Here is a 72,089-nt window from a genome sequence, read left to right as displayed (position 1 = left end):
GAGATATTCGACCCATGTGAATAAATCTAAGTAAAAGGATGTTTGAACTATGTATAAGCATTTACTAAGTTAAACATCAAAGAGTCTAAATGAGATTCTTAAACCTATATTATATGTCAAAGAATTTAGCTGGATTCAGTATCTGCTGAAATTGAATGAGCTAAAGTTACATGAATAGAATTCAATTGGGAATTATTCTGCAAAAGAATTTATCATGTATGATATAATATGAGGATCGCCAAAAACGTATCGTATGACTTTAGGCATGACGAACATATACCAATCTCTATTGATCTAAGTGAAGATCAACTAGATTGAGATCAAGAATACTTATGGTACTTGAAAAGGTACATAGGAATAGTTCTTGATTCAAGGAAATAAAGATATGCTAAATATTGATGCTACACGCATAAACACTGGCAAAGGATCAAGCAAGACCCTTTGGAGTTAACCATTGATAAGGACGAGCTATAGAGCATCGTGTTTTGAAATGGCAACATGGATTGGAGACCATGAGTTGTTGCGTGGGAAATTAAAATAATAATTTCTATGTTCTAAGATATAGTTGGAGAGTCTTCCACATATCTATGAACTGCTTGGATAGGTAAATCCAAACAAAGCATCACTAGCAACCTATACAGTTGAAGTAAAAGTAATTATTGCCTAAGAAGCAATAAAACAGGGTTGTTTAAAGTTCTTCACTGAACTTGGGTAGATCACCTATCTGCTGGCTTGATGGTTCTTTATTGAAAAATGCGTAGAACCACTCTTGAAGCAAGAAAAACGTCTGCTAACTTGATGGTTCTTCATTGCAAAATGAGTAAAACCACCATCGAAGTAAGAAAGACTAGATCACATAATAAACAAACTCGAAAAGATCTTATCATCATATCTCGAAGAACATTCGATGAAAAGGATATTAAGATTGGCAAAGCATGATAACTAAACCTATGCAACAAGTGAGAAGCAACACTCACGTTGTAGCACTGGAAATCAAGCATAGCTTTGAATTCCATGAAATGTTTTAAAGATGGGTTAGAGGCCCATGGTTGTAAAACATTGGGGTTGAACATTTATCATATATGAAATGTATTTTCATATTCCATTTAATCTTGGTTTAGTATTAAATGATGAGTCCCTTCAAATTTGACGATATATTCAAGATAGACTGTCAGGACCAGTCCTGTGACTAAGAAATGTCTATCAAGTGAACTTGAATGTCAAAGGTTGAAAATGGTCCCTAGTCGGAGTTTTCTATAAAATTGGACGCATAGAAAACGTTAGACGATTAGAATGCAAGATGACTAGTAGTTCTGTTTCTTGAACTATGTGGACATGGCAATGTCATAATCATTTGCATAGGTACTTACTTTGGGAAGACTAGTATCGGACAAGACCTATGAAACTTTACTGTAAGAGATGAAAATCTGTCATAAGTAAATTTCATTAAAATTATTAGACACTAAATCCTCAATACCTGAGTGATTTGAGATTACTTGTTTGAGAACTGGTTGCTTTGACGTTGACCAACCGTCGCACCGTAAAAGGAGGCTATAAAGGCAACGCTCAGGTAATCACCTGTCAAACGAAGTCTAATCTCAAAATCGCAAGATTGGGATTGTCCTCCCATAAATCGGGATGAGATGCTTAAAAGTTGTACAAGGCCACTCGGAGAGCTAGAAACTGTGAAATGCATGGCCGTGCTCGGATGAATCATAGGCTATGATTATCTGTTTATTTGATCAGTTGAACTCTGAAACCGAGGAACACCTCTGGACATAATAAGGATGACAACTCTTACCTTATGTTCAAGAGCAAGCATCGAGCGACAAAGGAATTAGGAAATGCACACTTGTCCGTAAGGACAAGTGGGAGACTGAAGGAAATAATGCCCTTGGTCCAAGTATGCATTCAATGTTAAGTCTAATAAATGCGGTTCAGTATTAATTAACAAGTTAATAATTCAGTGAGATCAAGTGAGCTGAATGCCTAGCTAGAGGCCGCTTCAGTTCAAGTGGAATTAATGATATTAATCCACAGCTTACTCTTGACTGAACCCGTAGGGTCACACAAATAGTACGTAAACGGATCAAGTATTTAATGGCATTAAATACTCCATCTATGGATATTCGGAATCGACGGATCTTGGTTTCAGTGGGAGCTGAGATCGTCACAGGCAAGAAATGAATACTCCGGAAACGATGATATTGCCGGAAACGGAAATATGGATCGTATCGGAAATATAAATATTATCCAAGTCGTAGATGTTGAAGGAAATAATGCCCTTGGTCCAAGTATGCATTCTATGTTAAGTCTAATAAATGCGGTTCAGTATTAATTAACAAGTTAATAATTCAGTGAGATCAAGTGAGCTGAATGCCTAGCTAGAGGCCGCTTCAGTTCAAGTGGAATTAATGATATTAATCCACAGCTTACTCTTGACTGAACCCGTAGGGTCACACAAATAGTACGTAAACGGATCAAGTATTTAATGGCATTAAATACTCCATCTATGAATATTCGGAACCGACGGATCTTGGTTTCAGTGGGAGCTAAGATCGTCACAGGCAAGAAATGAATACTCCGGAAACGATGATATTGCCGGAAACGGAAATATGGATCGTATCGGAAATATAAATATTATCCAAGTCGTAGATGTTACCGGAAACGGAAACATGGTACGTATCGGAAAATATTATCGGAAATGAAAATATTGCCAGAATCGGAAATATTGCCGGAAACGGAAATATTGTCAGAATCGGAAATATTACCGGAATCGGAAAATAATTCCGGAAACGGAAATATTAAATATTTGTTCGAAACGGAAATTAATTCCGGAATCGGAAATATTAAATATTATTCGTATCGGAAATGAATTCCGGAATCGAAAAATTTAATCAGAAGCGCATCGTACGAATAAGCATCGGACGAGGCCTGCCGGACGAGGCCCAGCACGAAGCCAGGCCATCGCCCAGCAAGCCAAGCGCGCCGCACAAACAGCCACGCCAGGCCCAGCGCAAGGCCAGGCCCAGCAGGCTGCGCAGCGCGCACAGCGCGCACAGCACGCGCAGCGCGCAGCGCGCGCGGGCGCTGCGTGGGCTGCTGCTCGCGCGCACGCATGGGGGCCCATCGTGGCTGTCGTGCGTGTGTGTGCAAGTGTTTGTGTTCGTGCACGTTTCCTAAAACATGCAGAGTTCGGTTAATGATTAAATTCCTAATTCTATTTGATAAATTAATTAAATTAGAGTTCTTGTAGGATTCTAGGTTTAATTAATTTGTATCTGAATAGGATTTCGATTCCCTTTCCATACCCCTATAAATATGAGGCTAGGGCTCACAATTTATAACGAGTTTTAAAAGTATTCAAAGTGAGTTTTTGAGAGAAAAATTCAGCCACACATCTTGCTCAAAAGTGCCGAAAATTCTAGTACCTTAAGGGCGATTCTAGTTGGTCAATCTTAAGGCGGATCCGGACGTGCTGTGGACTATCTACGGAGGGACGACACTTGGAGTCCTAAAGACTTGTTCTTGTTCGGTTCGGGCGCAGCTAGGGAGGGCACGCAACAAAGAGTATGCATCTAAATTATGCTATATGATTATGTGTAAATAATATGTATTCCTGGGTTAATGGTTGTTTCCGCATGATTTATGTAATATCATATGTATCATAACCTAACAGTGGTATCACGAGCCCCTTATTATTTTCATAATCTAAATTGCATGAACATGGTTAAATATTACAAATTTGCAAGAATTAAAAGGGGTGATTAATTTTCGTAATTGTTAATTAATTGCAAATTGCGTTTATTTAATTATACGTACGCAGTTTTTCGGCAGTTTCTTCGTTACTCATCCGAATTGAGTGATTTTTGTGTCAATTCCGCATGTAAAAGGCATTCTAAAATTTTGACAAAAATAGTTTTTTTCTGCCGAACCCAGAATTCTCAAATTCGAAGCCTAACTATGACTTTTCGAAGGTTTTAGTTTTTCGAATGCAAAATTTCGTAAATTTAAGATGTTAAATTAAATATTTGCGATTCTTGTTGATAAATCTTGAATTTTTGATTGACCTACAGCATATGTTTAACAAGTTTGAATGCCTAGTCTTGTTAATTATGCAATCTAATTTGTAATTATGATTAATTTGTTGAAAATTAGAATAATTTAGAATTAATTTGATTTTCATAATTAATTGTAATTTAATTAGAAACCTATGATTAAAAACCACCATAAAAATTGTAAATTTATGATAAATTTAAAATTTTTATGACCTAGACTTGAATCCATAACAATCGGAAATCAATTGGATAATAAATTTTCTATTTTTCGCCCTAAAATTATGAAATTAATATTATTTATTAATTTGTCATTAATTTTAAATATAAATTTTAAATTTTTATGCGATTCGTTCATATAACTTGCACGCACAAAGCAATGGACGCTTCGTGTTACCCTTAAGGGGTGTTGTATAATGCGGGCATGCGACGACGAGCAAGGGAGCTCGTCGCCCGTGCGGCACGAATGCAATGAGCAAGGGCGTAGTGCACGAGCACAAGGCAGCACGCCCTGCCTTGTGTCGTGGGCCACAAGCAATGGACGAATGGGCATGGGCGAAGGGCGAGCCAAGGCAGTCGCGTGTGGGCAGCAAGCGAGCTGCGCCACAACGCGCACTGCCTCGCGCAAGAGCGCGCAGCCTCGCGCGCAGCGAGCGCAAGCTCGCGTGCCACGAGCGCTGCGCCCAGCGTTGCTCGCGCGCACAGCGAGCGATGTCGCGCGCCCAGCGAGCGATGTCGCGCGCCCAGCGAGCGATGGCTCGCACGCACAGCGAGCGATGTCGCGCGCCCAGCGAGCGATGTCGCGCGCACTGCGAGCGATGGCTCGCGTGCGACGAGCGCTGGCGCGCGCGCAGCGTGCGATGGCTTGCGATGGAAATGCAGCAGCTATGCGACGAGCGCATGGGCTGCGCGCACATGGCCAGCGATGGCTGTGTGCGAGCGGCCCATGGGCGTGCAATGCGTAGGGTGTTTGCGTTACGATTAGATCGTTTTGAATGTTTAATTTGAAAATTTCAGTTCACGTAATTTTAATTAATTTTAAAATTAATAATTTAAATTTTTTTCTTGGATTTTAATTTTGAATATTGTAATTATAATAAATGTTATTTATTCTAATTATTTTACTAAAATTAAAATCATGAATTAATTTAAATAACGACTGAAATTAAATTAAACTTTTTGGATTCAATTATAAATTTATATGAGCTTTAAATTTTAATTAAATTTGTATGTTTCCGGTTAGACTAGAAATACATTTTTATGTTTAAAATTAGTAAAGCATATGAATTTATTGGTTTAAGTGGGAGCGCTTTTTAGTCATAAACTCTTGATTAGGTCTACAAATCCTTAAGGTTAAAACAACTTGATTAGAATTAATAAGGACTGAATAATTGGTAGATTATTGGTGCCCTTGATTAATTGCTGCAAATGTTTACGTGATGCATAATGTGTTTTACTAACCAGCAGCTATGTGGGCCATTCATGATAATGAATGGGTGAATGGTATATATTGTATATGTACTGTTTTGCAGGTTATGAAGTGACTAGTATGGCCCAAATAGGATAGAAAATATGGTCTGCGTACCATTAATTTGAATGTAATTGGTCTAAAGTACCAAAGTTATTTTTCAATTCAAATATGGTCTGCGTACCATCAAATAGTTGTAATTAGTTATAGCTTATCCTATTTGAAGAAAATGGTGCCTCCCACGGAGATTTTCAAGACGGACTTTGAAGTTAAAGCTTCAAGATGAAGTCGGGCCATACTAGATCACAAATATCTTATGCATGTTTTAAGTTATTTATTGCTTTTAAATATGTCTTAAAATGCATGAGATCAAAGCTTGATTATGTTGCATGATTAAGGATTTTAGTTCACTTAAAATCTAACCAACATAGTAAGAGCTTAAGTTCCAAACTTAAAAATTGAGTTAAAAGGTGCCATGCCAAAATATACACTTGCTTGGATATCCTTTACATCAATCTAGTGATAGTTTTCGCTCAGCGAGGTGTTACTTATTGGTCCTAAAGGGGCAAGGTACACAAATAATTGTGAGTACATGTTAGTTTTGGTGAAACTCAACGATATAAGTAAGGAGTCCTTTTATGTCGTGGCAAAATCGATAGGTTTACCTAATAAGTTCTTAGACGTACCTATCAACCAAGAGTAGTTTCTAGACTATTAGCAAAAGGCTTTTGCTTACCTAAGATGTTTTAGGATTAAGTCGACAAACTGTGCTTAGTTCTTCAATGATTTTAGGGTCTTGGAATCATTTTATTCACACCTGCCGGAACAATAAAATCGAATAAAATGCTAATAACTTGTTTGAATTGCATGGTTGCTTTAATTTCAAGTTATTATTCATGATAAATGTTTAGACTTTGCATGCTTCAATGTATGTTTTAATTATTGTTTATAATTAAATATCTTGCACTGCAATAAATCCTTTTAGAAAGGTAACAGTAAATTTCCTCGATTGGTAGTGAATCCAAGAACGATTCACGGAAATGAGAGAAAATGAGCAATTTAAAATGTACGTTTCTTATATCGACTTTTATGGTTGTTTTCGAGAATCAAAATCGAATGGCAAACCGATTGGTGATTGTGAATTCAAAATACAATGTAGTTTTGAGATCATAAAGCATTGAGTTTAATACGCTCAGCTTTACCAATGGTTAACAACCTAATATCTTTGTCCATTTAATTCTCGAATGAGTCTAGTCCCTAGACATTCGAATAGATCGATGCTTAGAGAACTTTAGAAGCTTCTGGTAAGATCATCTAGTTGAAACAAAATATTCAACATAAATTAAAATGGTAAAGAACCTTGTTGGTGACATTGGACATGTCTAACAAAGTATAAAAGTCAACACTAAAGAATTCAATTCTTAAGACTATAAGAAAGGGTACAAGAAATAGGAAAACAAAGGAACACATGAAAGGAATTTACGATTCCGTTTCTACCTATAAGTTTATGTTTAAAGAGAAGTAACCTAGCAATCAAACTTCCTTGGTATCATATACCGCTTGAGGTTCTTATTTCGATAATAACTCAAACAATGGAAGCTAGGATACACTAATGACCTACAAGTGGGAAATGAAGCATGGCAATGCTACATTAGTTGTAGGGTCATCTAGTTTGTTTTAAGTCCTTTCAAAGGCTGGAACTTAATGGCTATTTTGTTCCATAATCAGCATACCTAAATTTTCTGCTTCAAATACAGAAAGACTCACATTCAGAAGAACAAAAACAATGCTTGATTGTTTGTTCATTTGAATGAAATGGTCATTTACAGAATTAGTCAATATGCTTGATTAAAACAAACAACTCTTTAAAGAACTTTACTAGGTTCAAATCAACCCCTTGATTTGAGTTCCACTAATCTTTGGCATTGTTGCTTAGACCATATCAACAAGTTAACATTCAAAAGCTCTATTTTAATGGACTTTTGAAAGTTGGTTGATTTCTAGATCAACTTAAGACAAGCTAGTCTTACTTGTTGAAAGTAACAAAAGATATGAACTATTGTTAGAACGCCTAGACGATAGAGTTCAAAGCTAAAGAAAGATTTTATGACTTTATTATTTCACATGGATTTGAGTGAATATAGGTTTATTTACTCAAATGTGATATAAGTTGAATCTGTTTGGCTAGTTCAAATATTCAGAAGTATAAAATCCACTTGGCAAGAAATCATAAAGATCTAGGTTAGATCATGTTGATGATTACTTGAGACCAAATATGATCATCAATGATTGTGTGTTGTAATTTCACTCCATAAGATATGGCATATCTAAGTTGGAATGATCGAAGTCGATTAGTACTTGATTCAATCAATGATGGATCATAAAGACTTTTCCTATAATTTCTAAAACAAAATGCTCAACTACCACCAAACTAAACCAAATTCGTCAAAGCTATTGAAAAGTAATTTCAGAATATCTTTTCATAATATATCTAAAGAGTTCTTAAACTCAGTGGGAGCTTAGTGTTTGTTATTCAACAAACTAAGGTCCAAGTATAGATATATGTTTCATTGTGATTTATTCAAATGAGACACAAGGGTATTGTTTCTACCACGAATTTTTGAGAACATAATGTTTGTTTGCTCGAAATAATGTCCTTTTGGAGATTCGTTTCCAAAATGACAAGTGGGAGAAAATAGACCTCGAAAGTTTTCGAGGCGAACAACAAACATAAACGGACATTCCGGAGGCTTTTCGAAGTGCTTCAGAAAATCCGAACTTATTCTTTAAGGACTTTAGAAGTGGCTTTAAAGAATAGATATCTCTTAGAAGACTTTACAAGTGCTTCAAGGAGAACAGAATATTCAAAGGACTTTCAAGTGGCTATTGATATTCTATTGTTTGATGTTCTATACCCAAGTAGGCATAGAATTCAAGTCACTGAAACTATGAGATTCTTCTATTAGATAGTGAAGAAACATAGAGATCAGGTCAATGAAACTATGAGATTCTTCTATTAAATAGTGAAGAAACCTACAACTTGCAGTCAAACTATTATCATGTAGATTAATGAGTTTGTGACTTGTAAGAAAGCTATGACGAAACCCAGATTCCCTAAAATGGTTAGAGGCCATATATAGACTCAAATGTTTTAAATGGTTAGAGGCCATAAAACATACTCAATGTTTTGATGACAAAATTGAAATTTTGTTGATTTGCAAGAATAGTTTCACACCTATTGGTTGCAAGTTTGTTTTAAGGATAAAAACCATCAAACATGGAATTGTGTTCACACACAAAGCTAGATTAGTTGCTAAAGGTTACAAGCAAATTCATGGCATGGATTGTGTTGAAACCTCATGCAAAATCGTAATGCTTAAGTCTATAATTCAAGCAATGATTGCATATTGGTACATATGGCAATTGGATGACAAAACGTATTCCTCAATCAAATGATGAAATACAATATGTACATGGTATGTCATAGAGTTTGTGGATCCAAATAAATGCTTGAAAAGGAAAGCTAGCTTATAAAATCTAAGTACAGATTTAAGCAAGCAATTGGGAATTGGAACTGTATTTTAGTGAAACTAATAAGTATTTTAGTTTCATAAAATATACATGATTCTTATAGATATATAAGAAGTTTAGTTGGAGTACTTAAAACTTAATTGGTCCTATGTGTATCACACACATATCTCTCTATTGTGAAATAACATTCAAATGCTAATGACTTAGATTTGAAATTATTCATCAATAATGGACCATGGCGAAACTTAGTACATACTGGGTATTAAGATCTATTTACAAAGATCTTATGATATTATTTTGGATTAAGTAATGGCATTTACTAAATCAAACACGAAAGTCTCCATTGGAGATATTCGACCCATGTGAATAAATCTAAGTAAAGGATGTTTGAACTATGTATAAGCATTTACTAAGTTAACATCAAAGAATCTAATGAGATTCTTCACCTATATTATATGTCAAAGAATTTAGCTGGATTCAGTATCTACTGAAATTGAATGAGCTAAAGTTACATGAATAGAATTCAATTGGGAATTATTCTACAAAAGAATTTATCATGTATGATATAATATGAGGATCGCCAAAAACGTATCGTATGACTTTAGGCATGACGAACATATACCAATCTCTATTGATCTAAGTGAAGACCAATTAGATTGAGATCAAGAAAAACTTATGGTACCTGAAAAGGTACATAGGATTACTTCTTGATTCAAGGAAATAAAGATATGCTAAATATTGATGCTACACGCATAAACACTGGCAAAGGATCAAGCAAGACCCTTTGGAGTTAACCATTGACAAGGACGAGCTAAAGAGCATCGTGTTTTGAAATGGCAACATGGATTGAAGACCATGAGTTGTTGCGTGGGAAATTAAATATGTTCTAAGATATAGCTGGAAAGTCTTCCACATATCTGTGAACTGCTTGGATAAGCAAATCCAAACAAAGCATCACTAGCAACCTAAACAGTTGAAGTAAAAGTACTTATTGCCTAAGAAGCAATAAAACAGAGTTGTTTATATTAATGAGTTCTTCATTGAACTTGGGTGGATCACATGTCTGCTAACTTGATGATTCTTCATTGCAAAATGCGTAGAACCACTATCGAAGTAAGAAAGACTAGATCACATAATAAAAAAACTCAAAAGATCTTATCATCATATCTCGAAGAACATTCGATGAAAAGGATATTAAGATTGGCAAAGCATGATAACTAAACCTATGCAACAAGTGAGAAGCAACACTCACGTTGTAGCACTGGAAATCAAACATAGCTTTGAATTCCATGAAATGTTTTAAAGATGGGTTAGAGGCCCATGGTTGTAAAACATTGGGGTTGAACATTTATCATATATGAAATGTGTTTTCATTATTCCATTTAATCTTGGTTTAGTATTAAATGATGAGTCCCTTCAATTTGACAATATATTCAAGATAGACTGTCAGGACCAGTCCTGTGACTAAGAAATGTCTATCAAGTGAACTTGAATGTCAAAAGTTGAAAATGGTCCCTAGTCGGAGTTTTCTATAAAATTGGACGCATAGAAAACGTTAGACGACTAGAATGCAAGATGACTAGTAAATCTGTTTCTTGAACTATGTGGACATGGCAATGTCATAATCATTTGCATAGATACTTACTTTGGGAAGACTAGTATCGGACAAGACCTATGAAACTTTACTGTAAGAGATGAAAATCTGTCATAAGTAAATTTCATTAAAATTATTAGACACTAAATCCTCAATACCTGAGTGATTTGAGATTACTTGTTTGAGAACTGGTTGCTTTGACGTTGACCAACCGTCGCACCGTAAAAGGAGGCTATAAAGGCAACGCTCAGGTAATCACCTATCAAACGAAGTCTAATCTCAAGATCGCAAGATTGGGATTGTCCTCCCATAAATCGGGATGAGATGCTTAAAAGTTGTACAAGGCCACTCGGAGAGCTAGAAACTGTGAAATGCATGGCCGTGCTCGGATGAATCATAGGCTATGATTATCTGTTTATTTGATCAGTTGAACTCTGAAACCGAGGAACACCTCTGGACATAATAAGGATGACAACTCTTACCTTATGTTCAAAAGCAAGCATCAAGCGACAAAGGAATTAGGAAAATGCACACTTGTCCCTAAGGACAAGTGGGAGACTGAAGGAAATAATGCCCTTGGTCCAAGTATGCATTCTATGTTAAGTCTAATAAATGCGGTTCAGTATTAATTAACAAGTTAATAATTCAGTGAGATCAAGTGAGCTGAATGCCTAGCTAGAGGCCGCTTCAGTTCAAGTGGAATTAATGATATTAATCCACAGCTTACTCTTGACTGAACCCGTAGGGTCACACAAATAGTACGTAAACGGATCAAGTATTTAATGGCATTAAATACTCCATCTATGAATATTCGGAACCGACGGATCTTGGTTTCAGTGGGAGCTAAGATCGTCACAGGCAAGAAATGAATACTCCGGAAACGATGATATTGCCGGAAACGGAAATATGGATCGTATCGGAAATATAAATATTATCCAAGTCGTAGATGTTACCGGAAACGGAAACATGGTACGTATCGGAAAATATTATCGGAAATGGAAATATTGCCAGAATCGGAAATATTGCCGGAAACGGAAATATTGTCAGAATCGGAAATATTACCGGAATCGGAAAATAATTCCGGAAACGGAAATATTAAATATTTGTTCGAAACGGAAATTAATTCCGGAATCGGAAATATTAAATATTATTCGTATCGGAAATGAATTCCGGAATCGGAAAATTTAATCAGAAGCGCATCGTACGAATAAGCATCGGACGAGGCCTGCCGGACGAGGCCCAGCACGAAGCCAGGCCATCGCCCAGCAAGCCAAGCGCGCCGCACAAACAGCCACGCCAGGCCCAGCGCAAGGCCAGGCCCAGCAGGCTGCGCAGCGCGCACAGCGCGCACAGCACGCGCAGCGCGCAGCGCGCGCGGGCGCTGCGTGGGCTGCTGCTCGCGCGCACGCATGGGGGCCCATCGTGGCTGCCGTGCGTGTGTGTGCAAGTGTTTGTGTTCGTGCACGTTTCCTAAAACATGCAGAGTTCGGTTAATGATTAAATTCCTAATTCTATTTGATAAATTAATTAAATTAGAGTTCTTGTAGGATTCTAGGTTTAATTAATTTGTATCTGAATAGGATTTCGATTCCCTTTCCATACCCCTATAAATATGAGGCTAGGGCTCACAATTTATAACGAGTTTTAAAAGTATTCAAAGTGAGTTTTTGAGAGAAAAATTCAGCCACACATCTTGCTCAAAAGTGCCGAAAATTCTAGTACCTTAAGGGCGATTCTAGTTGGTCAATCTTAAGGCGGATCCGGACGTGCTGTGGACTATCTACGGAGGGACGACACTTGGAGTCCTAAAGACTTGTTCTTGTTCGGTTCGGGCGCAGCTAGGGAGGGCACGCAACAAAGAGTATGCATCTAAATTATGCTATATGATTATGTGTAAATAATATGTATTCCTGGGTTAATGGTTGTTTCCGCATGATTTATGTAATATCATATGTATCATAACCTAACAGATGTTGCCGGAAACGGAAACATGGTACGTATCGGGAAATATTATCGGAAATAGAAATATTGCCGGAATCGGAAATATTGCCGAAAACGGAAATATTGTCTGAATCGGAAATATTATCGGAATCGGAAAATAATTCCGGAAACGGAAATATTAAATATTTGTTCGAAACGGAAATTAATTCCGGAATCGAAAATGTTAAATATTGTTCGTATCGGAAATGAATTCCGGAATCGGGAATTTAATCGGAAGCGTATCGTACGAATAAGCATCGGACGAGGCCTGCCGGACGAGGGCCCAACACGAAGCCAGGCCATCGCTCAGCAAGCCAAGCGCGCCACACGAACAGCCAAGGCCACGCCAGGCCCAGCGCAAGGCCAGGCCCAGCAGGCCGTGGCAGCGCGCACAGCGCGCGCAGCTGCGAGCAGTGGGCTGCGAGCATTGCTGCAGCTCGCGTGGGCTTGTAGCTCGCGTGGGCCGTGCGGCCGTGTGGGCTGTGCGCGGGCATGGCCTGCACGCTTGCGGGTCATGCTCGCGTAAGTGTTTGTGTTCGCATACGAAACCTAAAACGTGCAGAATTCGTTTAATGATTAAATTCCTAATTCTATTTGATAAACTAATTAAATAAGAGTTTTATTATAATTCTAATTTAATTAATTCGTATCCTAATAGGATTCCAATTCTCTTTCCATACCCCTATAAATATGTGGCCTGGATTCACAATTTATAACGAGTTATTCAAGTATTCAAAGTGAGTTTTTGAGAAAAAAATTCAGTCACACATCTTGCTCAAAAGTGCCGAAAATTTATAGTACCTTAGGGGCGATTCTAGTTGGTCAATCTTAAGGAGGATCCGGACGTGCTGTGGACTATCTACGGAGGGACGACACTTGAAGTCCTAAAGACTTGTTCTTGTTCGGTTCGGGCGCAGCTAGGGAAGGCACGCAACAAAGAGTATGCATCTAAACTATGCTAAATGATTATGTGTAAATAATATGTATTCCTGGCTTAATGGTTGTTTCCGCATGATTTATGAATTGTCATATGTATCATAACCTAACAGTAGGTGGGGTCCTTTTCTGGAGGATGTAGGTGTCGAAGCGTCCCTGAGTTTATATCTCTGCTGATGTCGTGTTGGGTCAGGCCTTCCTGAATGATGGCATGGATCGAATCAGCGGAGACTCTTTGCCCTCGAAATACTGCATTGTTCCTAGCAACCCACATAGCCCAAAGGGTGCTAATGAAGTAAATTGTCCAATTACCGTATCTTCCATCCTGGATGTTAAAACGCCGGATATAGGTAAGCATTCATTTCGTAAAGGGAATGTCGCCGTTGATTTCTGAATGGATCCCTAAGGATCCGCTCCTCCAAGTTTCCTTAGCTGTTTCGCATTGGCGAAAAATATGTTGCAGGCTTTCCTCTCGATCTCCGTTACGACAGATAACACACTCAACTGAGATCTCCATCCCTCTTCTGTTGAGGTTTACGTTTGTAGCCAAACTATTTGTCATTAATTTCCACAAAAATAATTTCCATTTCGGTGATATGTTCATACACTACAAAAAAACGCGGCACATTGTGACGCTTTTTGGGACAAATTGTGACGCTCTACAGTGTCGCTATTTCACATAGCGACGCTTTGGGAGAGGGTCGCTATTTTCATTGCCGCTATTTACCGACGCTTTAGAGCGTCACAATTTGCAAAATATCGACATATTTCTCCGCCGCTATTTGGGATATAGTGACTCTTTAGAGAGTCGCAATATTTAGACTGTATAAAGCGTCACTATTTGCACGTGTATAGACACATTTTTCCGCCACTATAAACCACATAGAGACGCTTTAGACACCCGAAATATATAGACTCTTATTAGAGTCACTATATGTTCACTTTCGTGCGAGGTCCCCCCATTCCCTCCAAAATAATTTAGACCCTTTGGAGCGTCACAATTTGCATCATATTATTTTTCATATATACATAATAATTTAGACGCTTTGGAGCGTCACAATTTGCATCATATTTTTTTCATATATATATATATATATATATATATATATATATATATATATATATATAAATCTAAAATCATGAATTATCTATAAAAATATATATCGACCATAGATAATTAATCATAATCAAATACATTAACTTACTACGTATGTACACTATATATCTTAAAGCAACATATTAACTTGCTATGATTCATATATACTTAAGTAGTTAATTTAGGAAAAGTGATAAAAATCATCTATACATTAAATTAATTCGCAGAGTCTAGTCAAACTGAAATAAAAGCGATATTTTAAAACAAATAACTTTCTAACTAGCATTATCATTTTTTCTACAAGATAGTCCAAAACTAAATAAAAACAACTTCCTGACTACGGACAAGTAAACATATCGTTATGCTAGCTTAGCTTCAAGATAACTTGTTCATCTCTTGATCTACATTTACTATTACCACTTGAATCATCAATAATCTGCAAAGAAAATTTAATGTCAAATATAGTATGATGAACATTCCATAAAATCAAGGGAAAATTAACAGTAATCCTAACCAGCTTGATCCTAACTACTAGTCGTCTTCTCAAAATAATATCAACTATTAATCAAGGGAAAAATGCATGACTATTAGAAATATAGACATGAACAATGAATATATATATATATATATATATATATATATATATATATATATATATATATATATATATATATATATATATATATATATATATATATATTATTGGTAAATTAGTTAACTTAATTACCAAAGGTAGAAACCCAAACAACAACCAACAGAAAACAACAAGGGAAACAAAAGCTAAGGGAGCACAGCCCGCACCCAAGCAAAAACAAAAAACACTAAAACATTCTACAACGACACCAGCCAAACTCGCAAAATTTGAGTTATAAAAGGTCATTTTTTACAAATTTGCAATGCTTGTATAATAACACTTTAAACATTAACATTTGATTTTTGCCTTGTTTTTTCCCTGTATGAATTAAAGGTTAGTTCCTACTTCCTAATCAATGGCGAAGAGACAAAAGTTAAAAGTGCTAAGTGTACTTGACATAGCAAAGACACAATGGTACCACTTGAAAGTTTTCATGATTCTTGGTATGGGCTTCTTTACTAATGTCTATGAGCTTTTCTCCATATCTGTGGTGACCAAAATCTTAGGCCGTCTCTATTACACTGAGCCAAATCCAACTAGCCCAGGGTTTATACCCATGAATGTGGCCTTGTGTGGTACCTTTGCTAGGCAACTCATCTTTGGGTGGTTAGGTGACAAGTTAGGAAGGAAAAAGGTATATAGTCTTACCTTAGTCATAATGGCTTTCTTATCCTTAGCCTCTGATGTTCATTAACTTGCTGCTTAAACTGTGACTTTCTTTAATTATCACGCTTGCCCATTTGAAAACCAAAAAAAAAAAAACAAGACACCAGCCCAACAAGCTACACAGCAGAACCAGACTGAACAACACAAGGTTTGCACAAAAGAACTGCACAACAGCAAGCCAGCCTGAGCAGAACAGTATGCCTGACTGACTGCAAACCTGCAAAACTACGCAACACCAAGACTGAGCAGTAGCAGCAGCTACAACAGCAGGACCTCAAGAACTTTCAGTTTTCAGATTCAGTAGCAGTAGCAGGACCTCAACATCAGGACCTCAACAACAGTAGCAGTAGCAGCAGATTCAGTTTTCTCATGTTATCAAAGCTGTAGATTCTTAATCTTTCGAGTTTAGTTCCTCTTGTCAGTTATAGATTTAGATTAAGACCCCAAGAACTTTCTTTTTTCCTTTGATATAATATTCAGGCGTGATGAGAAGCAAAGCAAGTGATGCTTACAAGTACAATAGCTAAAGAATTTGTACTTGGTATTCATTTATTGGTAATTGGTATTCATTTCTTATGATTTTCTTTTTACTGGTGATTTTAGATGGATGAGGAAATGCTAGAGGAGGAAGTTGGGGAAACAGAAGAAGAGACAAGTACCAAGAATATGTGGGAAAGTGTGGAAACTCTCACTAAATATTATAAGGAGGCTGTTTAACTGGGGATTATCAGACCATTACAGAATAGAGATCGCTGTTTACCGACTAGAAACAGAAAAGAACGAGTTGGTTGAGAAATTATCAACTTTGACAGAAGAGATAACTTCTGGAAAGGATAGATTTATCCGCCTGCAAGCTGACTTTGATAACTTTAGAAGGAGATCAGGTAAAGAGAGACTATCAGTTCGAAGCGATGCACAGGGAGAAGTAATTGAGAGTCTTCTTCCAATGGTGGACAACTTTGAGAGGGCGAAGCAACAGTTACAACCAGAAACGGATAAGGAAAAACAGATTGATACGATTTTTCTAAGATAGTACTATGAGTGAACAGACCAAAAACGAAACAGACTATAGAAGTCAATCAAACAGAAAACAAGCTTATACTATGAGCAATTTCTATGGCAACTAAAACTTTTTATAGTAGTTGATTTCAGACTTATCTCTCACTCATGGTCAGAGTTTGAATGAGGTTTTATTAGGAGAGTAAGTCGGAGTCGCTGCTGTCTTGGATTGATATTTAACACTGTGTTTTCTTTACGCGTTACAGAAGGAGCATCATAAATTAACTAACAGAAACCATAGTTTGTTAACAACCCAGACCTAACACCAAACTCGTGTTTCAGCTAATATCAACATAATACCTTATTATGATAATACTAAATCTAAACATCTACCTTCTAATCTCACCATCATCCATAAATAATCGACAACTATAAAGCTTGTTTCAGCTATAAGTTTATCTATAAAGCATGAAATGCAGTTAATTAATTCCATATGAAATTACCTTGCATTTGGCAATAGTGTCAAAGTCTCATTTCTCGGCCTGGTTGTCACCATTGCCACCAGAATCATCAGTAATCTATAAAAAGCATTTTAATATGTAAATTAGATATGCCACATTTCAGGTAATGATACATGATGCTCAATCAGAATAATTTCCAGAAATAACTAACCATATTTATTGCTGATTCCGCACCATCTAAAAGGTTCGATGAAACATTCCCTTTGCGTACTTCCTTCAAAACTTGTCCCAAAAAAGAAGCAATCATTTTAAATGATTGTGTTGTTTCTTCAAACTTGGTGTTTAGAACTTGATTTTGTTGCGCAAGGTCCTCATTTTGCTTCTTGACAACTGATATTTCACCTTTCATGTTCTCCACTTCCATAGCATTGTTGTTAACATAGCTTGACCCTTCTTTCCTCAGCAAACCTTCCACTCCAAAGATGTCGCTTTGCTTCACTCCAAATCCATAATTCAGAGGACGTTTAGGTACTTCACCTTTATACATGAGCTCATTAAAGACTGCATTCTCAATTTCAATTACGGGCTTTGAAGAAGAGGAACTCGCAAGATTTTCTTGGACCTTTTTGTTGGCATCCTCCTGTTATATAATATGAAAAGATCACTCAAAATCTATTAACCAAGAATACTATGTACAAGCAAAGAAAAAAATAAATAGACATCAAGAGACAAGATTGATTTATAGAATTAGCTCAATGCAATGATACCACAAATTGATGAGGAAGTGTGCCCTCTTTAAAGCTTCCATCTTCTTTGGCGTAAACTGATTTGAAAAATGCCAATTCGCTAAACACTCCTTTCTTCTCTTTCTGCAATTTCAGGAAAAAAATAAATTGAAAACTGAAATTTTGAAGTTCTTAAACCGACTATCACTATATTTGTTTAACACTTTGAGTTGTTATCCCCGTAGTAGGGTTGCTGGGTGCATTGCCACTTTGCAAGGGGTGACAGAGTCGGCAACAGAGGCAGTGACATCAGCAAGCTCTCTGCTAATTGTGTCAGGCTAAGGGGAATTCAGGAGTACGTTTCCGTGTAGATGCAGGGAAGATAATAAACAGAAGAAATATCAGCCAATAGTTGCTTTATACCTGTATTCAGTTTGTTTTGTTTCTGTAACAAGTGGCAAATATTAGTTCTAGTTATTAAGATATTAGGTAAATAAGTTTTTGCAAACTTGTTTGCAGGTACATTTTCTTTGCATTGTTTTTAGTTTATCTTACATGATCCAATAATTAAAATCAATATGGACATTGATGAATCCCATGATCCCAGCTGGCCTCTATGCTTTTGACAGAGGACTAACAGATAATCTATCGATTCTTATAATCTGATAATGTAAACATTGACAGATAATTTGACTACTAAGTGAGTAAATAAAATGAAAACCCAGACCAATTGGACGACTTCGACGCTGTCCCACGGGCACCATAGGGTTCCGATTTCCCCTCATAAGAAGGAGAAGGAGAAGGAAAAGCCTAACTCTTTGAAGGTTGTGAGGGCAGCGCCGAAGGCAGAGTCGAATACCGATGCTAAGAGTGGAGTTCAGAAGTTTAGGGTCAAGCTGTTGCCTGAAAGTGGTGGCCAAGAGTGTCATGGATGTTCTCTGTATGGTATGTTGTTCTTGCAGCCGTTTACATACGTTTTATTCTGTTATTGTTGTGTTTATTGATTTTGGCTTCTGTATATCCTTTAGCGAGCTTGGATTTCCTGTTGGTTTTCAGTTCTAGAACAATGTATTGTCATCATGAAGGGGATTAGAATTTCCTGGAACATATATGGTTTCCTGAATGAATACTTTATTGGTTTCGAGTCAGATGTTTGGGAAAGAACCGGATTAGTTGGTTGTTAACTTTTTATGTCAGCTAGAATTTAGCTAAATTAGTGAGTTTTAGTGCTGAATGGCTTGATCAATTATCAAAAGTTCTAGAACAATGTATGTCATCATGAAGGGGATTAGAATTTCCTGGAACATATATGGTTTGCTGAATGAATACTTAATTGGTTTCGAGTGAGATGTTTAGGAAAGAACCATATTAGTTAGTTGGTTGTTAACTTTTGATGTCAGCTAGAATTTAGCTAAATTAGTGAGTTTTAGTGCTGAATGGCTTGACCAATTATCAAAAACTCATTTTAAAGGATCAAAGACATTATTTCGGGAATAAATTATATGGTGGACTGGTGGTGGTGAGGTGAAGCTTTGTTATTTTGGTTGAAATGTTAATAGAGAAAGGAATGTTGTTGGTTGTTTGTTGATTGGATAGGTTTGAATTTGTGTAATTGATTTACTCTTGAATTAGTCATGTTTAGGCTGTTGTGCTTGATTAATCTCAAATTAGAAATAATAATGGTGTTGATTTGCAACATTTGCAGCTCACAAGGCCGCACTTCACATCATCTCTAATTTTATTTACATTATGCTATGCTCTTATTAATGCTGGTTTTGATGTCTCAGCCTTACTTCAATAGCTGGGAATATCATCAACTGAAACAAGTGAGAAAGTTGGGACATTTTCACTTGCATATGCAGCTCACAAGGCCCCATCTCCGATAAAGTTTCTGCCTACAGTTGCCCTAACTCCATTGTTGCTTCCTGGATTTCAAGAAAGTAGATAAAGATAACTAATCCCAGAATATATGACTACTCTGTATATGACTTTTCTTCCATTTGTGTAATACCAGAATATGTTATTGGATACGTAGCAGAATCAACTCTTTGTCATTTCATTGTGAATTTGCATTTTAGTGTGTTCAGAGCAAATGCAAGAACCATTAATTGCTGGCCTATCTCAAACATAGATCTCCATAACAATTTATCTGTTAACAGCTACTTACTTGATCTGTTCTCACTAAGACCAACAATGTAATTTACAGGCTACACCTACAGACTAACAGCTAAACATGTTTCGTTCACAATTAATTGATTATCATTGCAGGGTTTTTGTTGTAAAAATGCAGATCGAATAATGATTAGTTATGCTTAATTATGCATAATTTTTATTCTTTGTTATTGACTTTTAGTTAGAACTTTGTGAACAATTTTTTATCGCCTTAAGTTTATGGGGATAATGTAATAGAATGAAATACTGCCTTTGTTGTTTAAATTGAATAGTTTTTGCAGCTTCATGCACTGCAGATGGACTTCATTGCCTCTGCTTTCTGATTTTTTCTACTTTAAACTTGGAGTAGCCACGCACACCCGCTCCCATCCCCAGACCACCCTCCAGAATCATACTTCTTAGTTCCTGTTAAAAAGTTGACTCTATTTGACAGTAATAGTGTCAGGTAACCCCGTTTCCTGATCCTAAAAGCTCTAAGTTCATGAGAATCTAGGACAACTATCTCCAAAACGTTTGAAGAGTCACATAATGTATACTTCTGCAACATGGTTTATAACAGAAACGGAAAGTAGGAAGATTTTCCCAGCTGCTGCTTTCAATTCCATTTGCCCGCATAGCCAACTTTTCTACATTATATTTCTCTACTTTAACATTAGAAAACTAAAGAATGTCCTTATGTGTGAGATTAGATATGCATATACGAGTAAATATTACTCTTATTTGTTTATGAATTTTAGACTTTTATATCACTCTTATTTGTTTATGAATTTTAGACTTAGCGCCTATAGCAATTGAAATGCTACAAACCAAATAGCTAGGTTGAAAAGCATACCATATCAACTCTTCGATTAGCAAAGCTTGTAGCACCACTGTTGTGCTTATTGCCTTGTAAAGCTCGAGCATTTTTTCCCATTTCAGATTTTTCCTAGTTTCATGAAACCAATGTTAGCATATATAGGTGAAACAAATAAAACTTACTAAATTTAGGATATTTTGGGGTCACAAACCATGGCCTCTGGTAAAAGCCAATAATCTACCAATTCCGTCCAACTCCTAGTGGACACTCCATCAGGCACGTTGGCATAGTTCTCTTCTCGAGATTTATTCACTGGATCGAAAAAATCCCTCTTCAATTTGTATCGATGATTGTTCCATGGTTTGTCAATACGCATCACTAGTGCCTTGTTAACTAGAGGTCCATCAGGTAACACAAAATGTTTCTTCAAAAAAAAAAAGGAAAAATTAAGTTACAATGTTAACAAAATAATTTGCCTAGCTAGTTCTGATCAGATCAGATCAGACTGATCTGTCTGATCTGATCAGCACTGATCTGATCAGAACTAGCTAGGTGAACTTAGTGATTCTGCAGAAACTTAACCCGGGGTCGGAACCCCCATGACCAAATAAAAACCTGAAAAACGGGCAACTGATTGATGAACACAGATGGAAACAGAATAAATTTAAAGCTAATTACACAGTTAACCAAGCTAAAATAAAACTACAATTAACATAAGTGTTAAGAACAATAAATCCACATACCCGAATCATTGTAACAACATTAGTTTTTAACTGATTGTTCACAGCACGCCAACTTGGGACTCCCACTGGACAAAGTGAATCATTTTTTGCAATATCTCCAAGGAAGCTCACAAGGATCTTCCCACCTTTTCGAATAGGTTGGTTGAATTCATTGAGCTTGACAATGTATCTGAACCCCTTTGCATCATGCCAAACGTCTCGAGGCAGAACTGGTCCCTTTACCAGATGTCGTATTCCATCAGCATCTGTCACAGGAGCTAAATCAGACTAAAAAATCACCAAGATCGATAATTTACAGTTTGCATATTTGATGTAGAGACATGTTTACCTATAGCTATAGCCTCCACCTTCTCATCAAACTCCCTCGATTCTGGCCAATTTGGAATAATGATTCGATGTCGAAGTGTTGCTTTCTTCACAGCAGTATCACTTCCTTCTCCTTGATCAAATTCATTTTCACTCTCAGAAGCCGATTCTTCAAATTCGTCCCAGTTGTAGTTTGGCATAACTTCACTCTCAACCTGATTGGATGGAGGAGATCGCAGAGGTTGAAATGCATTCTCACTCACATGCATGTATGTTGGAGGCAACTGACCTTCTTGCTTCCCGGTTCTCTTTTTCATTGCCATGGTGTCTGGTGGTGTAGGAGATTGTGACATCACATGTTTTGTTGCTCCCAAAGGTGCAACAAATGCTCTTTTCTCTAAATGTGGTTTGACACTTGTAAAAGAAGATACCGGCTGTTGTGTAGCTTTTTGAGGCTGTTGTGTAGCTTTGTGAAGCTGATGGGTAGTTTTTTGAGGCTGATTGGTAGCTGTTTGAGGCTGTTGGGAAGCTTTGAAAGGCTGCAAAGAAGGCTGCAAGGTAGCTTTGAAAGGCTGCAACACAGGCTGCATAGTAGGCTGGTGTGGATTCGGTGTTGACGCTTTTTGTGTTGCAATTTCAGTCAGATTGGGAAACGTAGGTCCTTTATACCATCTACTTTGTGTTGTTCCTGTAAGAGTGGGCGGAATTGGTTGTTGTAATGGGTTAGAGGATGGTTTTGTCTGGGTAAAGGATGGTTTTGATAATGCCTTCAGTTGTGGCTTTGAAACCATGGAAGTAGGCCGAGGCAAGGATGATTGTGGTGCAACCATGGTTTTTTTAGCAGCTACTGGTTGCTTAATGGGTTGTGATACCGTCCCAAATGTCTGTGACACTCCAAGTGTTGGAGGACTGAACGGTCCCCAGTTTTGGGTGGATGGATCAGAAGATTTTGGGGACTTGGATGCAGCAATGCTCGACCCTTCGTCAATAGCTACCAATGTTCTTTTAGTCTTGTAACTCATATTTTAGTTCCTGTTCAGAAAGTAAGAAACACAATCAGCCATGAATAAAAAGGTCATTAAACCAACTCAATTGCTACAAGAATGAATCACTAAATAGGATAATAGGTATTCACTCAAAGTGACAATCATACACGTTAAATCAGTTTAACATTTTCACATAAACAAGAATTACAATGAGCAGAAAACTCCGTAAATATAGAAGCAAAGTGCAAATCTGATTGAGAAAAAGAAATTCATCCTGGCTCTAATTGGTCGTTAGCTCACTAAGTGATCTAGAGTCTAGAATATACAAGTCATAGACTCAAAAGTCTGAAACCTTCAAGGAACTTGAAAACTTTATATTGGAAGGCCTTTTGCTCCGTTCATCCCTTTATTAAGTTTCATTATAACCTGTCACATTACAAGCATAAGCACGAAACAAGATAGAGAAGGCAAACCAGAAAGGAAACAACTAACGGAAATGCACTGAAGATATTATCAGAAAGTGAAGATATTAGCACTATGGAAACAACCAACCTCCAGGTGGCTACCAAATCTCCCTGGAGGTCGAATTAGCACTATGGCCCCTACGAATGTGGATGCGAATGAGTGTGTAGCAGCTTGGTGGAATGAGGAGGGTGATGGATGGCATTTGGAGGGATTGATCTCACATCTTTGGGTGCACGAACAGGAAGCTATCAAGATAATGAGGGTAGCAAGAATTTTGTTTATCTCCCTTGAACTCAAATTATCCCTTTATTGGTTTTAACATGTATTTTGTTTCTGCAGAGATACTTGAAATTTGAAGAATCTGCAGGTGACCCTGCGCGTGTTCAGATTCTATATGAACGTGCTATCACTGAGTTTCCTATATCTAGTGATTTGTGGACTGACTATGCACGCTATATAGAAAAGAAGCTCAAGGTACTTTCTCAATTTCTGATTTTAACTGTTTTGGTTGAGAAATCTGCTAGCTAGCTTATTGTCAGTTGCCAAAAAACAATTTTTTCAGTTCTGATGGATCAAAGAGATGATCTCATAGCTGGCACACTTCCTTTTTTTTTGGTGTAGTTTAGACTGAAGTTATAAGCAATATTTTAGTTGGCCTACACTCATTTACTACACTTTTGCTCTACAGTTATGAGGGAAAGGGCAAGATGAACCTGCTACACCCTCCTTTTCTGAGATTCAGACTACAGTGAAAACTCTCAATTTTTATATTATCATGGCACCAGGAAAAAGCTAAAGAACAATCTAAAACAAGTCATCAAACAAATCAGGAAGCTGTGAACCAGCAAAACAACATCAAGCAACAGTTGCATGTCTGACATGTATTAACAAAATGATTTGGCTACCTTATTAGTTATTCCCCATTCTGTTTTGAAAAGAAAGGAGGGGAACCATACCTAGAATAAAGATCTTTGCTGCTTGATTCAGAGAGCCTAAATCAGTAATATCCTGAGCCTGTAGTTTTAAGAAAATGATTATCAAGAGAGTTATACATTCCATAGGAGAGAAAACAGGCGATAAAAGGATCAATATTACAATACAAATGAGCTTAGAGAAGCTTGAAAAAAGCTAGCTATAATTATATAAAGTCGGTGGTCACATATGATTCTCAAAGTCAAAAGACATAGAAAGAGGATCCAATGGGTGATCCAGCAGCTTAGTATAGTAGTAAATGGCAGCTTTGAAGAGGTGGATGCACATTGTTAATTGTTAACATGAATGCAGAACACAAACATCTAAGGGAGAATCAAGCCTAAATTGCAGAACTCGAAACAGACAGAAACATAAATGAAGAAGTAAAGAGGTAACGTGTTGATACTTGTGTAATATTGGAAACTACTGGAGTGATGTTTACTGTTATAAACAATGAAATCTAGTGAATTGTTTTTAGCAATATTTTACATTGGAGTCATTTCATGATTAACTCACAGCATTTCACTAATCTTACAGATTCAAAACCGGTTTGTCTGTGTGGTTCTCCTTAGATAGCCAGGCATAATATTTTGGCAACTCTGACAGATACGCTTTGTCAAAGGGGGGTAAAACTTTCAGAACCAAGACAGATGCATACAAACAAGAATCAATCTTTTCCCAATAAACCTTATTGTTTAGTTATAATGGACCAACCCACCCCTGACACACATTTTCTTGTGTACCACAGGCGCAACAAAAAAGGGAAGAAAAGCAACAACAACACTGCAACAACAATGAACCAAATCAAATACAAAAGGGGGAAATCACAAAAAATAAAGATAAATTGCCCCCTTTTCACGGAATAACGGTATAAAAATATCTGTATCACCATCAAAGAAACTAGTAGTAGGGTACTTGGACATTAGTAGACAATAAAATAAGTGAGTATAGATTAAGTATATAACTCATTATTCAACCAGATTAAACAATATGACTCACAATGTCATGAACAAATACAAATCCAAAGCAAAACAATAAAAAATAAGCATGATCAATTGGTCCCACCCTCTTCCTCTACTGGTAAAGAATCCCCTAAATCAAACACATCTCTAGGCTTGTTCTTAACAACATGCAACCATCCCTTTTGTATCTCATCTTCTATGTAAAAAACTTGTTTTGCTTGAGATGAGAATACAAATGGATCATCTTGCAACAATCGTCCAGAATGCATCAATTTAGAGAAATTGACACATACTCCGCCATTTGGATATGCTTTTACACCCCTATGAATGTCTACCCAATCACAACGAAACAATACAACTTTGTAATCTCCGTAATAATCTAATTCATAGATATGTTTCACTTTTCCATAGTAGGCATCTCCATCCGCTTCGACCATAATTCCAGAATTTTGTGTCAAAATACGAGAATCGCGATCCGTGGAAAGGAATTTGTATCCATTGATTATGTATCCTTTTAATTTTCTACCATAAGAATGCAAACCACCCGCCAAAGCTTTTCTTAGTTTCCCATCTTCGGTGGTTGCATCTATGTAATGTACCTACGATGATACATCATTAAATCAAATACATTTTTTTTAAAAGAAGTATGTATTCACATTAAAAGAACTTAAGTAACCTTATTTTGCAGCCACCCTCCAAACTCATTGATGATCCAGTTACTTTCATCACTCTCCGTGACAGGATTTTGTAAGTTCATTTGACGTTTCTCGGTTAAAAATTCACTTCATGGAAGAAGAACAAAATTAAAAATCATCTATTATAACAATTGATAATTCAAAAGAAAACCAACATAATACTTACTCCAGATCCCCTTTTATCTCATCAGAGTGAAGCAAAATGTAGCGATGAGCTTGTTTTAAGCTTTTGTCATCAAGGCGAATGCTGACCTCCTTCCCAATAACTCGACCACCAGAATTAAACAAGTAATCATTGGGATTTGGAATGTCATCATCCATCCTTTTAGGTATGTTGAAAATGGTCTTAACACCTTGAAGATATCTCGAACAAAACCTAATTGTCTCCTCTAAAAGGAAGCCTTCTGCAATAGATCCTTCAGGTTGGGCTTTATTGGTTACATGTGATTTCAAATGGGACAAGTACCTTTCAAATAAAACATTTGTACTTAATATATGATAAATGTGAAATATTAAATAAAAAGAATATAATTTAGACGTGTAAGATATTAACCTTTCAATGGGATACATCCATCTGTATTGCACTGGTCCACCAAGTTTAACCTCCTCCACTAAGTGAATCAACAAATGGACCATGATTGTGAAAAATGAAGGCAGAAACTCCTTTTCCAACTCACAAAGAGTTAAAATAATTTCATTTTGAAGACCATCTAAATCATCTGGATCAATAGTTGTAGAGCACAACTTCTTGAAAAAGGAAGACAATCTAGCCAACAAGTCAATTACTTTTGTAGCTTTAGAGGCCCTTAAGGCAACGGGAAGGATATCCTGCATTAGAACATGGTTGTCATGACTTTTGAGGTTAATCAACTTCCTTTGCTTCATATTCACACAACTAGAAAGGTTGGATCCATATCCATCAGGAACTTTAATTTTCTGCAAAACATTTAGGAACCTCTCCTTCTCCTCCGTAGACATAGAATAGGAAGCCGGAGGCATGCATTCACCTCCGTTAGGATTAGTACTCAGCCAAAGGTGAGACTTTATTCTCCATGCTTCAAGGGCTTCTCGATCATTCCTACTATCTCTACTCTTATCCATGCTAAGAAGAGTTCCCAAAATATTCTCAGACACGTTTTTCTCAATGTGCATCACATCTAAATTATGCCTTAGAAGATTATGCTCCCAATACACCAAATCAAAGAATATGCTTCTCTTGGTACCAAAGTCACTTTCATCTTGGACATCATCGTCATCATCGTGTCCTCTTTGCCTCTTTTTCGGTGGTGCCTTCGACTTTCCGTAAACATGCTTCACCTTTTCTTGCTGCCTCAATATATCAGTGCCGCTAGGACGAGATGGGGCTTTACCCCACTCATTAGTTCCAAACTTCTCACAAAACTTGTCACCTTGACATCGATATGGGTGATCTGCAGGTAACCATTTTCTATAGCTACAATAGCAAATCTTGCTCCCAAATCTATCAGAAGGCGTGGAATCTAAGCATATAGGACATGCATTGTAACCTTTTGTGCTCAAACCAGAGAGCATTGCATAGCCGGGAAAGTCATTAATAGTCCAAAGCAAAGCCGCACGCAAATTAAATTTCTCTCCGGCAAAAGCATCAAAAGCTTCAACCCCTGTCCACAGCAATTTCAATTCATGCACTAATGGCTGCAGATACACGTCAATATCATTTCCGGGACCTGATTTTCCAGGAATAAGCGTGGACAGAATGAAAGAAGACGGTTTCATACATAACCATGGTGGAAGATTATAAGGAATCAACATCACTGGCCACGTACTATAAGTGGTGTTCATTAAACGGTAAGGATTAAAACCATCACTCGCAAGACCTAATCGAACACTACGAGGGTCTAATGCAAAATCACTGTGACGCTCATCAAATTCCTTCCATGCTAAGCCATCTGAAGGATGCCTTAAAATCTTCTTATCATCTTCACCCAATCGCTCTGTATCATGCCATCTCATATCTTCTGCTGTTGATGATGACATGTAGATTCTTTTTAGTCTCGGTATAAGAGGGAAATATCGCATTACCTTAGCTGGCACACCTTTCTTACAAGTATCCGTACCTTGATCACTTACAACGTTGCCCCTATCCTTAGTTTTCTTCCACCTCGATGTACCACAAACATGACACTTGTCTTTCTTTAAAAATTCACCCCAATACAACATGCAATTATTCGGACAAGCATCAATCTTTTCATACCCAAGGCCCAAGTCTTTTATCATTTTCTTACTGTAATAATAAGATGAGGGAAAATCAAGTATTTGAGGAAATGCATCTAGAATTAGCTTCAACAACATATTGAAAGATTCTATGGACCAGTGATTCATACACTTCAAGTGAAACAAGTGTAACAGAAAAGATAACTTTGAAAAATTGATACACCCCTCGTACAATTTCTCCTCAGAAGCTTCAAGCAACTTCTTATATGTCACATCTTCTTCTATTGTAGAATAATCATATTCTACATCTGTGTCATAGGCCAAGGGCTCCTCAATCCATTCATCATCCTCTCGTGCTTCTAAATTTGGGCAATTGGGAGGCATATTAACACTAAATGCTGATCTTAATAGCCCTCCCATATTATCTCGACCTACAAACCCACTTTGGTTATCAAGGGATCCTTCACTAGTAATCCCTCCATCACTCTCAAACATACGCTGAAACGTATCCCCTTTACCATGAAAAATCCAATCCTTATATGGCTTATAAAATCCCTTAAACAAAATATGCCTCTCCACTTCATTTACGGAGAACCATTTCTCTACCTTACAGTTCTTACATGGACATCTAATTTTTCCTTCGACTAGATCTTGCTTGGCAAACTCAATAAATTCCATACAACCGTCGATATATTCATGATGACCAGTGGGTAGATCGATCCAACTTTTATCCATATCTATACGAAATTAGTTGAGTAATTAGTAATATACGTCGGTCGCAGAATAGGAAATTTTTATATGTACTTATTAAAATATTATAATCATTCTTAGAACCTTGATATATCACACGAGATTAATTTAAGTCACATAACACCTCCGTACACAACTCTTCTTAATTCATACCATAACTTATGGTTTTTTGTTTAATCATTCTTCCTTAGTGACTAATATTTGTGATCTATCTTCATCTTCTAAAAGTTATTACCCTATATCACTTCCATATTATATTTTCTTTTTGCGTACAAGATCATACTTTCAACTTCACATGAATTTGCAAGGAAAATAAAGCATGTGATTTTAGCGCACAAGGTGATATTTTCAACTTCACACGAAGACAACAATATAAATCCATTTTTTAAAAAGAGTAAGAGTACCTTAAGTAACGTGGCATCACATAATCAGAATTTATGGTAAAATTTCTTGGATTAAATGTAATTAAGCTAAGCAAAATTATGTAGTGGGGATAATGTAATTAGACAAACAATACCAACACAAAATGCCAAAGCTAACAAAAATACGTACTTACAAATTTGAAGCTATTATATCAAAACATTTGAAATTAAATCAACAGGAATACAATAGAAAGATCCAACTTTTGCATGATTGACGTAAGTTATGATAGCACAATAAACGTCGGTATATGCTCATTGTATATATATTGGACATCGAGGAAATGTAAAGCCACGGAAATTATATTCTAACACTTAACAAACCTAACTTGCAGAGTTGTAGCCCACCCTTGTCCATACAAAATTAGGGAAATAACAATTGTCCAATAAAAAACCTAAAAGGGACTTTATAGTATACATACCTCTAGTATCAAAGAGCATATGCAACGTACGAACCGATGCAGAACCTACGAACAACGCTAAAGACTTGCAGGAAACCTTGAACCGGTGTAGCAACGCACGAACTGATGCACGAACCTACGAACAACGCTAAAGAATCACAGGAAACCTTGAACCGGTGTGGTCGGCGAAACCTGATAATGTTGATAAATTATGGTCAAAATATAAGGACAACAACATTATCAGGAATTTAAAATCTAAAAAATATAGTAGATGAAGTTATCAACTTAAACAGAAAACACTACAAACATATCAATTCATGACCATGAATGCTCCATGAAAATGAACAAATGTAGGGAAGCAATGTGCTAAGCGCAGGTCAAAGAAGGGTGTTTTTTCTACATGGAAAGTAAAAGCAAATATTATCTGCAATCTACTCCGCGATAAGGGGATCAAGCAATTGAGTTTACGAAAGTCGTTATTGTGGGGCGACAAAAATACCAGAGGAGAGAGAAAGGAGATAGTGGTGAACGTAAAGGGACAGGAGAAGAAGTGAACTGATCAGAAGTGAACTGATCAGAAGTGAACTGATCAGAAGTGAACTGATCAGAAGTGAACTGATCAGAAGTGAACTGATCAGAAGTGAACTGATCAGGACTGATCAGGATTGATCAGTAAGGACTGTTCAGAACTGATCTGATCAGGACTGATCTGGACTGATCTGATCAGGACTGATCTGATCAGGACTGATCTATTTTCTATGTCGTCTGAGAGTGCAAGTGTCACCGTCCATAGAAAGCTAGCTATTCCATTTATTACTCAAAAGTGATCACCATACTCCGTATTAAGCAGCCATATTATCTCATATTCAAGGAAGTTGACAGAACACAACACATAATTAAAAAGACTCCCAAAAGTTTTATAATAATATTAATCCTACCTTGTTATGTCTAATCTAAATATTAGTCATTATAGATTACTCTTCTATTATGACTCATCAATTCCACGATCAATTATTTATAACTTGTACACCGTAGCAATCAGTATGTATTACTCCACTTCTTAAGCTCTTAGCTAGTGTTTGTTTGAATAATGAAATAAGAATAGTAATCACAATTTTGGATTAGATTCTATTAATTTGTTAAGAATAGAGTTATTCAAATAGAACGATAATCTCATGATTGAGCTTGAACTGATTTAGTGAAACACTCCTATCCGGTGCAATTGCATAGCCTCTAAAATGTTTTCTGTTAATGTTTCCCATTTTTTCCCGGTTATGCGCAACACATGATGTATATAGTTAAGGTTCGATAGTTATATTAGCAAACCAACATAAATTGGGATGTTTTCCAATTCCAATTACATTATTTATGTGTGGGATAAAGTAATTAAACCTAAACAACACCAACACAAATCAGGAGAAGAAGTGAACTGATCAGAAGTGAACTTATCAGAACTGATCAGGATGGATCAGTAAGGATTGATCAGGACTGATTTGATCAGGAATGATCCGATCAGGACTGATCTGATCAGGATTGATCAGAGCAGGACTGATCTATTTTCTATGTCGTAAATAGCCTAGGACTGATCTATTGTCATGTAATGCATGATCTATTGTCATGTAATGCATGATCTATTTTCTAAAATCAATAGAGATAAAAAGTTCAGGTATGTAATAAAAAATACTCTAAACAACTCTATAGAGAAGCACTAAAAAAAGCTAGGTAACGACTCTTTACTATAATTCCATAAACCCTTACTCGCAAGTTCAAAATAATTCAACAGAAGAATACAATGTCGTTCTTTCTAACAATAGAACCTAAAGTGTAGCCAAACCATCCATCTCAAAAATTTGCTACTGTTACTTTTAACTCGATACATGTTGAAACTAACTGATATGTTATTATCAAAGCTCGTAGTCATAAAAACCATTTATGCATGCTGTAGTTTATCGGGGCAAAGATGGGGGCCTCAGGACTACAAATACAAACAGAAAGTGGCCTAATTAGCATCCCTAGTAATATCTGATGTGTTGTTGTGAAATATCTTCCTAGAGGTGCCCTAAAGAAATACCTCATTGATAATCGAAGGAAGAAGCTAGCTTTTAAGGTTGTCCACCAGTTGGCGCTTGATCTTTCTAGAGTGACAAATAATTTTGCAAACTCAGATAAATAATACCGGATGATAAGCTATAGTTCAAAGCTACTCTCAACTTGGCATGATAAACCCAGATAAACAATAAGCTAGTGCTGATAAGATAATATTTGGTTAGCTATGACAGTTCAAAACCGGATGATAGAAACTCAGAAATGGTTATCTGAGTTTATCATCCCAGCTATGACAGTTCAAAAATCAAAACCGGATGTTCTATCCCTTAACTCAGTTAAGCTATAGTTCAAAGCTACTCTCACTTCTCTGTGTTTTGAACTGCATATATTCAGATTAGGGTGCTTACTGCATAGGTTTATTCCTTACTCCATACAACTGGTAGTCAAACCTATATTTGGTGCCAACTAAAGCAGGGAAAGGCAAAGAAATTTATAATAAAGACAAGCAAAGTGCTGATAAGATAAGATATTTAACACTGCGATACACTGCCACTACCTAATACTACAGTTATGACATATAGAAAGCATGCAGTAGCTTAACATAACGATGACAGACAGACAATGAGCTTATCAGTCGCCTAATACTAAGTTCTGCTTTGTAAAGCTCAGTTCTGTTTTGTGCAAAGTTTGTTCAGTTCTTTTCTACTTACAGTCAGTCCATCGGTCACACATTTCACATAATCAGTCACAGAAAACAGTGTAGCCTCAAAAGAAGTTATAGATAACAGTAGAAAATGCTAAGTGAAAGGGTTCAAATAATTAGTATAAGTTCTATAGCGACAAATAATTTTGCAAACTCATCCAACATGCTCATTTGATGCACCAAGTTTCTCACTAAAGACAACCTAAACTAACCAAGTACAGCTAGGTGTCTTAAAGATTGACAACAGATTTTTCATACTAAGTACCAGATATCTTGGTCAGAGATTATCACCTAAATCTCACTAAATGTCTGTGTGTCTTTATACAAAGCATTGCCATGTATCCAAATTTCAAAGATTCTAGGCCAACTAAAAGTTGCAAATTTAAAACTATGAAAATTAGAAATAGATAGACAATACCTACAGTAGTAACAACACGGAAGAAGAAGTCAGACGTTCACCACTTTCCAACTATCGTCCAAATTACCAACTATCTGCAATTGAAAACTAAAATAAATGAAATAGCAAACACTCTGTAAGCGGTATATAGAAAATCACAGAAACTAAGAAGACCCATTCTAGTTTTTTTCTTGAATTAAGGATGCAATATAACATGGAAAACTTAAAGGCATATGATTGACATTAGAAATTGACATGAAAAAACGTGAATTAACAATATATGACGGAAATTAAAATAGTGAATCAAACCTAAACATTGTTATATGATAAAAATCAAATAGTGAAGGCGTGAAGCAGACCAAAAATACCTGGCGAATATATCCGGCAACACCGAGGATGAAGCAGCAATTAAGAAACCAGAGTATGCTTGAATTTCTCCAATTAAAAACCAGAGAGAGCAACGAATTTATCTTGAATTTGTTGAGCGAATTGTGAATTCAATAATTGGGCTTTTTCATGAATTTATAGGATGAGGAGTGAGATAGCTTATACTGGGAGATTTGACTTTGCTAACGTAAAGGTTGAAGACGGAATTCATGGAATTCGTTAATGGCCGGTGCTGAAGGTGAGGAGGAGAGATACGAATTCATCGGAAATCTGACGAGGGTGGTTAGTTTCAGCAAGGTATGTCGGTGGGAGGAGGTTGAGAGAAACGTGGGAGGTGGGTTGAGAGTTAGGCGGGATTCTGCGAAAAAAACAGAGAGTTAGGCGGGATTTTTTGCCCAAAAATTCAGTTGCATTGCTGCCTCACAAACACGTGCAACACACGTGTCTTTTTTTTTGTAAATAGCGACGCTTTAGAACGTCGAAATATTTTGCGGCTCTCTAAAGCGTCGCAATTTACAAATTAATATTCGCGCCCCAATTTCCTTGCGACTCTTTGTTAGACCGTCACAATAATTCCGTCTCAATATGTACCTCTTTTTTGTAGTGATAGCCCACATCGTTGGAAAGAAATTTTCGTTGGTGAGGGCATTGCTTTGGTCAGCATCCACCCCTACCAGCACGGTGTATGCCGTCTTCACTGTAATCTTCCCGGACTTGTGAAACTTCCAATATAGGAAATCTTCCTCCTCGGTCCGAGGTAGCTCCATACCCGCTATTTTCTGTGCATGTCTAAACTCAAAAGCGCCATTTAGCCTACTATCGTTCCAAGAAACACCATCAGGATTAATAAAGTGGCTAACCTTCCAAGTCCTGGCCTGACGAAGGGTAACATTTGACTTAAATTCAGGGGGCTCGCCATCCACCCACCGATCTCTCCCAGCCACAATCTTTTTCCCATTCCCCACCTTCCAGTTGCACCCCTTCAGTAACAAGTTCCCAGCCCTAGCAATCCCCCGCATCCCCCAAGAAAGTTTTCTGCCTGTAATAACCGTCGCCACCCCTGTCACTGTGGGTAGCGAAATTTTATCCCGGCAGACCTGAGCCCACATCGAGGCAGAGTTGTGCGCCATACGCCAAGCATTCTTCATAAGCAGTGTTGTGTTCAAAAGGGAAGCGCCTCTTATGCCGAGACCTCCCAACCCTTTAGGAGTGTTCAGAACTGCCTATTCACCCAATGCACTCCTTTACGCTGCATATTAGCCCAAAAAAATCGAGCTAACAAGGAATCGATTTTGGATGTTACCGATAAGGGAAGTTCCATACAATTCATAACATGAGAAGCCATTGAAATGAGAACCTACAATGCCTTAAATAGGCGGCGCATCAACCTAAAACTTAGTGCCCTAAAGACACCTCAACATTCCCTTAACATGTGACTAGGAAACTGCCAAAATAGTAGATACACCTATTACATGAAATAGCTAGAAAACAACAAACAGCTATTCTATATGGACTGATTGTTGATGCTGGGGTTGGCTTCATTTATGGCTTCATATAGCCACTATTCTCAACATGAAATTTATAAAATTTTCAAATGTATGAAGATGATCAAACTACTCTGTACTACTACGTACTTCCTCCATTTTACAATAGTTGCAACACTTTGTATTTTGTACTATTCACATAATCTACTTTGTTTATTTTTTATGATCTACACTCTAAGAAAAACATATTCATGTGGGATCTTGTTAGATTCATTTTAATGTATATTTTGCGAAAATTAATTTTGTATCATTTTTACTTATCGATAATTGAATATATTAATTGTTCAAGATATGCATTGGCAAGCGTGAAAATCAAAGTGTTACAACTAAAAAGAATTGAAAGTAGTTGTTTTGAAATACATGTCTCCTTAATTCTATAAATCATTGTAGAAAAAGGAGTATAATGAGGAGGGGGGGGGGGCTATAGAGAAAAAACAAAAAAATAAATTATAAGTGGAGATCATGAGAGGATTGAAATATAGTACTCCATATTAAAAATGTAAAAACGTACTAAAAAAGGTAAATTACAACAATAACCCCTATTAAAAGGGAGTATTTAATAATTGATTGCAACCCTATAAGCGTATTTCGTCACCATCGACAATGACGTCACCATCGATAATGACGGAGCCGTAAATTATTTGTTGGTGGGTGAAATGTCAAAAATGTTGGATTAACAAAAATAAAAATAAATAAAATTGTGCTTGTTAGGAATCGAACACTAAGCCAAAATCACATCACTCTTACCACTAAAGCGATGAGAATTATATTATATCTTTTTCCATTAAATAATACTTCGTATACAACTATTTTTTTAATCGGGGGATGGGGTGTTGCCCATACCCACCACCCCCTAACCCCGTCACTGATCACTGATATGAGGTTCTTAGTGATGATTGCTCCTTAAGGATAACATCTGACTTCCAACCCCATATATAATATGATTGTAGCTAGAGAAAGTATGCGTTTAGGGTTTTATATGTTAAAAAGGCTTTCTTGCTTTTTAAAGGGTTAGGTCGTTAGGATAAAAGAGGAGAAGAGTATATTTATACGAAGGGAGACGTAAGGTAAGAATTAGGATATATAAGCTTATATGGGGTATCTCACTCGTTCGAATGAGATAAAACCTTAAAGAAGTTTTTTTTTTTTTTGAATGTAAAATCAATTCATTAATAAAAAGTCATACGACATCTACAACATAAATCGAATTTAACAAATACATAACAAATTGAATCAAAAAGAGGTATTCCTTCATCAAAACTATCATCGTTGGGAAGATCTTCCACTGTACGTGGAACATCTCTCGCACATATCGCTGGAACATACAGCCTTTTCGGAGAGATGGTCTAACGATTTGTTGTAGCCGCGAGGACGGTTTCCATCCGATTCATCTAAGTCAATTTGAAAATTTGGTAACTGGTACAATCTCGTATAATTCTTTATCAACGAATCGAATTCACTACGATACTCCGCCAAAACTATACTAATACTAAAACCCAAATACTAAACTAATCCCACCATAGAGGAACTTACTACACTCACTAATCCCTCCACAGGGGAACTTACTACACTTAAACGATGTAGTTTTATTGAATCTGAAGACAACACATGAATAATAAAACCAGAAGGGTCGGAAATAGCCAAATTTCCGAAGAAATTTGACCATTTTCGGCCTAAAAACCCTTTGAATTTATAAACCCTGGAGAGAAAAAAAAGGGAGGAGGACGGCTAGGGTTTTACCTTAAAGAAGTTATTTGAACTTATTTTTAGTGTAATAATAAGTGAAAGTAAAACTATACTAATCTATCCCTAGTATTCAAGAAGCAAAACCACATTTGATTAGATGACACGTGTCACCACATTTGATTATATGACACATGTAATCCATTGTTTCCTCCATCAAGTTGGTTTTTTATTTTATTTGTTATTTGATATATTATGCAACTCCAACCGCCTCCCTCATACAACATCAATTCACCAATCTATTAATTATGCATCTTCCACTCCATCTTTCCGATTAACACTAAATATTTAATACACTATTTAATTTATATATATTTTTTCAACCTTCAAAATTTACCTCTATTTAAATCATATATACTCTCTAAAATCACAAGCTCAATAAAATTAGAACTTAAAAGATACACTAAATAACCACTATACAACTGTCGTTCTTTGAACAGGCTCAAAAGCTAGTATTTTAAAACACAATGTTTTACTTGCAACATGTTTATTTCTTGGATTTCTATTTTTTCTTTTTCTTTTTCTTTAATTGATTTACCCTTCAAATCATAATTTTACTTTAAAAAAAAGAAGTTACATGACTATCCATACGTTTTTCATTAATGTTACATACATTCATAACATCATATCTCATCATTGTTAGAATAAATTGATTTGTTCATTATGCCTTCAACTTGTGTATCAAATTATATTATGTAAATAGCCGTGCATTGCACGAGTTAAAAACTAGTTAAAATAATTTGAAAAAAACAGATCCTTTGTTGTCACAGCGTGTTCTATCTACATACTGTTGTTAATAGACCCATACAAGATAGAAAACATTGAATCTGAAAAGGAAATAGACTGATCGAAATGATACAATTTAACTACCAACAAAAAGTGACCATTTTTGCTAGTGGATAGACTTTTTACTACCCATACCATAACTTCAACCAACATCTTACATCTTCATCATCCTATAATGTTATGTTTGCCATTAAAAGTCCAAAGCTAGTTCGTTTTTTAACCCTGGCCAGCATGTGTTAGCTTTTTGTAGGAGTTGTTTAATGTTTAATTATCCCCTAAAAAGTTTATCTTAATTTAAGTTTGGATTTAATTAATCTTAATGGAGCATGGTGAAGAATTGGTTACGTTGAAGACGATCAATCGAATAGAAAGGGAAACAAAAGGGAAGATTGTGATGCATGGTATTTGACAGATTAAAAACTTACGTAATACTTAATACTCGCAATTTAAACGGTAAACGATCATGGTGTACAGTGAGCATGATGCAACTTAAAAACACTAGTAAATAACTAAAAGACCATTTGCTTACGCGAAAAAAACATAAATATATTTTTCATTTTCACTTTTCATAAAAAGTGACATAGCATTATATATTTTTTATAGCAAAAAAGTAAAATATTATATCGCAGTTATTTTTTATTCGCTACGATTTAACTTTTTACAATATTTTGCAAATTTTTATTTAATAACTACCAAGTATTTGTGATTCATATATAATTCATTCGTTTTTTGACAAGTGTAACGGTTCTGACATACATGTAATTTTAGAAATTTAAATTGAATATAAAACTATGTAGTAGTGTAGTACCCTGTATTATGCAAGTGAGGTAGCTATTGCGTGAATAGAGCGCAGTCCAACAACGAGTGATTATGAATAGTGATACACTTATCCGTATTAAATACTCCCTCTGTATTTATTTAAGGGATACACTTGCCTTTTTCGGCCGTATTTATTTAAGAGATACACTTGCCATTTTTAGTAACTTATCAACCCCACCATCTAATTAAATAATATATCTACACCCCACCCCCACCCTCCACTCCCTAAAATGACATGATCCCCATTTGTTTTTCTTATTAAAATATCTACTCAACCCCACTTGTTTTATTACTTTATTTCATTCAATTCTTTTTCTTAATATCCGTGCCCGGCCAAGTGTATCTCTTAAATAAATACGGAGGGAGTAACATATATAATGAATATCAATGCGGACTAATCCTCGATTCTAAGCTTCACACCCTCAATTCTTTTTACTACCCCTGTTTTATAAAAATCTTTACGGTTATTAATTATTAGTATAAATATTAAGACAAAAAAAAAAGTTGGTTAAATATAATAAAATATGGATAAAATATGAGAAATTTGTAAAAAGGTGGGTGGGAGTGAGAAAAAAAAAGAAGAGAAAATGAGTGAAAAATTGTAAATTTTATGAGATAAGGGTGTAAATTTTCATGTCAAAAAATAGAATAAAACAAAGTGTAAAAAACATTATAAAACGGACTAAAACGGAAAGTATAAAGATAATTTCGAAATGGAGGTAGTAGTTTGTGTGTGTGTGTGAGCGCGCGCGCACGAATGAGCCGTAAGAAAAATATAAATTACAAATAGAAGGCAGGGGAATCGAATCTGAAACCTATTATACATATTTTCTCAGTATTAACTACGTAGATCAAGATCTCATTTGTAATTTTTTTAGTTGTCCCCTAATTTTATCCGTTTTAATTGTTGCGTTGGAGTTTATCCACAAATTCACTGGAGAGTGGAGATTATTATTAGTTAATCGCTTTCTTGCAAGCAACAACTTTGAAATCAATTAGTCATTTGTTAATTAATTGGCAGCATGAATCTTGCTAATATCATATAATGTACTTTTGGTTGAATAAAGTCTATGCTTCGACATTTTCATATCACGTAAATGGACTCTTTATCCAACTAATCCATCCTACTATCCCAGACAACTTCACCAAATTATTAGAATTATCAAGGTCTATCTTCAGTGCTATGACTACTATCTAGCCATTTTCAAAAGATTCCTTCAATAATCAAATATAATTACATCATATTTAAGTTTTTCAACTTGAAACTTACTTACTCCTTTCGTATTTATTTAAAAGATACACTATGACTGATACATAGTTTCAGGAGGGTACACGAGTTGAAAACTTGAAATTTAAGTATTGAGTTATTTTTATCGTAAGAAATTAATAGTGGGTGAATTATTTATTGTAGTAAAAAGAGTATGTGAGTAAGTGTGGGACCACAAGAAGGGAGAAAGTTTAATATAATTGAAAGTAAAGACAATGACATGCCAAAAAAAGAAAATGTATCTTTTAATAAAATACGGCCGCATAAGAAAAGTGTAATTTTTAAATAATTACGGAGGGAGTACTTAATTAGACACGAACTTACATAGCTACTAAAACCCTCAACTGAAATTCATTTATCTGAACATAAGTGGACTTATTTTTGCCTATAATAACTCATTCGTGAGCTAAATTGTTTGAAAAAACTTATTATTGTTGAAATGAACTTATTTGAATTTATTTGACTTTATTTCTGCTGAAATAAGTCAAAATAAGTTTTAAGGCAAATAAACCCTAAATATAGTAGTTTGTGTCCAAAACATTAAGGCATATACAAATACTCAGTACGAAGTAATCTATATAAGCTTAATTTATAATTATGGTCTCCTACTAACTCGATTTAAGCCGACCTTAAAGGGTTGAATACTTGAATGACATCTGAGTAGGAAAAGGGTATCAAAATTAGTGAAAGCGAAGGGCTAATTAATTAAAAGACACCCAAAAAATTAAAAGACACCAAAAAAAATTAAAAGACACCAAAATAGAAGTGTTCCAATTAACTTGTGCTATAGTAATACGTATGTTATTGTTATTTGTGGCTGCATACTTTAAAATTAAATTAGTGATAATTGGCAACACCACCTCCTCCCCTCCCCCAGTCCACCCTGAAAGGCTGAAACACCATCTTATTATTCGTATGTAATTTGTATTATTTTCTCAATTTTTTTATTAGGTAAGAAGAAAATCATCATATGTCCGATGTCACATGTTAGCTAACATAGTTATGCATGTCAACTTATTAGTTGTTTTATCTTGATGCTTTGAATTATTAACATGCTTTACCTCTACTCAAGTGCTGCGAGTATATATGAACTGTGTTATTACTAAATACATCATACTCTATGGTCCAAAAAAAAAAAAAAAAAAAAAAAATCACACTCCGTGCTAATTTTAAGAAACGGAAGAAAACAAAAAAAAATGAGAAATTATGTGGCTATGATGTACTTGATTACGGCGTATTTAAGGGTATACTCGTAATAGATGTGCCAAAATTATTTTCCCGTATTCTGTAATCTATAATCTTCTACGACGATTCAGGTTAGTCGACCCTAAATTATTTTAGGAATAAGACTTTGTTGTTGTTGTTATTATATTCTGCAATCTATACTACGTAGTAGCTATAGGTAGAGGGTGCCAGAATTTACCAGGACACATGGAATCAATCTTGGAGTGCTAAATTTTGCGATCAAACTGCCACTCTTTGTATTCTACCTTTAAAGTCTTACTTCCAACAAGTTTCACGTGATGCAATTTACATTAGACTAAAATAAAATTTTATGTTTAAAAAAAAAAAAAAGACTTTGATAAAATTATTGTGAAGCTACAAACCTACAAATGTTTGAAATTAGCCAATTTTTCAGGCTTTAATGGCAAGCAACAGCTATATTTGATGGGCTTAGGTCACGATAATCAACGGTTTTGATAGAGAAACACGTAGGCTGCAGAACAGCAGAAGATGTCCAGTAGAGGGATCAGTTTCAACTTTCAAGGGGTTAGAGGTCTACAGGGTTTTTTTTGTTTTTTTTAATAACAAAATTAATGTAATTTAGAAACTTAAATACACTCAGTGCTAACATAGTAACATATTTTTTTTTTTTTTTTTTTTTTTTTTTTTTTGACATAGACTTAATATTGCATAAATAAAAGGTTCACAAATACATCAACTAGGTTACATAACACACTAAAAACAAACTACTTAACACTAAATAGGAAGCAAAATCTTCTCTGCTAGCTTCCTGGTTGTTGACTTGACTTTGTTTACATCGCCACGGATCAAGTAGCATGCCAAAGCCAATCATGAAGATGTCCTTGAAGAAGACTGAAATATAGGGATAGTAACTTGGAGGTTCCTTTAAAAACCTGATACAATTAAAACCCAAGGAAAGGAGTAGAAGAGTAGTAATGACATGAGCCGGTTGCAAAGGACTTGTGATTTGCTCACAAGCGGCATGAGTCTCTGGAAGAGACTCGAAAGGCATGCTATGAACCTCCATAAAATGGGGAGCAGCGCTAAAATGCAAGTTTTTGAAAGCGACAAACACGTACAGTTATCGCTAACCTAAAATGAGAATTAACTTTAATTAATCTCATAGACGACCTGACAAACCAATACCCAAGTAAACTCAAACCCCCACCCACACAAATCTCCTGACCTCAACCCAATACCCAAAACAAAACCTCCATTGATGTTAACATCACACAAAGACACTCGATCACCATAAGAACACGAATGCCCATAAGAGGAGATGGTATGAACGCATATCACCTCCAACAACCTATTACCTAATCCCCACATTCTTATTTCAACCTTCCAAATTAGGACATCCCACATAGAACATCCTAAAACTAACGATGAGTTCGGAAACCAAATTTTAACCAAACCTACAACAACCTCATATGGAAAAACAGCCAACTTACACAGAGAGAAACAAACCAATGCTATCCTAAACAAGCTGACCCAACACAAACACATTAAAGGACCAGCAACTAAGACAAGGAACAAACAAAGCACAGACAATCCTACACCCATTAAACAAAAAACAACTAATAACTCAACAAGGTAGAAGGCAGAAAAGTGGAAAGAAAACCCACTTACAGCCACACAACACCGTGACAAAAGCCAATTCAAAACTTAAGCAGAAGCTCGACCAATCTTTCACCTTTTATCGTCAAGATCGGATTATTTTCCCGACACCACAAGACAACGGTGGTCAGACAAGCTCCAATTTTGAATCCTCTCCTCCCCTTTATCACCAAGATCGGCGCTTTTCCGAAACCACAAGGCGACGGCGATTAGAGGTGCTCCAATTATGATTGGCCGGAATTCCCTCCAAATTAGATATGAGAGCTGAAAACTCCTAAATTCCCCAAAATAGAAACCCTAGCCCGTACTTTACCTTTACCGTCGTTTTTCGACGGTGGCGTACGGAATAGATATGAGGTTAGAAAGCCTCCAACTTTTAGAACCAGATCGAAATTAATCTCCACCCTCTACACAACCCCAAAACGGAACTTTCTTCTACGAGCACGGCAAGGGTAAGCACTTGAAACCTACCAACCGACCAGCTCCGATGAAGAGTTTTTCGGCAGGAAGAAAGCAAATAAAAAGAGGTCGAAGCTTTCAAGCTTGGCTCCTCTTCTTCTCCCTTACCAGAAAGGACAATACGCTAAACACAAAACTAAAGAACAAGATTGCAGGCTCGCCGGCGACCGTTTAGCGGTTGGCGGCCACCAGCGAGCCGGCTAGGTGAGCGGCGGGATTAGGGTTTTGTTTTGGTCTAGAGAGAAGGCAGAGGTTTTTAGAGAGAGAGAAGTGGGCCATACATAACATATTTATACATTGACGTTTAAGTACATTTTTTTAGGGGAGTTTAAGTACATTTTATGCTGGTTATTGAATTGCTCTTTTTTTTTTTATTGATTTACTTAAGTGGTGAGATATTATTTATTATTTATTAAATATGAAGAACATACTATATTAAACCAACATTTATCACAGGCAGGGTCGTCTCCGATAATTTGGAGCACTGTGCTAAATATAAATATTGGGCCCTTGCAAATTTTTACAGGCAATTATTTAATGTAAAACACATAATTATTATATTAATATTGTTTTACTTATACACCATAGAATCAAATTAATAATATGGTTGATGAAGAGGTTTGATGGACATGAAAAAAGCAAATAAAAAAGGGGGCATTAGAAGAATCGAACTCTAGTGTTGACTACCACACTTATGAGTCCTTACCAACTGGGACAAAGATTACATAATGCTTAACAAAGCAATGGTTAAATATATAATATTGATTCTTGGGGGTTTAACCAACAAAATTTCTTTTTGGCCCCACAATTGGTGACCCAGTGTTGTAGGTACGGTTGGACCTCCCTTTAGCCGGCCCTGGTCACATATTAGTCAACTCAGCTAAGCAGATCCATGTTTGAGCCACCTTCAAGTCACAATGTATTTTCCCCACCAACTCCACAAACTTATGTTGATTAAATGGTTAGATAAATAGAAAAGTTAAAACGTATTTCACATATGTACTCACATTTGAGTTATCTCATACTTCTTCCTTTTGGAAATACTCGCAATTTTTGTCACTTTCACGCATAACAATGCACAATTTTGATCGTTAATATCTTACCTTCTCTTTAAGCAAAAATTACAAAAAGTGGATATTTTGAAATTACGCATGGAGACGAATCTAACAATATCTCATATGACAATGTTTTATCTGACATATAAATCACCAACAATGGTCAAACTAGAATATGTGTATAGTGTAATAACCAAACGTTACGAATATTTCTAAACAGATGAAGTATTAAAGGAAGCGAGAAGATAATAGGTGATACTACGTACCACCTTATAAACTAGAGCACAAATGTATTACTCGTAGTACTCCATATTAACATGGAGCCTTCTTTAGGGTGGTAACTGGCAAGTGAGCCAAACTGTTCTCCTTATTAGATTAACACGTCGAATTCTGATTTTTTTTTTCTTTCTAAATTAACAAGAAATTTAACTACAATTTGTGTAATACTTCGTATTTGAGAACATAACAAACATTTTTTTAGAAATCTCAAAACATAAATGCGATTATTTTATTCGGACCAAAAAACTTTAACAATACATGTAGGGGCAGTTTATCTCTTTCATTCATGCTTTTGGGAGACAAATCCATAATCTTGAGCTAAACCAAGAGATTTAAACCAAACATTAAAGCTAAAAAGAAGAATGATCTTTTAGTTGACTACACATTTTATAATGGAACACAATTAAAAAAAAAGTCACCAACTGACTTTTGATGCAAACTTGACTCAAAGTCTCAAGACGACCTTGAACTCATGTCGAGCTCACTCAAGCTGACCGGGTCCAGCTTGAGTAGTTACGCTTCATTAAGGTATAATGGATTTAATGACGTTATCTTGGGTATGGTGACGTTATAGGGCTGTTCGGGTTAAAAGCATATTTGCGGGTTAATTATGGGTGGTTCAAAGCAAATCACGGGATAATAGCAGACAGGTCAATAAACGAGCAACGAAAAAAGAAAAAAGAAAAAATAGGAATCGAATACAAGTGAATACAAATCTATACACATAATTTTTTATATCAAACTCCCTCTGTATTTTAAAAAGAGATACATTTTGACCAACACATAGTTTTAAGATAGTAAGTTGAATTTATTAAAATAAGATGAAAGTGGGGTAGTGGGTGAATTATCTATATTATATAAGTGAAGATGTGGGGTTATTTTAGTAAATCCACTTTTGGTGTCCCCCTTGGATTACTAAAATACCCTCCACACCTATAAGATAGAGAATACAATGATAGTCCACCCAATAGAAAATGCCCAAAGAAGCATTTTAATCAATCTAGCCCCTTAAATAAATTGTTACCATTTTAATCAATCTCTTTATATGTGTCCGGCTCTATCTAACTTATACGTTTCTTATATTCGCACGTATCGCATGTATATTATATTTTTTACCTGTTATTTCAGGTTTAAATGTAATAACACAAATCTGTTTCTTATATTCGCACGCATCGCGTGCATATAAGACTAGTTTATTATAGTAAAAGGATGATGTGAGTAAGTGTGGAGATTATAAAAAAGAGAAAAATATTAATATAGTGGGAAGTCGAAACCAAAACATGTCAAAAAAGGAAAGTGTATCTCTTTTTAAAATATTGAGGGAGCAACTATTTTAGTTTTCAAAATTATTGTGTTATAAGCTTGACCTTGATTTACTCTGTTCAATAAAGACCATGTCCAATAAGAGTATTGCCCAATAAAAACCGTATTAACCCTAACCCTACATCCATTGGGATACCCAACCAAATAACCAGGCCTAGTGCCCAGTAATTTCATGTAGAGATGTTTTGAACAAAGGTCAGTCTCACAGGCATCGGAAAAAGATAAGATCTCAAGCATCCTACATTACGCCCTTCATATTAATAAGGACTCTGGTGAAAACTGGAGACTAGTGATGATCCATTTCTTATTATTTGCTCATGAGCAGGCACACAGACTGAAGATCATGCTTCAAAATTTCCAATCCAGATTTCATTTGTGTATCTGTGGAGATCTAGTTAGTTAGTTAATACAATTCATAATTTCATCAAAACAAAAACCCAGATTTCACCTACATTTACGGATTTACTCATAAACTTTGCTAAGTTAGCTCATGGTATGTTGGTCTTACTAGGGGTATTAATGAGCCAAGCCGAGACCGAGCCTTTATAGGCTTGGCTCAAACTCGAAGCTCGTCGAACCTGGGAAATTGGCTCGAGCTCGAAATATTAAATCGAACTCGGTTCGGCTCAAAGCTCGATAGGCTCGCTAGAGGTTGATCAACAAATGTTTAATCAAGAAATATGTTTATCAATTTTTTCGTGTTTTATATGTAAACAATAAATATCTATTAATTTATGCAAAAAAATACATATGTTAAAAAGAACTCGTGCTTATTCACGAGCTTTCGAGCAGAGCCATTGATAGCTCAGGCTTGGCTCGTTGAACCTGCTTGAGCCGAGCACCGAATAGTTTGCAAGCAGGCTCGGCTCGTTAACACCCCTAGGTCTTACTATCTTTCACAAATTTTCTACTCGCTTGCTAGGCCAAATTGGCGAAAGATACTCCGTAATAAGACTTTGATTTCTACTTCCTCTGCCTGGATTTAACCATCACATAACAGTTCAAACTAACTATAAGTATAAGAGTTAATTAATATACTCTCAGTAGTTTTACCACTGCAATCAGGTATTGGAGGGGAAAGGAACTAAATTTCCTGCAGGGTTACAATATGCAAATCGATAAAAATAAGTATCCTTAAAAAAAATTTAAAAAATCAAGCATTAAGATACAGATGTATTGTGTCAGTTTAAATAGGTTTTGCTTGGTGCAGGAGACCATCCCACCCTGAAAAAAAAGAAAAGAAGGCAATAACTGGAGTAATAGTTAGCACCAAAAGTGAGGTTTAATTTCCTGTGACATGATCATAAACTAAGATTCAAGTCAATCTCGTTATGGTTCATGAGTTCCTTGCTAGGCTGAGGTTTTGGAGTGTGAAAACTTCCAGGCCAAACCAAACCCGGCATTACTTCTCCGGGCCTATATGCATTTCCACACCATGTGGGTCCGAACCCACAGTTGAGATCATTAAACCGAGAAGCACTCAGTATCAAGCTCTCTCTGCTGACCGATTTGTGAATGAGTGAATGTGGCTGAATCCCAAGCGGCCCAACCACTTGAGGTGAACCCGAGGTTGCTAATCCAATTTCTTTCATCAGCAGTCTATGCCTTCTAGCTTCCCCCCTCTCTCTCTTGTGTGCATTCTGGTGTCCACCTAGTGCTTGTGAGTTGAAAAACTTTCTTTGGCAAAAACTGCAATTAAAAGTCTTAATCGTACCACCACGATTTGCCTCATCTGTAATCAACCCTAGGGTTAACCAATTCCCTTGTGCATCATCACTAATCTCACTTTGATCATTATTTAGGGTTTGGGTTTGGGTTTGGGTTTGGGTTTGGTTACTTTCCCTCTCCAAAACCATTCTGGAATCCATCAGTTTTGTTTTCCTTTCAGGGACTAGGACTTACTCATAAATAAGAGTAGGAGGATGAGGAATCTTAATCATCCAAGTGGAAAAGGATGCTTCTCTATTAAGATACACATGAATTATTATTAACACATAACCAAATATCTTATCTCATCTTTCAGTGCAGCAGGGTTTCTGTCAGGGTTTTGGTTCAATCATCTCTCTTTATTTCCCAAATCAAGTAGGACTATAATTATTCAAGAACAAGATTCTTTAGTGATTGGAGGATGGTAGGAAACTGTTCAAGTAATCTGTACTGCTTTTCTTACCCTTTTCTATTTTATTTTATTTTAAAGTAACAACATTTGATCAAGATTGATGTGTTCCAAAGTTGCTAAAGCAACTTTCTGCTTCTAGCCCATACTTTTCAGTAAGCCTGATAAGAAGAATAAGGGCAAATTGAAGTACAATAGTTTGGACCACCCCACACTTAAATATGGAGCCTGATCGACCGACTCGGCTCTTTTCAAGGCAGAAATTAAATAGGAACCTTTGTGATCTAAGATCCTGGTCATTTCTCAAGTTCATTCTAACATCTCTAAATAAGATCCTTTAAACCACAGCCACAAACTATCTGTGCACTGCTAACCAATCTTCTGCAACTCTGTATACCATCTTGCAGCTCTGCCTTTTACATTTAGCATTTATTTATTTAGGGTAAATTTACAAAAAGGTTTTGCCAACAAAGCCTTAAGGGGTGTGGATTGTGAACAAGTGACTCAATGTACACAGACTTATTACATGTTTTCATTAAAATAAATGTTAGTGTACTGATTGTTTAGTTAAGTATTTCAATATAAAATTTCTGATTCATCCATAATCATTTAAGCTACATTTTACATTTTCGTTTAATGAATGCAATTCATTAATAAATGTACAAAGGTAAATACTATGAAGTATATTCACTCCTCCTCTATTTTCCCCACCTCAACCCAAGCCTAACTTCCACCACAAAATTAACCAGGGCAGCTAATGAATAAAATACTACAGAGTGTTCATAAAGACCCTTCTAATCATGATCTTGCAAATAAACAGATGGTTGCTAGTGGAGTTTAGAAAGGCACATCACATTTACAATTCCCCGAGGTAAGTATGGTTTTTGTCATAATGTGATGTCTTCACTCACTTGCCCAAAAAGAAAGAGAAAAAAACGAGTTATCTGACCTCTTCCCTAATTAACCAGGTAAGTGACTCTGAGTCTGTATCCACCCATAGGACCAATAGGCGAGGCTCCATGCTCTGCACTGTGGTTGGTCTACTCACTATAAAATCATACAAGTAGTTCATTTGACAATTTGGTAATAACAACGGGAGACAGAACATGATGATATCATGTTGATTAAAATGGAATCTTATGCGGCCAGATTCCAGCACCCGGAGTCTCTATCCTATCACCTGTTAACACCCTTCCTTTCAAAAAAGATCCTATGCATAGCTCAACAAGTTAAAGACCATAACTCACAGCAGCATCTCAAAGTTCGTCTAGTAATCCCTAGTTTGATACTCCCCCTGTTCCTAAATAAGTGTCCTATTTCTATTTATAGCGTTCCCTAATAAGTGTCCGCTTTTCAATTTTGGACATACACTTCTCCCACTTTTCTATAAATCATGATTGTTTTTTCTTACACATTCTACACTTCTCTATCCCCACATCCACTTTTATTTGTACTTTATCAGTAAACAATTATCTACTTTATCCTTTCCTAAAAAAAATACTCTCAATCATTGTTTTCTTACACACTTCTCATTTTTCTTAATCCCAGCGCATTCTTCCAAATAGGACACTTATTTAGGAATGGAAGGAGTACTATTTGAAGAACTATTCATCAACGTAATGGAGTGATAAACAATCTCCGTCCAACAGGTATGCCATTTTCAACTAGATGTTGCCCCAGACATAGGAAGGGAAGGGAAGGGAAGGGAAGGGAAGGGAGGGAGAAAGATTTGATTCACTGCAAATAGAGAAAGAAATACACAACTCATAAAAATAAAAAAAATAAAAATAAAAACATGCAAGCAGCAGCAAGCACAACAGAAGACATACCAAATTGGGTACCATTAATTTCTTAAATGAAATCAACAGAGAAAATGTCACCTACACAAAGTATTGACAAAAAGATTATCTGCACGCGTTTCCAAGGAAATTTTAATTTGATCTTGATCAGGTTATTTAGAGTAAACTTTCCAACAGAACATAAGGAAAGTGTAGACAACACCTACTTCTGAAGACTCCTGCTGCCTACATCAGAGTGCTCCATGCAACAATATCACCATCAACTTGAGAGAATTCCTTTTTTTTCCTTTACCAACTCAGGCAATTTAAGTACCTAAAACATATAAGAAAATAAATTAACAGTGAAGTAAAAGTGTCATGCTGACGCGAACACCATGAATCAAGTTGTTGCAAGGCATCATTTATACGTCTAAAATGTAAGCAGAACTCAAAATCAAGATAATCTTCTCAACTCCAAAGCCCTAAAAGTAATGTGATATCACATTTGAAGGAAGTAAAGCTCAGGATGGTCATCAATTTTCGTCTAAACTAAGTGACTATTTTCAAACTCATGATGCAACCATGTAATAGTGCATGGTATTTTAATGATTTAACATTTTTGCGAGTCCTGAGAAATAACTTGAAAGGAAGGAATATCCTAGAGAAAACACTGGAACCGTAATTTACTAATTTTATATCCATGCTCAACTAATACCATGACAAACAACAATTTGAAATCACAAGTGATAAAAAAAGTTTGGAGCCAGATGGACAAGTAAGCTTGATAGGCAGCCAACCCATATATAACATATCCTGCTCTTCACTATCATTCAGTGTGGTTAAGCGTAGTCATAAGGAATACGGCTCCTACTCATTGTGCCAACTCAACATCTTTGTCCTTAAATCGAAAAGGAAATCAATAAAGGTTTCTTTTCAGACTTCCAAACCATGATGCTAAATTGCGATTCTCTAGTTCCTTGTTGCTTACTAATTACAATTACAACCAGTAGTGTGTCCTTCAATGTTTACCAATATAATCGAGGGTGTTTATAGTAGTGTTTCTTATCTAATTAATAAAAAAAATCTAGCAAAAACAACAATAGTTACAATTCTTAAGCTTCTATGTACAAGGAAATAACCATCAAAGGTTGCTACATATGTTAACATGTCTGAAGTATCCGACGTAACTGTTTTGTGAAAAATCTATCATGATTTTGGCCCAAATGAAGTTTCATAGTGTTCAATGTTCATATTCATGCCAGAGTGTAATCTGACACGGATACTGGATGTGAAATGAAGTCTCTGAGTGACATAGGTTATTACACAAGTACACTCTTTTTTTCACGGGAAGCAATCCAGTCCTTTACACATCGGGGGGGGGGGGGGGGTATGGAAGCACCCATTAGCCTAGTTCTTTTCTAGACAACATTTAATTGGAGAGCAAGAGAAGAAAACTGGTAATATTTTTAGGGTTCACCATTGTCAAAAAAAAAAAGAGGTGTTTCCTGAGTTGGTGATGAGTTGTGTGGAAGAAAGAAGAAGTTCAAAAGAGACGCATGAACTAGATTTCTGAAAATAAGCTATGTTTATCAAGATATCAGCAATACAGATCAACTCCTGATCGCTAACCGTTTTTCTTTATCATCACCTTCCACTATCGAAGGCTTAAATTGTCTTTAAAAACACTAGTTCTACATGTTAGAAAAAGCTCACGACATTAATCTAGTTTTTAACTCAACTAGAACTAGAATAAGCTATGTTTATCAAGATAATTATCCAGTTTTATAATTAAAAAGCTCACAACATTAATCAACTCAACATGCAAATGGGCCTGAATTTCTCATGACATAGAAAACCAAAACCAAGTCTAACGAAAGTTCTATCCAAAAAAAACTAATTGGCAATGTGATGAATAACCACGAAAACTCATAATGTGGTTACTTTTTCACTGCTTCTCCAATATGAGAACAGTCATGTGCGTGTAGACACACATAGAGTTTAATAATGGACCTTTATATTTTAGAATAAGTTCGTGGGGATGAAGGTATGAGAATTCTGTCCAACTATCTCTCTCTTCCAAAATATTATGTTCATTGAAATCAGATCAACGATTTTGCATAAATACTATTATAAGAGTAACACTCATAATACATAGCTGTACCCTAATTAGTTAAAAGATAATTTTAAAATTCCTAGGTTTCTATATGTACAAATTCGTATATCCATCAACAGAAGGGATAAAAGGAGAGAGAGACAGAAAAAATGGAGAGAACCAAATATATGAAGACATATAGTCATTGTCATTGGAATCCATATTAGTTCTGACAAACCAAATTATGTGTTTTTGGCTTAAAAAACAAGGGTGTGACGAGGAAAATGATGCCGTCAAGGCTAAAGCCGAAGCCCCTTGTCTTGCCTAAGGTGCCAATGAGGAGCATGTGAAGCCCACACATTAAACCTCATTCACCATTGTTCTATGTTTTAGTTTGATTGCTCTCTCTATCTCTTCCTGTACAAGTGATGCACATGTGTTGCCTTCACCTCGCGCAGCCAAAACCCTCTGCGTGACTGCGTCATAGAGGGCCTCACTTTTTTATCAATTAGGATGCGAGTTTTCCTAACTATTTCCCTATGGTCAGAAAAGCCTATGGTCAGAAAAGCCTATGGTCAGAAAATGTCTCCCTTCAAGCAGTGAAGATCTTAAAGTTCAAGGCGCAGAGAAACATGTTAAATTCTTGGTAATCTAAATCCTAACCCTCAAGTAGTATATAATGTCCGAATCTACAAATCTGATCATCAAATTCAAGTTCAGAAGAACTTCTAGCATCAACAATTAGTCTTAACACCCCTGTATTTCAAAAATAATGAAACTTCAATTTCAGCCACTGTCTTGCTAGTCTCTAACGAAAAACAAATGTCTAATTACTACCAAACACACAACAGTTAAGCAAATCAACCATTATCAATACCATAATAGTAGTTGAAATTAATTAGATGGGAAATCAAATATAATTGCATAATATACAATGCCACAACAAAACAATGAGACTCACGAAGTGAGGAAGGAAGAGAGATAAAAAGAGGGAGATGAAATTAGCGATCTTGACAAGTGCGGCAGAAGGTACCCTGAGACAGCTCGCAACAAGCCCTGGCGTCGACAGCAATGTGCGATGTCAATCGAGCGTCGGCCACCACGTTATGCATCGGCATCAGCGATTGAGCGCACCCCAATACGTCAAAGCTCCTGACAAAATGTAGCATTCACATTTGCATAAATGGAAACGAAGAATTTGGGGGGAAATAACTGAACTGAAAATTTGAGAAATGTGGATGTTACCTAGGGTTCGTGAAAGAAAGGCGGCGAGAATTTCGGACGGAATTAGGGAGGAGCGGTGAAGTAGGGCGGCGGAAGGTGGTGGAACGTCGGATGGAAGGAGATCTGGTAGCGTTGAGGAAAGACCTTGAGAATGATCCAGTTCGCCACGCCATTGTTGTTTCTTTTCTCTTTCTCTCGGGTGCTGTAGACTGTAGTTGTGGGTTTTACTGATTAGGGTTTAAGGGATTGTGAATCGGAAATTGGGGATTGATAATGCAAGATTTTTATTTTTGTTAGGGAAGCTCTATTGCATTTTTTCTCGTTTGAAAAAGCCGGCAAAATATATGAGAGTAAATTAAGTTTCGTCAAAGTGGTTAAATTTTGGGGGAAGTAACCCATATATATGCGTTCCAAGCTAACATTAACTTCCCATCGTGCTACTAGATGGGCAGCCGTGTTACCCCCTCTCCGTACATGGACACACTTAAAGAAACTGAACTGAGACTTGACTCTTCTAATGTCATTAAAAAATAGGAAAATCGGTGGTGCACCTTCTTCGTTCTTATCAATTGTTCGTACAATGTTTATGGCATCACATTCCAACATCACCTTCTCATATCCCAACCTTTTTGCCAGAGCAACCCCATACAAAGCAATAGAAGCTTCTGCCACATTAGGGGACCAAGCTGCATCAGTCCGCTTCACTGCAGCAACTAGTACCACTCCCCTATAGTCCCTAATCACCACCCCCACTCCAACACCAGTACTGTATAGATGGGCGTCTATATTTATCTTGACAGTACCTTGTGGCGGTGGACTCCAACTGCAAGCTGATGCAACTACAGAGCCATTTGTATGCGGTGCCACCCTCTCATTGTACTGCTTGATAACATTCACCAGTCTAGCGAACCCCGTAGCCACCTGCACTGGTTCGATCTCCCCTTCTTCAAACACTGCCTTATTGCGATAGCACCAACAAGCCCACACAAGAGTAGCAAATAGGCGTAGCTTCTCTTTTGACAGTTTACCAACTACCCACACAAACATGTCAGCAAACGATGAAATAGGTGCCTCCCTTAGAGAGTCTGCAAACTCACTGCTCTCCCAAATCACCTGTGTGTGCTTGCAGTCAAAGAGTGCACGCATAATGGTCTCATCAGGAGCTCCACATACTTGACATTCCATGGATTGTCTTATATGACGTCTAAACATCACCCCCGTCGTAGCTAGACTTCCCTTGCAGACACACCACAAGAAATGGCTTAGCTTAGGTGGGCCATCAAGTCTCCAGACCCTTGATGTAATACCTCGTATTTTTCTGAATTTATAAATATATTTTAATGTATTTATAAAGTATTTTACGATTTTCAGAATTTAAATAGCATTTAATTTGCATTTAAATGTGGCTTTTAATTAAATAAAATATTTATTATTTTTATTTGATTCCGAAATAAATTAAACGAATTTATTATTTTATTATTTAAGTCGGGAATTTATTGGGTCGTATTTCAAAACTATTTAAATTAAATTCCGAGCCCAATCCAATTCAGTTGGTGAACCCAACAAAGCTTTTAAGTTTTTAATTCTAACTTAAACCCAAGTTCTAAGCCCAATGCAAAACCCTAACCTAAGCCCACTAGGGACTAGGAACCTATAAATATAATCCCTCCCTTCACTTGATCCCCTCAAAATTTCAGAAATCTCTCTCTCCTCTCTTTTTCCTCTCTTTGTTCGGCTCTCCCTCACTCGCCGCACACAACGAGCACTTGCTCGTGTGCTGCGTCGCCCCTTGCTCGCAGCCCTCACCCGCAGCCGAGCAGTGCTCGTTGCTGCTGTGCCGTGCCTTCGTGCACCACTCGCCCTCCCCCTCTCTTGTCTCTCGCCCCTCGCAGCCTCGTCGCACAGCACGCACACTCGTGTGCTGCTGCTGCGCTGCTTATTGTTACCGAGTGTGCCGCGCCCAGCCAGCCCCGCATACACTCGCCCTTCGTCGCTCACCCGCCCAACACGCACGCATCCTGCTGCGTGTTGGTGTTGTGATGTTGCGCCCCTGCTGCTTGTTGTCTTCCTTGCTCGCATGCAACACACGGCCACGTGTGTTTGTGTGTTGCTATTATTCTGAATACTCCGTATACTTTTTATCATGATTCAATTCCGTATTTAAATTATTATATTATTATTATTGTTTTGGATTATTTAAACTGCTGGGAACGGTTGTGAACATCGTATTTTAATGTTTTCGTATTTGAATTGATGAGATTGATTTTAATTATACGAACTATTATTTTCAGATTTAGAAATTTATTAAAGTGTCAATTTTTATGGTCAAAACATAGTTTTATTGATGACCTATTGATAGGATTTTAATCCCAACTGTTTAGGCAATTGATTTACATAATTTAATGTTGATTTAAATTATGTGAATCAAACTTAATTTTCAGATTTAATATAAGGTCATAACGTGTTGATTTTTAATGATTTTAAAGGCCAAAAGTCAATGTTTTGTACTAGGACCTTAATTGACCAATTGAGACTATTAAATTGTTATAGAATGATTAATTTCTAATTAAAACAAAGGTTTTAGAATCTTAAATAGTTGCTGGAAATTTAGTAAACATGGATAATAATTAAGTTTCTCCATTGTGTTTATAGGAGGTGATTTCTAGATTTGAGTCGTGATTCGCATAGTGGCCCCCGTACTTAGGTATTCCAGGTACGTCCATGACTAGGGTGACCACCTATCCCATGAGGACTTTATGAGTGTATTGATTGTGAATCATGTGAACTTAAAGTGTTAAGAATTCATGTTTGATATGTGAACAAGCATGTTGTGAATTATTATTGAATCTATGAATTCTATGTGGACAATCATGTTATGGACTTTTATAATCGTTGAATTATGTCAAGCATGTTTTTCGTATTGATATGCATGTGTGAGTGTTTCGCATGCAAGTTATTATGATTATGATATTGTACGGGGTGTCTAGCATACTTTGAGCCTATTGGATTTGCCTCAGTGCATCGTTTATTCTACCGCCGAGTAGAATACATTTAAGAAGTTTATTGTGAATTGAACTAAGAACTATTCGTGTTATGGGTACACCCTGCTTGTTAACAGGCAATGTCGGGTTATCTTAAACAGTGTTTTGAGAAGGAACAATGGGAGTAATTTCACTTGAGTTTTATGTTTGATCACAAGTCCTAAAGGAGTAAAATGAAGTGTCATTGTTTAATTGTTTAAATTGTTTGCATGTTATATCTTGTGTAGAGTCTTGAGTCGTCTTGAACATAACATACTAATTAACGTAAAGTGTAACCCGGATAGCTTCAAAACTCTTGGAACGTATATACCTTAAGTATGAACAATGGGGGGAGTCGCGTCGTAGAAACTCGTACTCCTTGAATGATAAAAGACGTTGTTTCATTCTTTTGATTTTATCGCTTGTAATGCGCAGGAATTCCGTCGGTATGGCCCGACTGTCGGTAGAAAGCCCGACCTTAATTATTTGGTGCTTGGTTGGCTCCCGACACCCTCAGTTTCCCTCAGTGGTTTTTGTTTCTATATTTTACCCGTTCGAAGCTAATTCTTATTAATCTGTGAGTTAAGAGTCGTGTCAAGTATCGAGTCTGTCTCCATGATTAATGGTTTATTAAATGGCTTTTGCATGTGGATTATTATATTGTTGAGTGAATCATGTTAGACTAGGATTTCATTCTAGCTTGTTCGTACTCAGCTTTTGCTGACTTCGTGCTTCATGTCTTTCGGTCATGGCCTTCGCCTTAATGACCTTATGATGATCCATCATTGCACTTGCATTGTTGGGGAGTAGTTTTCAATAAGCAGGTTCGTAGAGATAACTTGCGGGAGAAGTTATCATGGGAATTGTGTTGAGAGACTCTTTGTTCTTCCGTATTTATAAACTCTATTTTGATTTTTAGTCATGACTACTACTATGATTACTTAAAATATAGTTAATGGGTTTTAAACTATTAATACTTTGGTTTTGGGCCTTAATGGTTCCAGTTTGTTAAGTTACCATTGACTATTTAATGTGTTTGAAAGTTAGTTATTTCCGTTGCGTAATTCTGGAAAATAGCCTTAGCCGTTATCACGGTGGCGGTAATATCTTGGTAATTATTTTATATTAGTCGGAAAAAGGGAATTATAAATATAAGGAATTATCAGGGTTTTACACTTGACCACAAATCCGATTCTCTTGCCCCAAAATTCAGCTCCCAAGTGCATGTATGTCCTAGCATGCCAAGCCAATAGGTTGATCTTGAAGGAAATATGTCCTTCACCCAAGGTGCATTAAGTCTAATACCAAGGTTCAGATTAATTGCGAACAATTAATTCAGTGAGATCAAGTGATCGGAACAGCTAGCTGGAGCAACGCTTCCGATCAGTGAGTTCTAATGGATATTGAACTCACAACTTACTCTTGACTGAACCTACAAGGTCACACCAATGACACGTAACAGATCACCGGATTAAATGAATCGGAAATTCATTTAATAGCTTTTCGGGATTTAAGTTGGAAACGCATTATACGATACGACCTTGCATCGGAATCGTATATCGTATCGCGAATATTCGTAAGCTAAGCGAAACGAATAAATCGTATCGTACGACGGTGATTCGTCGTATACGAAATGATAAATAATATATCGGAAATATATTAAACGCGGATACGAGGAGCGGCCCACGAGCCGAGTGCACGAAGCACTCAAGGCCCATGGGCGCGCGCGCTAGGCAAGCAAGCAAGGCGACACAACAGCGCTGGCCCATGGCCGAGCAGCTGTGTGCGCGCGCGGGCTAAGACCACGACACAGCAGCAGCAGCGCGGCCCACAGCCCAGCTCGCTGTGCGTGTGCGTGTGATGCTGCGCGGGCTTGCTAGCCGGCCTTGCCTTATGGCTTGGTCGGTTAGTAAGGTTATGTAAATAACCTTATGACCTAATTTCCAACTAAGGCAATTACAATTCAGATTACACACAACCCTAGGAGAAAACAGAGAACCCTAATTCTCTCTGTGCCTCCATAGTGTGTTCATCCCAAAAGCAAATCTCTTGATCGATTGTCTAAGCTACGATAATCAAGACGGATCTGATCGTGTCGGTGAACCAAGTAGAGGAACGACAAGTGGAGTTCTTTGTTCGTGTTCGTTGACAGATTATTGTGGAAAACACGCTTCGAATGTAAGTTTGCTTAATCTGTGCTTTATACATGTTTCCTGGCTTTGGGATTGTTCCGCACATGTTATTATGTTTAACTGTATTCCCCTACAGTGGTATCATGAGCCTTGTGTATTCAAAGCATGAATTAGCATGATTATTATTGTTTTTGCATTGTCGAATTTTTTGGAATTTTTGTTGATTTTTCGGAATTTTTTCGAATTATGGGATTAATTGCGAAATTGGCAGTTCCGAAATAAAAAATATTCGCTTTTTCGATTTTTAAAACCCTAATCTGATGGAAAACGATTTTCTAAGATCAACTCATGAGAATAGAATTGCGAAAACAGGCCTTGAAGCATCAGTTTTTGGGCGTTTTTGTTAATTTTTTATTAAAAATTAAATGTGTCGGACAGTAATTCAATTAAAAGGTCCACCTAAACTATTCGGAATTTCTTGAAATTTTGACACAATGTTTCTGAGTACATGCTTGATATATGATAAAAATTTCATATTTTTCCGATAAGTATAAACCCTAATTTTTCCTTTCCCCAATTCGTAAAATTTACAACCCTAATTATTTTTTAATTAATTATGGATTAATAATTCGGTTAATTGGGAAAGGGGATATAATTTCATGGGTCAGTGGCTAATTTTAAAAATTATTGGATTAAAATTTTGAATGGTTTCGTTAATTGTAATCACACTTAAACCAATTTATTAATAATTTGAAATTTAATTGTTTATGAACGATGTAAAATTTCGGATTTTGTTAATTAAAGGTTCAAATTTTAAAGTTGATTCGATCGTTCTTAAAAGTTTGAATATTGTTAGCCCTTGATTTATTAATTTTACGAAATTGGATTGTCGTTAAAGTTTATTAAATCGTTAAAAATCGTTGTTTTTCAAAAAAAAATTAAATCGTAACTTTTTTGAAAAATAAAATTAATGCAAGTTCGTGAATTAAAATTTAATTTTAATTAGGTTGGTCCGTTTTACGAACCAAAAACACGAACATGGGCATGATGGAAGTATGGCTCGTCGAGCCATACGAGGCCGTTATGCGAGCCGTACCATGCGACACGGGCAGCAGCACGAGCTGCGTGCCTCGTGCGCACTAGGCAAGGCAGGGGCGGGCGATGCCTGCGGGGCTGCGGCGAAGCAAAGCGCGATGCTTGCGACGTCGAGCGCCCACGATGCACAACACACACGCTGTTAGGTTATGATACATATGACAATTCATAAATCATGCGGAAAAACCATAAATCCAGGAAAGCATATTATTTACACATAATCATTTAGCATAGTTTAGATGCATACTCTTTGTTGCGTGCCTTCCCTAGCTGCGCCCCAACCGAACAAGAACAAGTCTTTAGGACTCCAAGTGTCGTCCCTCCGTAGATAGTCCACAGCACGTCCGGATCCGCCTTAAGCTTGACCAACTAGGATCGCCCTTAAGGTACTTAGAATTTTCGGCACTTATAGGCAATTGTATGACTGAATTTTGCTCTCAAAAATCACTTTGAATACTTGAATTACTCGATATAAATTGTGAGCATTGATCACCTATTTATAGGGCATGGGTATCGGATATTAGAATCCTACTAGGAAACGATTTAGTGAATCTGAATTAATCTAAAATTCAATCACTTAATTTATCTAGTAGACTTAGGAAATCAATCTTTATACGAATCCTAACCGATCAAGGTTTCGTACGCAAGCACAAACACACACGCAGGCGCAGCAGCCCACGAGGGGCGCCATGCGCGCGCGCGCTGAGCCCAGGCCCAGCAAGTGCTCGCAGCCCACGAGGGGCGCGCGCCTGCTGGCCTTGCTCTCGCGTTAAGGCTTTGCTTGCTTTGGTCGCGCGCGGGCTTTGCTAGGCGTTGGGCCTAGCTTCGTGCTAGACCTTGCGTCTAGCAAGCTCGTCCGATGTTTATTCGTACGATACGCTTCCGATTAAATTCCCGGTTCCGGAATTCATTTCCGATACGAACAATATTTAATATTTCCGATTCCGGAATCAATTTCCATTTCGAACAAATATTTAATATTTCCGTTTCCGGAATTATTTTCCGATTCCGATAATATTTCCGATTCTGACAATATTTCCGTTTCCGGCAATATTTCCGATTCCGGCAATATTTCCATTTCCGATAATATTTTCGATACGTACCATGTTTCCGTTTCCGGCAACATCTACAACTTGGATAATATTTATATTTCCGATACGATCCATATTTCCGTTTCCGGCAATATCATCGTTTCCGGAGTATTCATTTCTTGCCTGTGACGATCTCAGCTCCCACTGAAACCAAGATCCGTCGATTCCGAATATCCATAGATGGAGTATTTAATGCCATTAAATACTTGATCCGTTTACGTACTATTTGTGTGACCCTACGGGTTCAGTCAAGAGTAAGCTGTGGATTAATATAAATAATTCCACTTGAACTGAAGCGGCCTCTAGTCAGGCATTCAGCTCACTTGATCTCACTGAATTATTAACTTGTTAATTAATACTGAACCGCATTTATTAGACTTTAACATTGAATGCATACTTGGACCAAGGGCATTATTTCCTTCAGTCTCCCACTTGTCCTTAGGGACAAGTGTGCATTTCCTAATTCCTTTGTCGCTCGATGCTTGCTCTTGAACATAAGGTAAGAGTTGTCATCCTTATTATGTCCAGAGGTGTTTCTCGGTTTCAGAGTTCAACTGATCAAATAAACAGATAATCATAGCCTATGATTCATCCGAGCACGGCCATGCATTTCACAGTTTCTAGCTCTCCGAGTGGCCTTGTACAACTTTTAAGCATCTCATCCCGATTTATGGGAGGACAATCCCAATCTTGCGATCTTGAGATTAGACTTCGTTTGATAGGTGATTACCTGAGCGTTGCCTTTATAGCCTCCTTTTACGGTGCGACGGTTGGTCAACGTAAAAGCAACCAGTTCTCAAACAAGTAATCTCAAATCACTCAGGTATTGAGGATTTAGTGTCTAATTATTTTAATGAAATTTACTTATGACAGATTTTCATCTCTTACAGTAAAGTTTCATAGGTCTTGTCCGATACTAGTCTTCCCAAAGTAAGTATCTATGCAAATGATTATGACATTGCCATGTCCACATAGTTCAAGAAACAGAACTACTAGTCATCTTGCATTCTAGTCGTCTAACGTTTTCTATGCGTACAATTTTATAGAAAACTCCGACTAGGGACCATTTTCAACCTTTGACATTCAAGTTCACTTGATAGACATTTCTTAGTCACAGGACTAGTCCTGACAGTCTATCTTGAATATATCGCCAAATTGAAGGGACTCATCATTTAATAAACCACAAATTAAATGGAAAAATGAATTCTCTTCATTTATTGTGAATGATTAACCAATAATGTTTCACAAAGATTTAAACTCTAAAACTTTAAAACATTAAATAGGGACATCAAAGCCATTCTCCAATATGCTTGATTCCCATAGCTGCAGTGTGCGAGTTGTGCTTCGCCTGCGGCAGAGGTTTAGTCAATGGATCTGATATGTTGTCATCAGTTCCAATCTTGTTTATCTCGACTTCTTTTCTTTCAACGAACTCTCGTAGAAGGTGAAATCTACGAAGTACATGCTTGACTCTCTGGTGGTGTCTAGGCTCCTTTGCCTGTGCAATAGCTCCGTTATTATCACAATACAGGGCTATTGGTCCTTTAATGGAGGGGACTACACCAAGTTCACCTATGAACTTCCTTAGCCATATAGCTTCCTTTGCTGCTTCATGTGCAGCAATGTACTCCGCTTCAGTTGTAGAATCCGCAATGGTGCTTTGCTTAGCACTTTTCCAGCTTACTGCACCTCCGTTGAGGCAGAAGACAAACCCAGACTGTGATCTGAAATCATCTTTGTCGGTTTGGAAACTTGCGTCCGTATAGCCTTTAACAATTAATTCATCATCTCCACCATAGACCAGGAAGTCATCTTTGTGCCTTTTCAGGTACTTCAGAATATTCTTGGCAGCAGTCCAATGCGCCTCTCCTGGGTCTGACTGGTATCTGCTCGTAGCACTGAGTGCGTACGCAACATCCGGGCGTGTACATATCATAGCATACATTATTGAACCAATCAATGATGCATATGGAATCCCATTCATTCGTCTACGCTCATCAAGTGTTTTTGGGCACTGAGTCTTGCTTAGAGTTATTCCATGAGACATGGGTAGGTAGCCTCGCTTGGAGTCCGCCATCTTGAACCTATCAAGCACCTTATTTATATAAGTGCTTTGACTAAGTCCAATCATCTTTTTAGATCTATCTCTGTAAATCTTGATGCCCAATATATACTGTGCTTCTCCTAGATCTTTCATCGAAAAATATTTCCCAAGCCAAATCTTGACAGAGTTCAACATAGGAATGTCATTTCCGATAAGTAATATGTCGTCGACATATAATACTAGGAAAGAAATTTTGCTCCCACTGACCTTCTTGTATACACAAGATTCGTCTGCGTTCTTGATGAAACCAAAGTCACTTACTGCTTCATCAAAACGTATATTCCAGCTCCTGGATGCCTGCTTCAATCCGTAGATTGACTTCTTTAGCTTGCATACCTTTTTAGCATTCTTTGGATCCTCAAAACCTTCAGGCTGTGTCATAAACACAGTTTCTGTTAAAACACCGTTTAAGAAAGTAGTTTTGACATCCATCTGCCATATTTCGTAATCGTAATATGCAGCGATTGCTAACATTATCCGAATAGACTTTAGCATTGCAACTGGTGAAAAGGTTTCATCGTAATCCACACCGTGGACTTGCCTGTAACCTTTTGTAACCAATCTAGCTTTGAAAACTTCAAGTTTCCCATCCTTGTCCTTTTTCAGTTTGAAAACCCATTTGCTTCCAATGGCTTGGTAGCCATCTGGCAAATCGACCAAATCCCATACTTGGTTTTCAGACATGGAGTCTAATTCAGATTGCATGGCTTCTTGCCATTGCTTGGAGCTAGGGCTCGTCATAGCTTGTTTGTAAGTCGCAGGTTCATCACTTTCAAGTAATAGAACGTCATAGCTCTCGTTCGTCAAAATACCTAAGTACCTTTCCGGTTGAGATCTATATCTTTGCGATCTACGCGGGGTAAAATTTCTAGATTGACCATGATTCTCACCAGATTCTTCTAAAGATCTCTGAGTTTCATCCTGAATGTCATCTTGAGCATTCTCTAGAGTTTGTTATTCGACTCGAATTTCTTCGAGGTCTACTTTTCTCCCACTTGTCATTTTGGAAATGTGATCTTTCTCCAAAAAGACACCATCTCGAGCAACAAACACCTTGTTCTCAGATGTATTGTAGAAGTAATACCCCTTTGTTTCCTTTGGATAGCCCACAAGGATACATTTGTCAGATTTTGGATGAAGTTTGTCTGAAATTAATCGTTTGACGTATACTTCACATCCCCAAATCTTAAGAAAAGACACATTTGGAGGCTTTCCAAACCATAATTCATATGGAGTCTTTTCGACAGCTTTAGACGGAGCTCTATTTATAGTGAGTGCAGCTGTATTTAGTGCATGTCCCCAAAATTCTAATGGAAGTTTGGCCTAACCCATCATTGAACTGACCATGTCTAGCAAGGTTCTGTTCCTCCGTTCCGACACACCGTTCCATTGTGGTGTTCCAGGAGGAGTCAATTCTGATACAATTCCACATTCTTTCAGATGGTCATCAAATTCATAGCTCAGATATTCACCGCCTCTATCAGACCGCAGTGCCTTAATCTTCTTGCCTAATTGATTCTCTACTTCACTCTGAAATTCCTTGAATTTGTCAAAGGATTCAGACTTATGCTTCATTAGGTAGACATAACCATATCTACTGAAGTCATCAGTGAAAGTGATAAAGTAGCTGAAACCACCTCTAGCATTTGTACTCATTGGTCCACATACATCTGTATGGATTAAACCCAATAGTTCATTTGCTCTTTCTCCAACTTTAGAGAAAGGTTGCTTTGTCATTTTGCCAAGTAAACATGATTCGCATTTACCATAATCCTCTAAGTCAAATGGTTCTAGAATTCCTTCCTTTTGAAGTCTTTCTAAGCGTTTCAAGTTTATATGGCCTAATCGACAATGCCACAGATAGGTGAGATCTGAATCATCCTTTTTGGCCTTTTTGGTATTTATGTTATATACTTGTTTGTCGTGATCTAATAAATAAAGTCCATTGACTAATCTAGCAGATCCATAAAACATCTCTTTAAAATAAAACGAACAACTATTGTCTTTTATTAAAAAGGAAAATCCCTTAGCATCTAAGCAAGAAACTGAAATGATGTTTTTAGTAAGACTTGGAACATGGAAACATTCTTCCAGTTCCAAAACTAGCCCGGAGGGAAACGACAAATAATACGTTCCTACAGCTAATGCAGCAATCCGTGCTCCATTTCCCACTCGTAGGTCGACTTCTCCCTTGCTTAACTTTCTACTTCTTCTTAGTCCCTGTGGATTGGAACATAAGTGTGAGCCACAACCTGTATCTAATACCCAAGAAGTTGAATTAGCAAGTATACAGTCTATAACGAAAATACCTGAAGATGGAACGACTGTTCCGTTCTTCTGATCTTCCTTTAGCTTTGGACATTCTCTTTTGTAATGGCCTATTCCATCACAATAAAGACAGCTTGATGTGGACTTGTCCTGCTTTGATTTAGCATCGCCCTTGGACTTTCCACTTTTCTTGAACGGTCTCCTTCTAGCCTTGAGTAAATCTTTGGCTTCACAGTCCAGTATTATTTCAGCCTTTCTGACAAGGTGAACAAATTCTGCAACTGTTTCTTCTCTTGGTTCACTTAGGTATAGTTGCTTGAAGCGACCAAACCCACTGTGTAGTGAATTGAGCAAGATAGAGACTGCCATCCTTTCGCTTATTGGTGTTCCTAGTAGATTTAGGCGATGAAAGTATGAACGCATAAGATCCACATGGAACCTCAGTGGGACGCCTACCCTCTGTTTAGTGCGAAGGAGCTGAACATGTGTTTCTTGGACTTCCATCCTATAACACCTGTTGGGAGAACTAACCTTTAGACCAGACATTGATTCAATCAACTCATGGACGTTCAGGTCCCTGTCCTCCGTGCTTCCACGACAGATATCCCTCAGATTCTTGATGAGCGTAAAAGGTTCATAGGCTACAAACCTTCTAGCCCAATCATCAGGGATATTGTTCAGCATGAGACTCATAACCCTTTTGAGATCCGCATCCCAGGCGTAAAATCTCTCAGGGGTCATGTCTCTGGCATAGTAGCTTGGCATGGGATGTGATAGTACATACTCAAGTCTATTGAGTTTGACTATTTCAACTAGCTTAGCTTCCCATTCAAGAAAATTTGCCAGGTTCAGCTTGACCATAAGCTCAGAACCCATGATGATATTTTGATTGTTGTTTGCCATATTTAAAACTACAATTGAAAAGAATAAACAAATAAATAACCATTCACAGTTTCTCTTAATAAACTTAAATTCTAGCATACATGCATAATTCAATGTTCATTAAGCATTTTATTCAAGTTATGTGTTCCGGCAGGTGTGAATAAAATGATTCCAAGATCCTAAAATCATTGAAGAACTAAGCACAGTTTGTCGACTTAATCCTAAAACATCTTAGGTAAGCAAAAGCCTTTTGCTAATAGTCTAGAAACTATTCTTGGTTGATAGGTACGTCTAAGAACTTATTAGGTAAACCTATCGATTTTGCCACGACATAAAAGGACTCCTTACTTATATCGTTGAGTTTCACCAAAACTAACATGTACTCACAATTATTTGTGTACCTTGCCCCTTTAGGACCAATAAGTAACACCTCGCTGAGCGAAAACTATTACTAGATTGATGTAAAGGATATCCAAGCAAGTGTATATTTTGGCATGGCACCTTTTAACTCAATTTTTAAGTTTGGAACTTAAGGCTCTTACTATGTTGGTTAGATTTTAAGTGAACTAAAATCCTTAATCATGCAACATAATCAAGCTTTTGATCTCATGCATTTTAAGATATATTTAAAAGCAATAAATAACTTAAAACATGCATAAGATAAATGTGATCTAGTATGGCCCGACTTCATCTTGAAGCTTTAACTTCAAAGTCCGTCTTGAAATCTCTGTGGGAGGCACCATTTTCTTCAAATAGAATAAGCTATAATTAAAACTAATTACAACTATTTGATGGTACGCAGACCATATTTGAATTGAAAAACAACTTTGGTACTTTAGACCAATTACATTCAAATTAATGGTACGCAGACCATATTTTCTATTCTATTTGGGCCATACTAGTCACTTCATAACCTGCAAAACAGTACATATACAATATATACCATTTACCCATTCATTATCATGAATGGCCCACATAGCTGGTTAGTAAAACACATTATGCATCACATAAACATTTGCAGCAATTAATCAAGGGCACCAATAATCTACAAATTATTCAGTCCTTATTAATTCTAACCAAGTTGTTTTAACCTTAAGGATTTGTAGACCTAATCAAGAGTTTATGACTAAAATGGGCTCCCACTTAAACCAATAAATTCATATGCTTTACTAATTTTAAACATAAAAATGTATTTCTAGTCTAACCGGAAACATACAAATTTAATTAAAATTTAAAGCTCATATAAATTTATAATTGAATCCAAAAGTTTAATTTAATTTCAGTCGTATTTAAATTAATTCATGATTTTAATTTTAGTAAAATAATTAGAATAAATAAAATTTATTATAATTACAATATTCAAAATTAAAATCCAAGAAAATAATTTAAATTATCAATTTTAAAATTAATTAAAATTACGTAAACTGAAAATTTCAAATTAAAATTTCAAAACGATCTAATCGCAACGCAACAACCCTACGCATCGCACGCCCATGTGCCACACGCACACAGCCATCGCTGGCCATGTGCGCGCAGCCCATGCGCTGCCTCGCATCGCTGCTGCTCACCATCGCAAGGCATCACGCGAGCTGGTGCTCGCTGCGCGCGCCAGCGCTCGACGCACGAGCATGCTGCTGCAGCCCATCGCTGAGCGCAGCGCTCGTCGCACGTCGCAACAAGGAAGCTGCTTGCCATCGCTGGGCGCAGCGCTCGTCGCACGTCGCAACACGCACTCGCACGCCATCGCTGGGCGCAGAGCTCGTCGCACGCACAACAAGCACTCGCACGCCATCGCTGGGCGCAGCGCTCGTCGCACGCACAATAGCGCTCGCTACGCGCGAGCGATCGATGCTTGGCGCAGCACTCATGGCACGCGAGCTTACGCTCGCTGCGCGCGAGGCTCCGCACGCTTGCGCGAGGCAGTGCGCGCTGTGGCGCAGCTCGCTTGCTGCCCACACGCGACTGCTCGTGCCTTGCTCTCGCCCTCGACCATTCGCCCATTGCACACAGCCCACGACACAAGGCAGGGCTGCTGCCTTGTGCTCGTGCACCATGGCCTTGCTCATTGCATTCGTACCGCATGGGCGACGAGTTCCCTTGCTCGTCGTCACATGCCCGCACTATACAACACCCCTTAAGGGTAACACGTAGCGTCCATTGCTTTGTGCGTGCAAGTTATATGAGCGAATCGTATAAAAATTTAAAATTTATATTCAAAATTAATGACAAATTAATAAATAATATTAATTTCATAATTTTAGGGCGAAAAATCGAAAATTTATTATTCAATTGATTTCCGATTAACATGGATTCAAGTCTAGGTCATAAAATTTAAAATTTAACATAAATTTACAATTTTTATGGTGGTTTTTAATCATAGGTATTTAATTAAATTATAACTAATTATGAAAATCAAATTAATTCTAAATTATTCCAATTTTCAACAAATTAATCATAATTACAAATTAGATTGCATAATTAACAAGGCTAGGCATTCAAACTTGTTAAACATATACAGTAGGTCAATCAAAAATTCAAGATTTATCAACAAGAATTGCAAATATTTAATTTAACATCTTAAATTTACGAAATTTTGCATTCGAAAAACTAAAACCTCCGAAAAGTCATAGTTAGGCTTCGAATTTGAGAATTCTGGGCTCGGCCGAAAAGTATTTTTTTTGTCAAAATTTTAGAATGCCTTTTACATGCGGAATTGACACAAAAATCACTCGATTTGGATGAGTAACGAAGAAACTGCCGAAAAACTGCGTACGTATAATTAAATAAACGCAATTTGCAATTAATTAACAATTACGAAAATTAATCACCCCTTTTGATTCTTGCAAATTTGTAATATTTACCCATGTTCATGCAATTTAGATTATGAAAATAATAAGAGGCTCGTGATACCACTGTTAGGTTATGATACATATGACAATTCATAAATCATGCGGAAAAACCATAAAGCCAGGAAAGCATATTATTTACACATAATCATTTAGCATAGTTTAGATGCATACTCTTTGTTGCGTGCCTTCCCTAGCTGCGCCCGAACCGAACAAGAACAAGTCTTTAGGACTCCCAGTGTCGTCCCTCCGTAGATAGTCCACAGCACGTCCGGATCCGCCTTAAGCTTGACCAACTAGGATCGCCCTTAAGGTACTTAGAATTTTCGGCACTTATAGGCAATTGTATGACTGAATTTTGCTCTCAAAAATCACTTTGAATACTTGAATTACTCGATATAAATTGTGAGCATTGATCACCTATTTATAGGGCATGGGTATCGGATATTAGAATCCTACTAGGAAACGATTTAGTGAATCTGAATTAATCTAAAATTCAATCACTTAATTTATCTAGTAGACTTAGGAAATCAATCTTTATACGAATCCTAACCGATCAAGGTTTCGTACGCAAGCACAAACACACACGCAGGCGCAGCAGCCCATGAGGGGCGCCATGCGCGCGCGCGCGCTGAGCCCAGGCCCAGCAAGTGCTCGCAGCCCACGAGGGGCGCGCGCCTGCTGGCCTTGCTCTCGCGTTTGGGCTTTGCTTGCTTTGGTCGCGCGCGGGCTTTGCTAGGCGTTGGGCCTAGCTTCGTGCTAGACCTTGCGTCTAGCAAGCTCATCCGATGTTTATTCGTACGATACGCTTCCGATTAAATTCCCGGTTCCGGAATTCATTTCCGATACGAACAATATTTAATATTTCCGATTCCGGAATCAATTTCCATTTCGAACAAATATTTAATATTTCCGTTTCCGGAATTATTTTCCGATTCCGATAATATTTCCGATTCTGACAATATTTCCGTTTCCGGCAATATTTCCGAATCCGGCAATATTTCCATTTCCGATAATATTTTCGATACGTACCATGTTTCCGTTTCCGGCAACATCTACGACTTGGATAATATTTATATTTCCGATACGATCCATATTTCCGTTTCCGGCAATATCATCGTTTCCGGAGTATTCATTTCTTGCCTGTGACGATCTCAGCTCCCACTGAAACCAAGATCCGTCGATTCCGAATATCCATAGATGGAGTATTTAATGCCATTAAATACTTGATCCGTTTACGTACTATTTGTGTGACCCTACGGGTTCAGTCAAGAGTAAGCTGTGGATTAATATAATTAATTCCACTTGAACTGAAGCGGCCTCTAGTTAGGCATTCAGCTCACTTGATCTCACTGAATTATTAACTTGTTAATTAATACTGAACCGCATTTATTAGACTTTAACATTGAATGCATACTTGGACCAAGGGCATTATTTCCTTCACACGCAACGCAGGGCAGCTATGCTGCGGGTACGCGATGCGCATGCGCAAGGCATGGCGCGCGACGCGTGTGGGCGAGGCATGGCGCGCGAGCGATGGGCGAGCGATGGCATGCTATGCGGTGCGATGGGCTGGGCGCGCGCGGGCAATGCTCGTGTGCTCTTGGGCATCTCGCACGACGGGCTGGGCGCAAGCCTAGGCCGTTTGATTGAACTTTTTTTTTAATCGTTTAATTAGTTGTGCTTCGTGTATTTGCATTAATTTGGGCTAACGGGATTTTTAATTTAATATTTTATTTGCTTGGGCCGGGCCGCGAGTTTTAATTTAATATTTCATAATTAATTATCCGGAATAATTATTGGTTTGAGTGGGAGCCACTAAATGAAATTAAAATGAAATAATTATTTTAATTATTTCGTAGGTCGCATTATTTTAATTAAAAATTCAATTTTAATTAGAATAAAGTCTAAGGATTAATAATTTGGAAATTGATTAATCTTTTAGGACGCGTTTATGTGAACGTGAATTTTAATTAATTCACGTAAATACTTGCATATTTACATGGGCCATTCGTTTTAGCATAAGAATGGGTGAATGCGTAGAATATATATTTTATGCAATGCAGGTACTCCAAGTGACTAGTATGGCCAAATTTAGGATAGTTAAATACGGTCTGCGCACCGTTCTATCTTTGAATGTAAAGTTTTAAATATGGTCTGCGTACCATGGAAATTTTGATGTAATTTATTATTTTCAAGTATTTCTAAGTTTAGAACTTTAAGTTAGCATTTGAACGAAGATTCAAGACGATGCTAAGCTAACAAGGAGGTGATGAAGATTGGATGCTTCAAGACAAGAAGTTTTGGGCCATACTAGATCACCAATTATTTATGCAATTTAATATATATATTATGCGTGAATGTATGAATGTATGTATGCTTTGCATGAACAGGTTGTTTCCTATGAATCGATTAGTTTTAAGTTCACTAAATAATCGAACCAACATAGAAACAACTAGGTCCAAGTAATATTGAGTTTTAAAAATTGCCTTCCAAATCAACACTTACAAAAATCTAGGGATCTAAGATAGTAGGTTTACGCTAAAGCGAGGTGCTATTTTAGTTGACTTAGATGGTAAGGCGTCCTAAAGGAGCACGTTGATTGTGGTTACAACTCAAACAACAATGGCATTAAGTTGTGGCAATGGGATAAATTATGGCATTAATTTATTAACCAAGAGTAATTTGGAGATTACTAGCAATAGGTTTTGCTTACCTAAAATCTTAAAATACTTAAGACATGCTAAAGCTGCTTAAGGATTTAGGACTTTTGGGGTCTTGGAATCGTTTCATTCATTTCGGACCATGTTTTTGCTTTTTTGCATGAATGAAATGTTTTAATAGCTTTAATGATTGCATGTTTTGCTTTTATTTCAAAGTTATTGGATTGTATGAATGGTTATTTATTGCAAATTCTTTTCGATTGTAGTAATCAAAATGGACGCAATCAAAACACAACTCAAAGTAACTGAAATTCTGGATGTAAAATTGAACCTATCAAACTTTCTTGATTGGGAGAGGAAGCTTCGGCAAGTCCTCAGGTGGAACAACATTGAATATGTAGTTGACCATCCCATCCCCAGCTATTACTCAAAGGATATGACTCCGGAAAAGCACTATACGTGGGCAAGCTACGTATCGCTAGTGATGGATCTTATTCTTGGCTCTATCCCCAATGATTGGAGTGCAAGGTTCGTTGCATACGAGCCATGGGCACTCCTAAGGCATCTTAGGGATATATGTCGTGGTAGATTCCAACATAGTGGTCAACATGTCGACCAAAATGTTTTTGAATTGGTAAATTCATTTGAGGATCTAAAGCTTAACGCACCACTGGGTTGTTGCTTTGACGTCGAAAGACAAAAAGCAAGGGAAAGGGTCATTGATCTTGAAATGACAGAACGGACACCAATCAGAACTCATACAAAGAAAATGGTTGGGCTTCTCAACCGGCTTGAGTTACTTGGTGATCCATTCCCAGATTCTGCAGCTGCGGGAATACTTTTGAATTCTCTTCACCCTGGTTATAAGAAATTCAAACTACTCTATTTTTCCAAGAAAAGAGAGAATACTCTTAGTGAACTAATTTACTTGCTTCATCAGTACGAATTGGACTTTGTAAGTGATAAGCAAACATCACTAAAAGTAAAGAGTAAGAAAATCAAGAAAAAGGTTCCGGGGAAGATCCAAAGCAAGGGTGCATCTCCATCTACTTCAGGAAGGCAAGTGGCGCCATCCAAGAAGAAGATGAAAAAGGATCGTTCTC

At 37.0% G+C, this 72,089-nt stretch overlaps 5 protein-coding genes across 8 annotated transcripts; all 5 read right to left on the bottom strand.

The window, feature by feature from the left end:
- Positions 1 to 14,801: 14,801 nt before the first annotated feature.
- On the bottom strand, positions 14,802 to 34,154 carry LOC110787405 (uncharacterized). Of its 3 annotated transcripts, none has more exons than XM_056840901.1 (12): positions 33,520 to 34,154; positions 33,173 to 33,259; positions 30,027 to 30,197; positions 24,570 to 24,627; positions 22,185 to 23,194; positions 21,857 to 22,101; positions 21,325 to 21,537; positions 21,150 to 21,242; positions 18,188 to 18,289; positions 17,632 to 18,060; positions 17,463 to 17,537; positions 14,802 to 15,096 (listed from the first exon to the last, which is right to left on the bottom strand). In XM_056840901.1, the coding sequence occupies exons 5-11, from the start codon at positions 23,182 to 23,184 to the stop codon at positions 17,490 to 17,492; spliced, it is 2,130 nt and encodes a 709-aa protein (XP_056696879.1). In that variant the 5' UTR covers positions 23,185 to 23,194; positions 24,570 to 24,627; positions 30,027 to 30,197; positions 33,173 to 33,259; positions 33,520 to 34,154; the 3' UTR covers positions 14,802 to 15,096; positions 17,463 to 17,489. The 3 variants fall into 3 exon arrangements, with proteins under 3 accessions (XP_056696879.1, XP_056696878.1, XP_056696880.1); XM_056840900.1 differs by having other exon boundaries at positions 33,173 to 33,246; XM_056840902.1 differs by having other exon boundaries at positions 33,177 to 33,246.
- Positions 25,299 to 29,170, bottom strand: LOC110803391 (uncharacterized). The gene is made up of 3 exons (XM_056839781.1): positions 26,409 to 29,170; positions 26,224 to 26,329; positions 25,299 to 26,146 (listed from the first exon to the last, which is right to left on the bottom strand). The coding sequence occupies exons 1-3, from the start codon at positions 29,168 to 29,170 to the stop codon at positions 25,637 to 25,639; spliced, it is 3,378 nt and encodes a 1,125-aa protein (XP_056695759.1). The 3' UTR covers positions 25,299 to 25,636.
- A 12,822-nt stretch (positions 34,155 to 46,976) lies between the features above and the next one.
- On the bottom strand, positions 46,977 to 47,531 carry LOC130470160 (zinc finger protein 7). Its single transcript, XM_056839780.1, has one exon. The coding sequence runs from the start codon at positions 47,529 to 47,531 to the stop codon at positions 46,977 to 46,979; it is 555 nt and encodes a 184-aa protein (XP_056695758.1).
- Positions 47,532 to 49,617: 2,086 nt separating this feature from the next.
- LOC110779176 (uncharacterized) lies at positions 49,618 to 53,192 on the bottom strand. Of its 2 annotated transcripts, none has more exons than XM_021983710.2 (3): positions 52,907 to 53,192; positions 52,623 to 52,813; positions 49,618 to 49,903 (listed from the first exon to the last, which is right to left on the bottom strand). In XM_021983710.2, exons 1-2 carry the CDS (start codon positions 53,056 to 53,058, stop codon positions 52,663 to 52,665), a joined length of 303 nt encoding a protein of 100 aa, XP_021839402.1. In that variant the 5' UTR covers positions 53,059 to 53,192; the 3' UTR covers positions 49,618 to 49,903; positions 52,623 to 52,662. The 2 variants fall into 2 exon arrangements, with proteins under 2 accessions (XP_021839402.1, XP_021839403.1); XM_021983711.2 differs by having other exon boundaries at positions 52,695 to 52,813; positions 52,907 to 53,182.
- Positions 53,117 to 54,070, bottom strand: LOC110779175 (uncharacterized). The gene has a single exon (XM_021983709.2). It carries the CDS (start codon positions 54,068 to 54,070, stop codon positions 53,117 to 53,119), a length of 954 nt encoding a protein of 317 aa, XP_021839401.2.
- Positions 54,071 to 72,089: the final 18,019 nt, after the last annotated feature.

This window comes from Spinacia oleracea, chromosome 3 (assembly GCF_020520425.1).
Source record: "Spinacia oleracea cultivar Varoflay chromosome 3, BTI_SOV_V1, whole genome shotgun sequence".
In the NCBI taxonomy this organism is placed as follows: domain Eukaryota; kingdom Viridiplantae; phylum Streptophyta; class Magnoliopsida; order Caryophyllales; family Amaranthaceae; genus Spinacia; species Spinacia oleracea.
Note: the sequence above shows the minus strand (reverse complement) of the source record. Positions and strands in the feature narration are given on the sequence as shown.

Coding starts and splice junctions, on each gene's coding strand:
- LOC110787405 (XM_056840901.1), bottom strand. CDS start 23,184: ATGAGTTACAAGACTAAAAGAACATTGGTAGCTATTGACGAAGGGTCG. Junction 21,538..21,856: donor ATGTTGTTACAATGATTCGG/GTATGTGGATTT, acceptor TTTTTTTTGAAG/AAACATTTTGTGTTACCTGA. Junction 18,290..21,149: donor CTAATCGAAGAGTTGATATG/GTATGCTTTTCA, acceptor CTGAAATTGCAG/AAAGAGAAGAAAGGAGTGTT.
- LOC110803391 (XM_056839781.1), bottom strand. CDS start 29,170: ATGGATAAAAGTTGGATCGATCTACCCACTGGTCATCATGAATATATC. Junction 26,330..26,408: donor GAGATAAAAGGGGATCTGGA/GTAAGTATTATG, acceptor TCTTCCATGAAG/TGAATTTTTAACCGAGAAAC. Junction 26,147..26,223: donor GAGGGTGGCTGCAAAATAAG/GTTACTTAAGTT, acceptor GTATCATCGTAG/GTACATTACATAGATGCAAC.
- LOC130470160 (XM_056839780.1), bottom strand. CDS start 47,531: ATGGTTTTGGAGAGGGAAAGTAACCAAACCCAAACCCAAACCCAAACC.
- LOC110779176 (XM_021983710.2), bottom strand. CDS start 53,058: ATGGCGTGGCGAACTGGATCATTCTCAAGGTCTTTCCTCAACGCTACC. Junction 52,814..52,906: donor CTTTCTTTCACGAACCCTAG/GTAACATCCACA, acceptor ACATTTTGTCAG/GAGCTTTGACGTATTGGGGT.
- LOC110779175 (XM_021983709.2), bottom strand. CDS start 54,070: ATGGAATGTCAAGTATGTGGAGCTCCTGATGAGACCATTATGCGTGCA.